This window comes from Myodes glareolus, chromosome 8 (genome assembly GCF_982192425.1).
Source record: "Myodes glareolus chromosome 8, mMyoGla1.1, whole genome shotgun sequence".
Lineage (NCBI taxonomy): Eukaryota > Metazoa > Chordata > Mammalia > Rodentia > Cricetidae > Myodes > Myodes glareolus.
Window position 1 is genome coordinate 109,233,646 of NC_142033.1, and position 67,313 is coordinate 109,300,958.

Here is a 67,313-nt window from a genome sequence, read left to right on the forward strand (position 1 = left end):
GGTTTCCCAGGCACCCTTGCTGTGAACGTATCTCACACACCCATGGTGATGATTTCTCTCTGGCTGATCGGCTTCCTGTCATTTAACTCAGAGCCCAAGGAAACCAGGGAGTTGAGGGAGGATCCTATCTATACCTGCCACAATCCGGATGGGGAATGTTCTGGAACTGATGCTGGATGTGCTGACACCCACTGCTTGTGTCTTCCCATCTCTCCAGCTCATGTGATAGAGCTGCAGAGGGCAGCCGGCGCCCCCTGCTGGCAAAGCTGTTACCATTGCTCTTGCCTTGGCACCCAGCAGGCCAGTGTTAGCCACTGGAAAGGGCCACCTTGGTCTTCTAGGGAAAACGGAGGCTTACAGAAGTCAGAGGCAGACAGGGCTGGATTGAACAAATACATCATTTATTGGTCCTCAGTGGTACACCTAGTCCCTCCCCACCCTGGTCAGCGAGCGTGTCCAGGTCATGGGGTGGCCAACGACGGATGACTTTCCTGATCCAGGGGATGTAGGGGGCTACAGCGGTAGCCACAGGGGGCTTGAAGATGTCTGTGCAGGTTTTGGAGCTGAAAGACAGGATCCCATCCACCTGGCCTTTGCCACACACCAGAGGTCCTCCAGAGTCACCCTGTTGAAGGTGATTGGTATGGATGAGTTCTTGTGCCCGCAGAGTGGGCCAGGGGCCGCTTACAAGCCACGGTGCATCCTTGCCTTTCTCTCTTCTTTCTACCCCAGGGCCTTTGCTCTGGGCCCAGGTGACAAGTCTGTGGGCTGGATTTCAAACCACAACTCTCTAGCTTCCTGACTTCTAACCTAGAGAACATGTTTACTCTCCTGGAGCCTCGGTTTCTGCATCTGAGAAATGAGATGAGTGTTACAACCCCCCTCGCCCCCGCCTCGGCTCCGCCAAAGGTGTCAGAAGCCAGCTTGAGTTGCCGCCCAGACCAAGCCTTCGGGTCCCCTTCACCTTGCAGGGCGCCTGGCTCCTGGCTGCTGCCTTCAAGCATAGCATGCCGTCCTCGAGGGCACCGTTCCAGAAGCGGCTGTTGTTACACATGCGGGTGTCCAGGACACGCAGATCCAACTCCTGCAGGGCGCGGGCTAGGGGCCCACCTTGGTGGATCCTTCCCCAGCCAGCCATGCTGCACCGAGCACCTTCTGCCGGCCTGGCTTGGTTCTTTCTTGGCAGAGCCAGCGGCTGGACATTCCTGCTGGGCCGCAACCGTCCATCCAGCTGTGGGGACAAGAGGGCCAGTGAGTGGCTGAGGGAAGTCGGGCCGTGACAGGCCCTCAGGCCCTCCATCCTGCACCTTTAACAGAACCAGGTCGTTTTCATAGTTGCGGCTGTAGCCAGGGTGCTTGATGGCTGCCTTGATGTGGAAGGCGAGGCCGGGATCTCGCAAGTCATGGAGGTGGTGCAGGCCTAGCACCAGCTTCAGCTGCTGTACCCTGCAATGCAGAACCCCACTTGCACACACCATCCACAGCCTGAGAACTGCCGTTCCTCCTTCCCCATGCACCCACACTCACAGCATCCTCCCCAGCCCACTCCTGGAAGATCATCTTCCATCTTCGCCGACATCCTACCCCCACCCCCTACCCCAGGCTTCCTGCTCCGGCTCCTGCCCAGCGCCAGATTGGGAGACTCTGAAGACTTCCTGCATCTATCCAAATGACAGAGAAATAACCTCTTTCCACAGGAATCAGGGGTCCTCACTTGCAGCCAGGTGAGAGACCCTCAAGGGAATACCTGGATCAAGCCATACCTGAAGCCTAGACTTCTGGAATACATGGCTAATTTCGTTTTTTTTTTTTGTTTGTTTGTTTTTTTAAGATAAGATCTTAATGTATGGTACTGGCTTTTCTGGAACTATGTAGATCACTTAAGAGATCCAGCTGCCTCTGCCCCCTCGAAGGCTGGGATTAAAGCACACTTAAGGGCCCCTTCCTTTTGCTCAGGGCTCAGGATTTTTTTCTTTAGTGTTGAGGATGAGATTTGGCATTAGGCTGGCACTCTACCATTAACAATGTCCCACCAGGATGGATGTATTTAGTGATGTCTCGATGGCAGTTCCTGCTACACAAACTCCGTCTCCTTGGCAGGCTTTCACAGATTGTCAGGGGTCACAGGAAGGAGGCACCCTTTCCACTTGACCAGAACCAACAGCCTATGTAGCCCTGAGAGGGTTGGCCTGAGTCCTTCAGTGCCTTAAGATAGGGAGTCTTTGGAGGTTTGGGGAAGGGGGTGGGACACTCACGGTTCCGACAGGCAGTGGGCAGCCGTCAGCACCCACTTTGGATGCACAAGGACTCCTCCGCACACATGGGACCCGTCTTTCTGTAGAGAGGCCATGTATGGGCGAGAGTGTGGAGCCACCTCTCGACCCCCAATGATGTGGGTCTCAAATGTGTTGCCTGCTAAGAAGTGAGACAGAGAGGGCAGGTTAGGGAAGCTGCACTTCTACCCTCCACTGAGCCTGGAAGCCCTGTATCTGGCAGATCTGTTGTCTGAAGTCCCCGTTGACCCCTGTCCCAGATGCGACTAGGCCCCAAGGCTCAGACACTGCTTGGCTGTCAGTCCAGGCTGGAGACAGAACCTGAGCTTGGTTTCCAGGACCCACTCCGGGTGACTCACAGCTCCAGAGGATGTGACACCCCCTTCTGTGCTCTGAGAGCACTGCACTCACCATCACCCCATATTTCAAAAAGGTAATTACAAAAGAGAACATAAAATGAGAGAAAAGGTTACTGGTAGCCACGGGGGGTTGGGGGGGAAGTATGGATGAGGGGCTGACCCCTCTGTTCCCAGTGGACAGGAGTGGGGTTCTGATATTTACCATAACAATGGAAGAACCTTCAGGACATGGTGCTGGGGAAAATCTGACACAAAAGGCCACACGGTGTGAAACTTCATAACAGGAAGTGGATTTGTGGGTGCCAGGGTGTGGGGTGAGTGTTCTTAGGGTTGAAGAGGTACCTACACTCTTTTTGTTTATTTGTTTGCTTTTTTTGTTTTCTTTTTTTGAGACAGGGTTTCACTGTGTTGTGAAGTCCTGGTTGCTCTGGAACTCTCTAGATGAGGCTGGCCTCAAACTCAGAGATGTCTGTCTCTGCCTCTCGAGTGCTGGAATTAAAGGCATGTGCCACCACCACCCAACTGGTACCTACAGTCTTGTGTGGCTTCTGAACTTCAGGGAGCTGAGCAGTATGTGGATTATTTCTCTATAAACTTCACGGATGTGTTGATTGAGGACGCCTGGCTGGGCTCAGCATGGAGAGCTTGCCCACTGCACACAGAGCCCTGGCTGAGTTCTAGTCCCCCATACCATAGAGACAAGGTCTAGTGCTGCACACCTGTCATCCCAGGTCTGGAAAGGTGGGAACAGGAGCAAGGTTAAAAAAGTAAAACAGGGCAGAGACAGGCGGATTTCTGTGAGTTCGAGGCCAGCCTGGTCTATAAGAGCTAGTTCCAGGAGAGTCTCCAAAGCTCCAAAGCCACAGAGAAACCCTGTCTCAAAAAACCAAAATAAAAAAAAAAAAGAAAAAGGAAAAAAATTGTAAAATAGTAGGCAGTGGTGGTGCACACCTTTAATCCCAGCACTCGGGAAGCAGAAGCAGGTGATCTCTATGAGTTCAAGGCCAACTTGGTCTATGGAGTTAGTTTCAGGACAGCCAGGGCTACACAGAGAAACTCTGTGAAAACAAAACAAAATTTAAAATAAATATTGATAAAAATTTAATGTGAACCAACTCAAAATCTCCTTGATTTCCCATCATGTCCTAAGGATCCTGCAGCACCCTGAGGCACATGGCCAGTCCACATCTTCGCGGCACCACCACTACTTCCTCGGGGCTGGTTCCCATCGGGGCTTTGACACACAGAAGAGAGCCGAGTTCTCTGTTATGTATGATTCCTGAAACTTTATTTTGAGACAGGATTTTCCCTGTGTAGCCCTGGAACTCACTCATAGACCAGGCTGGACTAGAATTTACAGAGATCCACCTGGGTGTGCACCACCTCCCCCCAGCTCAATTCTGGAAGCTTAAAAAAAAAAAAAAAAAAAAAAAGGAAGAAGATAAAAAGAAACCCAAACCGAGTAAATGAAAGAGAAACCTTTGTGACTTCATAGGGCCAGCGTGCACACTTGAAGGCTGACCTGTATCTGCAGAGCTGTGCAGTCAGCAGCCATCCATAACTGAGTAGCTTTCTACCACCCAAGGAAGTCTCCTACCCACATGTGCTTTCCTTTTTCTTCCCCTTGAAACAACAAACAAACAATTCTGAGACATCTCGTGTAGCCCAGGCTGGCCTGGGACTATAACTGAGAATGCCCTGACCTCCCAGTCCTCCTGCTTCCACCTCCCCAGTGCTGCGAGGACAGGCGTGTGTCACGATGCCTGGTGGAACGTGCTGGGTGAGGGCTCTGCCCTCTGAGGCCCAGGCCCAGCCCCACCACATACTTTAAAATCATGTCCCTCGACTGAGGCAGGTTCAGTGGTGTAGCCTGAGCTACACTGTATCTCCATCAACTCTCCAAACAAAATTACTGTGTTGTAACCACACAGAGAGACCAGTGGCTAATCTGCAACTTAAGGAAGAGTTGTTATACTTGCAAAGAGTCAACTTCCTCCTCCTCCTCTTTTTGCTTTGGAGAAGGTTCTAGAAGGTTCAAAACAATTGAGTGTAAAAAATTGGGAGGGTGGTGGCACACACCCACACCTCTAATCCCAGGAGGCAGAGGCAAACAGGTCAGCCAGGACTAGAATATTAAGACCTTGTCTCAAAAAAAAAGTGTGTGTGCGCGTGTACATGTGAGAACGTGCACATGTGTATGGAGGTCAGATCAAGTTTGGTGTCTTCCACATGCTATACCTTAAATGTTTGTGGCTAGGTCTTTCACTGAGCTTGTAACTCAATGATTCAGCTTGAGTCCCAGCTCCTGCTCTAGAGCTGGGATTGTAGGCGGAAGGCATCACCTAGCGTTCTCCCCTGAAGATGCTCACTATGTAGCCCTGGCTGACCTGAGTTCAGAGATGAAAGGCCTGTGATCATGTGATGCTGCTATAGCTCCTTTGAATCCTCTGGTCTCCACCTCCAGTGATGGGAAGACAGGCATGTGCCATCTCAGGATGGAACCCAGTCTTTGCGTGTGCCAGGCACATGACCCACTAACTTAAGCTATATCCTAAACCTATGACAATCCTCCTGCCTCATTCAGCGAGTGCTTTTTGTAGAGGCCGTTCCTCAGGGATTTCTCAGTAGGCAACCCCACCTCTCCCATCCCCAGGCCCCTGAAGACCGGCTTCCTCTTCATGCTCACCTGCCCACAGTGTTTCCAGAGCTAGCAAGAGCAGCAGGGACTGGTGGACCTCCATGCTGGTGCAGATGTGTGGTCCGGGGTGTCTGTGTCTCCCCACTTTCTTCCTGTGAGGACAGGTGGCCTTCCACGTTACACCCACCTAGTACAAGTGACAGCTCCTCCCTCACACCCTGCTCTGGGTGACTTTAGAAAGTGTCTCTGGGGACAGCAACTGTAGCCACCACCAAATCCCCGGTGCTCAGTTCCCTATGGTTTTTACAAGTCTTTTGCTTCCTTTAGCACCATTCTGACACCTAACTCCGATAGAGGCAACTTGCAGGGCCAAGTTCTCCCATCACGTGGGTCTGGACTGGAACTCTTGATGGCCTAAGGGTGTTTTTTTTTTTTGAGGAAAGTCTCACTATGTAGCTCTGGTTGTCTTGGAACTTACTTTGTATACCATGCTGGGCTTGAACTCACCAAGATTAGTCCACCTTTGTCCCAGAGTGCTGACTAAATGTGTGCACATCCCCACCACCTTTCACCTTACTTATCATTTTTTTTCTCCTAAAGATTTAACCATCTGTAATTAGGTCTGGTGCCCTCTTCTGGCCTGAAGGCATACATACATACATAATATTGTATATATAATAAATATTAAAACAAAAAGATTTATTATTATGGTCGGTGTCCTGCCTGTTATTTATGCCTACAGCCCAGAACGGGCAGCAGATCTCATTACAGATGGGTGTGAGCCACCACGTGGTTGTGAGAAATCCAATCAGAACTTCTGAGCCATCTCCCCAGTTCCCACTTTCTTACCATCTTAACTAGAAGTGAATAGCCTCCAACTCCCCAGTCTCCTTCTGTTACAAACGACCTTGTCCTCCTGTGACCAGCTATGACTGGCAGGGCCCCTTTAAGTACAGTTCAATAGACTACTGCTCCAGAGACTGGAACTCTGGACATAAGAGGCCGACTATGGGGAAGGGGCACTGAATGTTGCTTTTCTTTTTTTTTTTTCCCCAGCAGGGTTCCTCTGTGTGAGCACTCTGGCTGACCTGATCCGCCTGCCTCTGCCCCCCGACCGCCCGGCCTTCTTCTCCTTTATTTACACGGCACCCACAAGCCATCAGAAATCTCAAGTCCTGGGTTCCAGCCCCAGCGCATTGGAGATGAAGGGCAGGCCCGTCACCTCGGCACTGGGATACGTTAGAGTAAGACTCCCCCTACCCTTTTCTTGGGGAGTCACCAGGCTGCAGCTCAGTCCCCCAGCCACAGACTGCTGGGAAAATGGGCCCTCCACATGCCTCTGGACCCAGGGCTTTCCAGAGAAACAAACCTCAGGCCTAGGCCTCCTGACTGAAGGCTGGAAGTGGATGCAGGCCGATGGTACAGCCGCAGGGCCAGCTGTAGAGGGCATGACCTGCAGGCAGCAGGGAGCTGCTTCCGGGCCTGGAGCCCACGCAGACCCCTGAGCCCGACGAACAGATCAGTAAAAGTGCTTCTTCCTGCCCGGCCCACTGCCCTGGCATCCTGGCTGTTTCTCCCAGCTTCTCAGAAAGCCATTTTATTTGGGTTTCACACACACCAAAGCAGAGAGGAGGTGACTGTGGGGCTGGCCCTGCTTGGGCTGGGACGGAGTCTCTGCCTCCCCACGAGGTGGTTCCCAGCCTCCCAGGCTTGTCACCATCTGTGAGTTGAGTGGGGTATCTGCCAGGCACCACGGGGTAAGAGGACCTAAGGGTCACGGGACGGGAGCCCATATGGAACCTCGGTGAGGTAGTCTGCCGCCTGAGGCCCACACGGGTCCTGCTGAGGTAAAATTTGTAAGTTTATTTCAGGGACGTGGTCAGGACTCCTCGGCGCCAGAGTCGTCCTCCTCGTCCCCAAAGCAGCTGTCGGCCTCCTCCACATCCCCATCCTCGTAGTAGTCATCATAGAAGAGGTCCGAGCCCTCGTCGGGCGCCGGCGCCTTGGTCTTCACGCAGTACTCAGCCAGTGTGGTAGGCACCTTCACGCCATCACGCTCTGCGTCTACCTTGGTCCCCAAGACCTGCTTCCTGGGGAGACAGGGGAGGTGAGGCCACGGCCCAGGACACAACAGGTGGCTCACACCTGCCCCTAGACAGGAAGTAACCACAGCCAGGTTCGGGACACAGGTTGAGTCTAGGGCCAGCCTGGGCTAGCAGGACAAACAGAGCCAGAGACAATGCAGTAAGGGCACCTACTGTGCAAGCACAGCACCCAAGTTCAGTCCCCAGCACCACACCAGCTGCATGGCAGCCTCCAGGCCTTTAATTCTAGTGCTGTGGGGGAGCACACAGGACCTGTAGGGAAGGTGACAAAGCAGAACACCAGACACTGTCCCCTGACTTCTGTGTGTGCACCCACACACCCACCACACTGACACCAAACAAACTCTCCCAACTGCAGCCCAAGCTGAGGCACTGATGAAGGGCGGTCCTGGAGGCCTGCGGTTGAGCATGTGTGAGTGTGTGAGTGAGTGTGTGTGTGTGTGTGTGTGTGTGTGTGTGTGTGTGTGTGAGAGAGAGAGAGAGAGAGAGAGAGACAGGGACTCCAGCATACTCTGGAGTACTCTGAAGTAGCACACTTGCCAGAGTGTCCCTGCACAGGAGCAGTGATTAAAGAAATCAAGCCTGGGGAGGGGGATGGGGGGGTGGAGAGATGGCTCAGAGGTTAAGAGCACTCACTGGCTGTACTTCCAATTCCCAGCAACCACATGGTAGCTCACAACCACCTGTAATGAGAAGATCTGGCGCCCTCTTCAGCACACAGAACACTATGTACATAACAAATACATCTTGAAGAAGTGCAGGTCCTAACGGGAAGGCGAAGAGTGGGGCAGACGCTGGCTGGTCGTAGCTCCCCACAGAGGACTGAGAAGACACTGTTGGAGGACAACCACGATAGCACATCCTAACAGCCTAGACCTGTCTCAAGGCTCTCCATGGCCCGTCCTGTGGCTGGACACTGGCTCTCAGGCTGGAACCCAGGAGCAGCACAGCCTCCTCGTGGTCACAGCAAGTGGCTCCTGGAGTCAGGCTGGTAAAAATAGCCCAGGGCTTCTGCTCTGGGACAGGGACACAGCAAGGAAGCGGCCAGGAGAACTGGGCCAAAGGCTGCCAGGAGGCAGGAGACCTGCAGTGAACAGACCAGATCCAAAGCCTCCATTGGCGCCTGTACCCAGGGACGCTCCGTGTAGGACAGAGTCCGCTGCAGCCCAACAGACACCATTATGGCCAACATACCAAGTCCCAGCTGTCAGGCTGACCGGAAGTGGGCGATGGGAAGGGCTTAGTGTGCTCAAGGTGACCTCACGCTTAAAACAGCTACAAATGACAGAACAGCCCACAACAACAGGCTATAACTAAGTTGCATGGTGGTGGCCTGCGGCTTTAATCCCATCACTCACCATGGCAGAGTCAGGTGGATCTGAGTTCAAGGCCAGCCTGGTTCTACATGGTTAGTTCCAGGACAGCCAGGGCTACATAGGAAAACTTTGCCTCAAAAAACTAAGAAAAGAAACCCCACAGGGCAGCTTGCCTTCTTGCCAGCTGGGTTTGGGCTGCAGGCAGCCGGAGCAGAAGACAAAGGGGACAGGGCTGCGGGGACTTCCAGACCGTCCTGACCTGAGCACTCAGACCTGCCCATGTAACTAATACCTCCACACAGGAGCTGACCACACAGAGGAGAAGCAGAGGTACGTTCTGTCTGATGGATCTGTTAGAGACCCCGATCCAGGGTCTTGCTGGACCAGCACTGACCACCAAGCTATAGTCCATGTCAATTCTGAGAAGCCAGGCCAGCCTGCTGCAGGACAAGGCACAGGGTCCCGCTGGGCGGTGCTCGCCCTGGCCATGGCTCCAGGACGACATGCAGGGCTTGCTCAGCACATCTGCTGATGGGCCTAGGACAAGCACCCGTCCTCCTGGGTGAGTGCTAAGGCAGGAGACTGCTGCCTGTGAGGTGTTTTGTCATCCTGGCATCAGGAGGGAACTTGAGGAGGAGAACATGGGGTTCTAAGAAGGCCTGTCTCAGAAAACAGAGAAGTCAAGTGACCGGGAATGTGGGTACTTGTGTGGACACTCAGCAGGGCTGAGAAGCTGCAGAGTTTGACATTGGCCTAGAATCCTGCAAGTTCAATTCCATAGCCAGCTTTAGGGGTGCAAGGGAGACCACCTGACCCCCAAATAAGCCAGGAACAAGCTAAAAGCTGATGACGGATATGAACGCGGCTCATAGTGGGCTCAGTGACCTTCCCCCTTTGCAGAAAGGCTCACACCAACAATTGAGGATGTGGCCTAGAGTGCTCTAGTCACCCATGAAGGTAAGTAAGCTGAGTGACAAGTCAGAGCGAGGATCAGGGATCTGGACAGGGGCACACAGACCCCCCAGCTGGGGATGTAAGACTGGAAACATACAACAGCTGCTGCCCCGAGGAGCGGCTGGATAGCAGGGGGACAGAGAAGAGCTGACCTAGTGGGGCACACTCCACTACACACGTGAAGCACAGATGACTCTTACAGCAAACAGCACCTCTGTAAGGAGACCCAGCAGCTGTCCTGGCTGGTACTGGCACTCACCGGATGATGTCCGTGTACTCCCGGTCCTTTCCCTTGCTCTCCTTCCACTTTCTGTACATCACCGAGGCATCCACATTGGCGGGCGAGAAGGTGTTGGGCTCATTCAGCAGGGAGATCACACTCAGAAGGATGGTCCTGGGGGGCCACGGGACAAGCTCAGCTCCCCGGAGACCCTGGGAACCCAACTGGTGGAGTAACGAAGGAGGGACAGGGTGCAAGGTGTCTCGGGGTGCCCAAGGTGCAAGGACACATGCAGTTCTCACCTGACATTCTGTGTGGGGTTCCACCGCTCTGAGGGCAGCTCCCCACTCTGAGGGTCGTCAACTGGGGGATGGAGGATGGAGATGCACACGTCCCCTGTCTGCAAAAGTAACAGGATTAGGTGAGCTGTGGGGCGAGTGCAAAGGTGGCATTGTGTGTGTGGTGGGCTGTACCCGAGGCAGGCTTCTGTAGTGCTGGTAGTGACTTACTTACCTCATAAATGTTTGGGTGCCACATCTTGGTGAGGAAGCGGAAGGCTGGTGGGGAATATGGGTAATCGATGGGGAACTTGAGACGAGCCTGCAGGTGTCAGAAAGTGGGGGTGGGTCAATGGTGCAATGGCAGTCCACTGAGCACTGGCATTAGGCGCTGTGCCCAGAGGATAAAGAACAGTGTCTGTGACAGGTGGCCTTGTCTCTGTGCCGTCCAGGCCCCCACCTCTGTGACCTGGCATCCAGGTGAGGAAATACAGAGTGACAGTTACCCACTGTGGGCCAGCCAGGGGACACGTCAGCAGGTCTCCCACCAGCACAGCCCAGGCTCAGGGGAGCCCCCCGCCTGGCCAGAGCAGCTGTTTATGGCTCAGGTTCACCCCTTCCCACTGCCCTGCAGACTTTACAGTCTGGTAGAGGAGAAAGGCCTGACATTTGCCCTAGTTTTGGGGCTCCCCTAGGGCAGTCTCTGGAGGTCTCCTGGGCAAGAAGAACGAACACTTAAAGAGCAGTGGTCTGTGGCCCCAGAGCTAGCCAGTTATTTCAAGCTGGAGGCTCTGCCCCACGGCTCCTTCCAACTGGACCAGACAGACACAAACCCAGTGTGGCGTTTCCAGCCCTGGGCTCCTCAGGACAGCTGAGAGGGGAACAGAACCTGTCACTTCTATGACTCCAGATATTTTTTAAAAATGAGCAAACTGCCACCGTTTAAAAGCAGCTGCCTCTGGGCTCTACTTCCTCTCTCTAAGCTTTCTCTTGTCCCTGCTCTATCTTCCCTTCCCCCAATTTTCCTCAATCAAATGCTCCGAATAAAGACGTGACCAGGGAAGGAAAAAAAAAAAAAGAGCAAACTGGCCGGGTAGTGGTGGCACATGCCTTTAATCCCAGCACTCAGGAGGCAGAGAAAGGCGGATCTCTGTGAGTTTGAGGCCAGCCTGGTTACAAGAGCTAGTTCCAGGACAGGCTCCAAAGCTACAGAGAAACCCTGTCTCGAAAAACCAAACACACACACACACAAAAAAAAAACAAAACAAAAACAAAAAAATTACTGAGCAAACGGAGGCTCAGCATCAGAAAGGTTCCCACCCATTCCTGGACAGCCCCATTCAAAACGAGACAGGCTGGTCATCCAGAGCAAGCTCCTAACAGTTCTCCTCAGAGGGGCTCTATGTCTCAACCACCCACACCACACAGGAGGCACCTATGCTGGCAGATCTGACTGACATCCTGCAGAGCCTCTTCCCAAGCTGTCCTTAGAATGATGCGGGCCTAGAGGCCCTACCCACCATCCTTTACAGGCGGGGAGCAGCTCAAGTGCCCATGCTTGTCCTCCTGGCAGTCACCGCCTCCACTCCAGGAGGTATTAATAGCATCTGGACAGCCCAGACCACAGTCCAGGGTGGGAGACAAGGGTACCCACATATCTCGCATTCTCCATATGCGGCACCCGAGAACCCTGATGGAGTAGACTACTACAGTCCCAATCACTGCCCAGGAAGGGTGAGGACAACAGCCACAAACGAAGACACAGGACCTACACCTGGGACCCGGGCTGCCTAGGATCTGTGCATCCACCTAGTCCTCACCGTGCTCCTCTTGGCCCCTGAACAAGATCGAGTCTGCTAGGAGTTTCAGTCCACAGCAAGCAGGATGGTCCAACCGCACTGATGTGGGTTCCTACACTTGGCAACATCCGGTCTGCCCAGGCTCCCTGCTCCCAGCCACAAAAACATCGGGTGCATTGAGCCTTAAGCCACCAGAGGGCGGATGGCACTGCTTGCAAGGCAGAACTAGGCCTCAGGAAGCTACCAGGACAAGGTGGGTAGGTCGGCTCCTGCCTCCACTGTCCTCTTGGAATGTATCACAGGAAACCTGGCTATGGCTAAAGATGGTTGTTGTCCAAGTAGGCATGGCTGCCAAAGCCCTGTCAGGCCTCTGCTGGAACTGGAGCAGGTGGCTGTCCAGGCTGTACATCCCTTCCCTGGGGACACACCGGCCAGCAGCTACCCCTGGTCCTGTGTCCTGGAGCGGGGAACAGCCTGAGGATATGCCAGCAAGCAGCTGTCTCTGAGAGTTTGTGTTCCAGGGTGGGGGACAGCCTGGGGATGCCAGGCAGCAGCTGCCCCCGGCTCTTCCCCCCCACCCCCCGAGACAGAGTTTCTCTGTAGCTTTGGAGCCTATCCCGGAACTAGCTCTCCTAGACCAGGCTGGCCTCGAACTCAAAGATTCGTCTTCCTCTGTCTCTGAGTGTTGGGATTAAAGGCGTGCGTCACAACCATCTGGCTGCCCCTTGTTCTTTATGTCCTGGGATGAGGGCAGCCTAGAGGAAAACATGCTTGCCGGCAGAGGGTTCCGAAATCTCCTGTGTCCTGTGAGGGGACTGCCTGGGGACAAAAAAGTCAGCAGCTGTCCCTGGGGAGCCCCTTCACTAGAGCATGCTGGGAGGGGTCGGGACGATCTGGGGAGATCTTTCTCCAGGGACACGCTTAGTTGAGTGCAGGACAGTCTGGGAATAAGCTGGCCAGCAACAGGCTCAGGAGGCCCCTGTGTCTTGCGGTGGGGGACTGCCTGGGGTCAGGCCAGTCATTAGTTGCCCCTGGCCCTCTGTGGCCTCTGCTGGAGGACAATCCAGGGAGATCAGACCCGGGGGCTAGGTCAGCACGTGCTCAACGAAAAAGAAGTGGCCGCCTTGCACTCAGGGTCTGAGATAACCTGAGGGGAGAGGGTACAAAGCGGAAACTGGGGCCCATCTCACCTTGAAGTAGCCGCCCTCGTAGTAGGTGTTGGGGGGACCGAAGATGGCTACCTCCCAGTTGTACAGGTCGCCCTCGTCCACCAGCGTCACCCGGAAGCCCTCCACCGGCTCCTCCTGCAGCCCCTTCAGCTCCAGCAGCAGCGCTTTTTGCGAGCTGGGCACCAGCTGCCTGGCCATGGCGGTGGCGGCGGCGGCGGCGGAGGGGCCCGGGGCCGGGCCGGGCCGCGGGACCGGCGCGAGCTCGCGGGACGGACCGGGTCGCGCGCCGGCAGGGGGAGAGCCGCCGCCTTCCTCCTCTGCACCGCCGCCGCCGCCACCCGGGGACCCCGAAGGCTCCACTCGCTCTGGCGCCGCTGCCCGCCCGGCGCTTGCTTCGGCCCGGCCCGGCCCGCGCCGAAAGCGTCGAATGCGCCTGCGCGCCGCAGCCACCGGGCCGCGGATGCGCCTGCGCACCGACTCCCGGCCCCGAATGCGCCTGCGCACCGACTCCGGGTCCCGAATGCGACTGCGTGCCTTCTTCGGTCCCCGAATGCGCCTGCGTGCCACACCCGGGCCTCGAATGCGCCTGCGCACCGCTGCCACCGAGACGGAAATGCGCCTGCGCGCCACTGCCGGGTCTAGAATGCGCCTGTGCGACGCCTCCACCGGGTCCGGAATGTGTCTGCGCGCCCGCCCGCGGGGCACTCCGGGAACTGTAGTCTTCTTTCCCCGCCCTGCCGCGCAGGCGCCTTGCGTTTCCGAAGCCCCGGAGGCCGCCGTCGCCTCCGGCGGAAGAGCTCCGCGGATGCCTGTGTGCGGGGTGGCGGGCAGGGCAGGGCTGCGCGGTGCGGCCCAGTAGCTGCAGCTTTGGGGGGGGTCTTTTTTTGTGACGTCCTGGGGGCGTGGTTGTGGGCGGGTAACAGGGCGTGGCTTGAATGGGGCGGAGCATTCACCTTGTCGTCGTCGTCGTGTCCCCCCCCCCCCCCCCCCCCCCCCCCCGTGAAGCTGTGGTCTCTGAAGGCTCACTTAGGAGGGCAGATAGAATTGACGACTTGGAGCCCGCAGGCCTAGCTTTCAAGAGGTGGAATCTGAATCCCGGCGCTGGACCCTCATGCCAGGCTGACCTTTGACCACACCCTTGTCCTGCTTAAACAGACCGGAAAACTGTGGAAAGGCAGTGGGAGGTTGTAGGAGCGGAAAAGACGTGCAAAGTCCCTGAGGTTGTCTAGTGTCGACACCTACACTCCACGCCTGGATCTTTGGTCACGAGAGTTGGGGGTGGCAACGTAGTTAAACCTTGCTGGAGGGTGTGTGTGTTGTACTTGTTACCTCTAGGGGCGGTGGTTCTGGCTCAGGGTTGTCAAGTGACCTTGCCTGTGGGCATTCTGGAGGACCACGTCTACGACAACCCCTGAGGCTGGGACGACGGGCAGCTCCCTACCTACATCAGCACCTTTAGGTGCTCCATCATCCTGTCCTGGTTGGGGATAGCAGGTTTGGGGACAGGGAAACAGTGTCAAAGGTGGGGCTGGTTGATGTGACCACACTTCACGTGCCAGAGCCAGGCCTTGGCTGTCCTCCCCCTGGGGACTCTGGGTCCTTCTACTCAGCACTCTGGGTTCGTGGGCTAGAAGACTTACTGGCTATGTTCTTGCGAGGGCTACTGGTGTTCTCTGCTCCTCTTGTCCATGTCAGACTTAGTGTCACCTAGTTGTCAGCTCATGATAAATAACCCAGGCTTTCCTCTCAGTGTGCCTGGGACTGGCACTCCCACAGCCTACACTGGGAAGGGTTCCCCTCCCTCCCTCCATGCCTCCAACTGAGCCTGCATCTGGGCTTATAGACATCCTGAATGCTGGGTGTTGGCCTCTGACCGCGTGTTCACACACGGCTGTCATGACCCCCAGTCCCTAGTCTCAGAGCTATCTGATCAGGATAGTCCAGGCCTCAAAGCAAGGAACAATCAGGTCCCTGCCCCAAGCTGCAGGGGTGGCTCCTGAGAGCGTGAGAGCGGGCTTGGCAGGTAACAGGACCACTCTTTCCCTGTTGTGGAAAGCTGAGACCTCCCAGGAGGGAGAAGCTGAGGATAGTGTGCTTGTGGGTCTTTTGTATTTATTTATTATTTGGTGAAGACTGGGTTTCTCCGTGTAGCCCTAGTGGAATTCCCTCTGTAGACCAGGCTGGCTTCAAACTCAGTGCTGGGATTAAAGGCATGTGCTGCCGCTACCACCCAGGGCATTTGTTGACTTTTGAGACAGGGTTTCTCAATATTGCAGAGACTGACTTTTAACTCACTCTGTAGCTTTAGAATGTGTGATTCTTTTGTCCCAGCCTCTTAAATTTTTGGGTTGCCAAGTGTGTACCATCAGGTACCATTTCTGTTAGTATTCCTGGGTCCAGCCATACCTGACTTCGTGGATGGGAACTTCTGGGTTTGGTTTTCTTTTGTTTTTGTGTTGAGCCACTTGAGTTGGGCCTTTTGTCAACTACCAAGTTTACGTTCATGGTTACCTTGGATATGTCCCATCAAAACCAGGGTTTTATCTGTAAGAAGTATGGGATGAAAGCTGGGCGGTGGTGGTGCACATTTGATCCCCAGCACCAGGGGTCAGAGGCAGGCAGATCTCTGTGAGTTTGAGACCAGACTAGACTACAGAGTGAGTTCCAGGACAGCCAGAGCTACACAGAGAAACAAAACAAGAAGTTAAAAAAAGGAAAAAAAAATGAGTCACGGGGCCAAGGTGAAGGCTCAGCATGAGAATCTGAGTTTGGATCCCTGGCATCTGCTAAGAGCCAGGTGTGGTGGCACAGGTCTGTAACCCCAGCAGAGGCAGGAGGATCCCTGGGACTTGCTGGCCAGCCAGCCTAGTGGAAATGAGAACCCCTATGTCAGGAATAGGAGGAGGAGCCATTGAGGAATGCCGGTGCAGGCCTCTGGCTTCTTCATGCACGAGAGATCAGGCACACCATCATTTCTTGTCACAGTGTGACTTGGTTCCATATTGCTGAACTCAGACGCAGTCTGATGTCAGCTCCTTTGTGTTTGGAGACTACACGTTTCCCTGCCTCACTAGCCCAGGCTGGCCTTGAACTTGCTCCGTGGCTGAGGAATTCTGAAGGAATTCTGAACAGGGGCTCCACCCTGACTATGCAGTCAGTACCTCATTGAGAGAGTCTAGGCAGGGGCTCTATTCCTTAGCCAGGTCCTCAGCTCTTTTGGAGTTTTGTTTATGTGTGTGTGTGTGTGTGTGTGTGTGTGTGTGTGTGTGTCAGCCACACACAGGGATCAGAGCTGTCCTTCCACTGACTGAACTCAGGTCAGTTTTGGTGGCAAGTGCCTTTACCCTTTACCCGTTGAGCCATCTCACCCACCCTCTGTATTTTGAGAGGTCCCACTAAGTTGCCTAGGTTGGCTTGAACTCATGAACTCCTGCCTCACCTTCCCATCAGCGTGAGTGATAGCGGGCACCACCTTGCTCAGCCGCACTGACGCTTTCTAAATCCCATGATTGACAGGAGACAGGCTGGACCTGTTCCATCTCTCAGCATTTCTGGGACAGAAACCCATAACTTTCTTTTTTTTTAAATATTTATTTATTATGTATACAATATTCTTTCTGTGTGTATACCTGCAGGCCAGACGAGGGCGCCAGATCTCATTAGAGATGGTTGTGAGTCACCATGTGGTTGCTGGGAATTGAACTCAGGAAGAGCAGGCAATGCTCTTAACCACTGAGCCATCTCTCCAGCCCTCAACCCATAACTTTCTGAGTAATGGCCCTCCTCCTTTCTCACCTCCTGGTACCGCACCAGTCACGGTCTGGGGGCGTGGTCAGGGGTGGAGACCCGCCTAGAATCCTCCAGTGAGGACCTTAGGGGTGGGTCCTTGCTGTGGAATAGAATATTTGTTTAACCATGGAAAGTTATGTCACATCTTTATGTTGCAGAATAATTGTTTAGCTGCGTAAAGATGTGTTGATGTTTTACCTTGCTTGCCTAAGGCACCTGATTTTTCTAATAAAAAGCTGAATGGCCAATAGCTAGGCAGAGGAGGGTTAGGTGTGGCTGACAGGCAGAGAGAGAAAAGGGGAGCCAGGCAGATCGGAGGAAGCTTGAAAGCAGGGCGGACAGTAGCCGATGAGGTAGACAAGCCTCGGGCGGCGCATAGATGAATAGGAATGGGCTAATTTAAGTTAAAAAATTAATAAAAGTTAATTTTTTAAAGGAAAAAGCTAACTAGAAACAAGCCTAAGCTAAAGTGAACATTCATAATTAACAATAAGTCTCTGTGTCATGACTTGGGGGCTGCTAGTCTAAGAAAGTCTGTTAAAAGTCCTGACATCAGCAGAGATGGGAGGATTTTCTCAAGATCCTCCGAATGATCCCTTCATCTTTGATGGTCTGGAGGGACCTTGGGGGGTGGCAGTGCTTAACAATGGTTGGGGAGCTGCACACAGGCGACCAGCAAGGCTGGGTCTTTTCAGATTTTATTTCTGTGAGTATGGAAGACAGGCAAAAACAGAGGGGCCTGAGCTGCAGATGCTGGCCCCTTCCTGGGTGAGGGCCCTGTGCAGGATGCCGGGTGGCCAGCTTGCAGGTCCCCAGTCCTCGCCTTCCCTGCGAGGTGGCAGGGCGTGCACACATTCTGGGCTCAACCCACGGGCTTGACCTTGGCAATGAAGAGGGCTGCAGCCTTCTCCAGGAACTCCTCTCGGGCCATGGGCACGCTGGGTCGCCGTCCTGTTGCTGCCCTGTCCAGGGCACGTGCCAGACTGTCGGGACCCAGGCGGGAACCTGCCTCTAAGTAGTGTGTGGGCGCTGCCGCCAGGTCTCCTGTGCCCAGCGCGCCCTCGAGCGTGTCCAGCACGGCCTGACCCACTCGCCTATCGGCCACTGCCAGGCCTGGGTCCTCCAGCAGCTGAAAGAGAGCGCTGGCTCGCGCCACGAACTCCAGCAGCACGAAGCACGACAGCATGCCGGCCCGGAAGATGCCCAGTGGCACAGCCTCGTGGTCCCGGCACTGGATCTTGCGCAGAAGTGGCGCCACTACCTCCTCAGGTGCCCCGCCGTCCCTGCACACACGCTTCAGCAGCTCACTGTAGGTGCGCCCGTCCAGTCCTGGCTTCTTCTTGCGACCACTGGCGCTCAGACACTCATAGGCCACATTCACGTTGTTGTTGAAGGCCGTCCTGCAGGGATAATGGGGTGTCAGGAAACCCCCAGTATGGCCAGCCACCTGGGTCTTTCCAGACCTCCCCGCACCCCAGCAATCCCACTCATTGTCTGCACCTCCCTCCAGAGTAGCAGGCATCGAGGAACCCCCAAGTGTTTGCTTTCTTAACATTTATTTAAGGGGCAGCAGAGAGGTTCGGTCTGTAGGCCTGCACTTGCAGAGAGGATCTGGGTTGATTCCCAGCAGCACATGGCGGCTCACAACCATCTGGAACTCAAATTCCAGGAGGTCTGATGCCCTCTCTGGCCTCCGAGGCACCAGGCATACACATGGTGCACAGACATACATGCAGGCAAAACAGCCATAAATATAAGTGGCAGAGCCATCTTCTAAACCCAGCACTCGGGAGGCAGGGGCAGGAGGACCTTTGTGAGTTTGAGGTTAGCCTGGTCTACAGAGTGAGACCTTGTTGTAAAGCCATTAGTCATTATTATTAGTCATAAGCATACATATGTATCTTATTATTATTAGTCATAAGCATACATATGTATCTTATTATTATTAGTCATAAGCATACATATGTATCTTATTATTAGTCATAAGCACACATATGTATCTGTGATGTGTGGGTGGTCAGAAGGCACTCTGTAGAGTTGGGTCCCTTCCTTCTTCACATGGCTTCCAGCAACTGAAAGAATTCAGGTCAAAATTTAGCAAGCACCTTTTCTGGACAAGCCATTGGGGTTTCTGTTTGAGACACAGTCTCACGTAGCCCAGATGGAGGTTGAATTCCTGATCCTCCTGCCTCCACCTCCTAAGTGCACCATGTCCAGTTTATGTGGTGCCAGTGGCTCATGCATGCCAGCTGGACCCCATCCCAGCACACGTATGCACGTAGTAAGTGTCCATTCAACCAGCCTGCAGACGTGCTGGGGTATCTGTGTGGGGGTGGCGAGCCAGTCCTCACTGCCATCACATACACACCTAAGCCTTACTGTGCTGTCTTCAAGCAGCCATGCTGTGGCAAGCCAGTCGTTTATTTTGAAGCAGGGTCTCAATAGCTGAAACACGAGCCTTGTGCCCATCATCTCCCTGTCTCAGTCACCATGGCTTGTAAATAAAGTTTTTTTTTTTTTTTTTTTTTTTTTTTTAAATATTTATTTATTTATTATGTATACAATATTTTTGTCTGTGTGTCTGCCTGCAGGCCAGAAGAGGGCATCAGATCTCATTTCAGATGGTTGTGAGCCACCATGTGGTTGCTGGGAATTGAACTCAGGACCTTTGGAAGAGCAGGCAATGCTCTTAACCACTGAGCCATCTCTCCAGCCCCCATAAAGTTTTATTGAAACATGAAGTAGCTAGCCAGTTCTGACACGGATAGGTCATTTTCAACTAAGAGCTAGTGGGCAGAGAGAGGGTGTGCTGGGTCAGGTGGTTCCTTCCCTGACCTCAGGGTGGGGTCCCTCCTTGTGGATCACGGTGGTGACCATGAGTGGGACATTGAGGCTCTGAGTAGGCTGGTAGTCTGGCTGCAGGACCTTACTCTGGTCCTTGTGTGGCTCAGCTTCACAGTGAGGTGGTCTGCTCCATTCTGGCTTCTTGGATGCTTCACCTTCATGTAGCAGGTGTTTCATAAATCTTAGCCAGCTGCAGATGCTCAAAGAATAGACTGTGTGTCTTTTGTAAAGGTCACTCAGCAGAGCGCCATCTGTGTTAAGAGCCACAGAGATGCTCTTTCTGACTGATATACCGGCTGACACACAGCCCTGATTCTGCCTTCTCTGGCAGTGACCTCCAAGGGTACAGGGCCTGGATCCTTCCTTGGTTCCTGGCCCAGGTCCAGTACTGCCTCCCAGGGTCATTGAGTTTCTGACGCTGCTGCCTCTGTGAGCCTAGCTCTGCTTACCTGAGGAATGCAAACCCCAATTCTGCAGCTCCAGAGTTTTGGGAGGATGGATGTGATCTTGTGCTGGCACGGGAGAGGGTTCTACCCACCTTGCCCATGTCTGTTTACAGGCATAGGACAGGTAATTATGACTTGGTACAAGGATGCCCACCTCTCAGGGGATCCACACTGAGTCACGGGTAGGTGGTGGGGCAGAAACAAGGTGATGAGCTCCGGCACTGGGAGAGCACGGGCTGAGGCTCCACTGTGCAGCTCTGTCTGCGGAGTGCTTAGCACTGTGTGCAGGCAGCGGAAGCTCCTCCCTCCTTGTGCCAGTGGCTTTCCCTGGGGCGGGGCTGGATGATGAGTATGCCCCTGTTGGAGCTCTCTACACTCCGAGATCTTGGTTCTTTGAGGACTGGAGGCAGGGATGCTTTTCAGTGTCCTGCAGGGTCTGGGGAGCCTCTTGGAGAATGGCTGTAGCTGAGGGGACACTTACACTGGGTCATCTTTCATTTCCAAGTGACTCAGTTATTTTAAATCATTAAGTTGTACTTGATCAAAAGAATCCTGATCAAAAGAATCCTAAGAGAGCCACAAAAATGACTCCCTAATAGCTTAGGGATAGTAAGGTCAGTGTCCCTTCCCCAGCCACCATTATTAGCCAGGAAGGTAGCAGGGGTTTCGTCCCATGGTGACCAAGGCTTCAGCCATCTTCCAGGGTGACCTTAAGTGGTCTCACAGGCTGGTGGCAAGGCACCTGATGGGGACACCCAGCCATACGGAAGCACAGCCCCTCAGCTCCAGGGACGTGGCAGGGGCTGCATGGGTGGTGGGTCAGGCAGACATCAGTCAGGGGGTCTGAAGTGGGGAGCAGTGATGGGGGCTTCTGGGGGTGGAAGCGAGGCCTAGCTGTGTGACGCCAAGACAGGGACACAGCTGTGGCTTGGCTCCATTCCATGTCCCCTGCTGTCCTGAGCTGCTGACAGTCAGTGGTATAACACTAGGTCCTGGGGTGAGCAGTGACCCCAAGTTCATGTTCACAACCTCAGAATGTGGTAAACCACAGCTTTCATGGTTTCAGCTGGTTAAGAGGAGGCCACATCAAGGGATGGAAAGGAAGCACTCAGTGGCTGGAGGTCACATGGTCACAAATCCTGCCCAGATCCTCAGCTGACACTGACTTTAGCTCACAATGCTCCTATTTTAAATGACTAAGTTGATGCTTTTTACCCCTGGGACTCTTCCAGACAGACGCCCCAGGAAGCCGTCTGTTCCTGGTCCCTCCTCTTTGGGGCACCTCAGGGTGCAGCCCTGTGTGCCTGCTCTTCTGCTGAAGTGTTGTAGGACATTATTTTATCTATGTGAAGATGTTCTACATTTGTTTCTGCTGTGGGGTATTAATCGAACTACGCAAAGATGTGTTACATCTCTTTCTGCTGCATTAAATGATGCAGTAAAGAAGTGTTGCTCTGACTGCCTAAGACACCCGACTGGTCTAATAAAAAGCTGAGGCCAATTGCTCAAAAACTGAGGTAAGAGAGTGAGCTGACGGGCAGAGAGAATAGGAGGAGGAATTCAGGAATGAGAGACGGGGGGGGGGGGGGGGGGGGACCTGGAGGCAGAAGCCAGCCAGACATGGAGGAAGCAGGAAAGGAAGATACACAGAATGGAAGGTAAAAAGCCCCATAGGCAAAACATAGACGAGAAACAGGTGAAGTTATAAGAGTGAGCAAGAAAGGAGCCTAAGCTTAGGTGGAGCGTTCATAACTAATATTAAGTCTCCGTGTGATGATTTGGGAGCTGGCTGGTGGCCCAGAAGAAAGCCTGCCACACCAATGCCTTCAGTCTTCCCTCTCACACCCCCCACTGCCATCTCAGCTGGAGACTCTGTTCACCTTTTTGCTTGGGCTCCTCACCAAGTGACCAGCAACCTTGCATAAACACTGGTCTCCCAGCTTTTGTGCCTGTATCCATCCAACCATCCCTGCCCTCTCCCCACCTCTCCCCACAACATCGGCCTCCCCCTGCTCCATCCTTCCCTTCCTGGCCATCATCTGGGGACATTGAACCCTTTTCCCCTGGCCAGAGGTGTCTGCTTTGCTCGGATCCACTCCTATCCTGTCCTACCTGTTCCAGCGTCTCTGGGACTCTGAGAGGAAACTAGCAGGAAGGTATGATCCCTGGACTTTCCCTCTTCGGGAAAGCGGGGGTCACTGCTGCCCAACTTCTTCTGAGTCCTGCATGCACCCTTTGTAAGCCAGTTCCATGCTGCCACTCCTGGTTGATGAGACCTACTGATCAACTTCCCTCATCCACTACGCAATGGAAGTGTCCCTCATTCATCTTCTCCACTAGGAACTATTCCCACTGGGGTACAGAAGCACTTTCAGCTGCCGAGCTCCAGGCAGGCTTTCCTGCAGGGGTCACGTCTGGCTGTAGACCAGCCTGTGCTCTGGGGTGGGCCCTCAGTACACAGGTTGACAGTTTCCTGGACAAATACCGCAGCTATTTATGCTATGACTGCGGGGATGGCTTTTTGAGCCAGGTCTTCGCTGGGCTTCTTGACCTCCAAAACCCTGGGCTGCGAGGCTCAAAAGTAAAAAACCCCTAGATCATGCTCATCTGAACGCGCCAGGTATAGATGGATTACAACGCCCAACAGTTTCTACCAGAACCACAAGTCCCAGTACACCCCGTGCTCACAGCGGCCGAAATCTAAGCGAAGCCTGCCGGGAACTGTAATCCTGACGCCACACCACCCTAAACGGACCTGGTCCGGGAAAAGAGGACAGGACAGACTACTACTCCCGGATATGCCCCGCGCCGGCGGTGGGTTGAGCCCGCGCGGGGCCTGTCGGGAGCTGTAGTTCAGGCACCCCGCCCGCCATCGGTCCGCACCTCTGCGAGTGGTGAGCCAGGCGAAGGTGCCATAGCGCGCGGCCCAGGCGCTGCTGCTGCAGGAGAAGCTGACCCGGGGGCTCCCCGGCGCCGCCGTTGGCTGGCGAGCGCAGGCCCATGTTCTCGAAGTAGTGCGCCAAGAAGGCGATGGGCTCCTCGGGTCGCGTCTCCAGCACCTTCAGTAAGGCCGCGCGCAGCATCTCCGTCACGCCGAGCTGCCGTAGGAATTCCTCTTCGCTCTCGGCTGCGGCCGCCGCCTGAGACACCGACGTCCGGCCGCTGTCCGCGAAATTGGCCGCTGGTGCTACTGCCGGTCGCCGCTTCTCTACTGCCGCCATCTTTCCTGAGGGCAGTGGGACCGGAAGCGCTGCCATAATTCACACCACGACAAAGCACCCTTCTTGGGCGGCCATTTTTGTTAAGGGCAGAGGCAGCACTGGTTGCGGGGGCGGGGCGGGGGTCCACTCTGAGTCTCGGCAGTGACAGGCACAGGCTACCGTTTCCTCTGTGCCCTAACTGGTATTCTTCGTTTACGTCTTTCCTGATACTCCGTGACTGCATCTCTTAGCTTCCAGCTTGCCAGACTTCAATATGGTTCCCCCCCAGGAAGGGCTTGGTTTCCGGCTTGAAGCGTGATTGCTTGCCATCTTGGTAGTGGGCAAGTCTACATAAGCATGGTCTCCTAGCAACCAGTCTCCCTGGGTACCAGAGAAACCCCACCAAGCATGCACGCGGTTCGTCCACCGGAAATCTAAAATTGCTAGCGGGATTCAGACCCTGTTACTTATTTATTCTTTCCGAGATAGGGTTTCTCTGTAGCTTTGGAAGCTGTGCTGGAAGAACTAGCTCTTGTAGAGATCCGCCTGCGTCTGCCTCTCGTGTGCTGGGATTAAAGGCATGTGCCACTGCTGCCCGGCCAGACCCTGTTTTGCGTTTAGTGTCAGACGTTGTACTCGGCTTGGGCTGTGCCGGGATTTTGATCCCATTTAGTCTCTCTCTTTCTCTCTCTCTTTTTTTCTTTTGGTTTTTCGAGACAGGGTTTCCCTGTGTAAGTCCTAGCTGTCCTGGAACTAGCTCTTGTAGACCAGGCTGGCCTCGAACTCACAGAGATCCACCTACATCTGCCTTTCGAGTGCTGGGATTAAAGGCGTGCGCCACTGCTGCCAGGCCCGCACTCTTTCTGAAAGGTTTAACAAACTTCACCGGATTCCCTTTCCTACCCCAGGCTGTTAGTTACCCTTTCTGACCACCAGGGGGGGGGTGCTCTTGTAACTGAACTGCTGTGGCTTTCTAGTACCCCTGCATGTCCCTCTTCTGTTACCTCCATTCCCTTGCCCCCCCTCACCCCCCATTGTTGCAGAATTCTTCTGGCCTGGCGCCAGAGAGTTAGCAACTAGCACCATTCCTGGCCTAGCTCCGGAGTCAGCACCCAGCCCTAATCCATCCTTTGTGTTACAGATACTCTTTGTTGCTCTATGTGAATCTTGTCTGAGAGTTTCCCATGGGTACAAAGCTTATGTAAACCTTCGGGGGCCACTTGGGAGGCAGAGGCAGGGGGATCTCTGTGAGTTCGAGGCAAGCCTGGTCCGCGAGAGCTAGTTCCAGGACAGCTAGGACTTTTAGAGAAACCCTGTCTTGAAAAACAAAATAAAACAAAATTAAAAAACAAAACAAAACAAAAACTTAGGGGGCATCCCGAAAAACTGTGGTACCTCCTGAATCAGGTATGTGCAGTGGGCATTGTATTTTTGGAAGCTCATTCAGGTTGTTTTGAGCGTATGAAAATCAACTGATTAAAGTGTAAATATGGGAAAAAATAAAAATGCCCTGGGCAAAGGGAAAGTGCTTCATTCTACCGAGGCTGGGGACCCCTGGATCAAGTTCATTTTCAAGTGTCTCTGGGTCTTCATTTCATGAACCTGTTTGAGAAGCCCCACACACCTGCCCCGTGACATCAGCCACACTCCATCTTGGTGTTTGCCCAGGCTAACCCCCACCCCCAGTACTTTTTTCAGGCCATTGGGTACCTCCTTAGTTACTCTTATGAAGTGCGGGCGTTTCCTAGCCTTGCATCCTCTCACGTCCTGCTTGGGCCTACCAAAGATGATGGACTGGGATGGAGGCCTGTCTCCAGGGACCCTGGGTGCAGGGCTGAGACACGCGCAAAGCTTCTCTGTCTTCACAGTACGACAGGACACACCAGTGGCCAGACATGGGGCCTTTATTCTGTTCTGGGCCAGAAAACTGGAAGGAGCTTGTTGATGTGCTGACCACCAAGGACAGGCACACTCTGTTGTCTTGACGACCCCAAATCTAGCAGCTGGTCATCCTCTGGCCCCCTTAGTCCGGCACAGTCGAGCATCATAGGAGGGTGAATGAGCTGGTATCTGGGTGAGGACTTGCTGGGCAGCATCTCCACAGGCGGTAGGCAAGGAAGGCCAGCGCGAGCAGTCCCAACACCAAGCTGCCAATCCATAGGGTGACGACGGAGGCTGAAAGAGTAGAAGGAAGACCGTGATCAGGCCTGGCACCTGCAGGCCCCATTTTGGGAACTGCATAGGCTCTTACGGTTTAAAAGTGGACTTCCCGTGTAATTAATGTATTTTAAAATTCAGCCATTAAAACAGGTGTAATCATGCGTGTAGGGGCAAGAGGATCAGGGTCACCTTCAGTGACACGGCAAGCTTGAGGCCAGCCTCTGCCATGTGAAATCAACACTAATTTTTTTTTTTTTAAAAAGATTTATTCTGTATGCACCCTTCTGTCTGCACAGCGGAAGAGGGCACCAGATCTCATTACAGATGGTTGTGAGCCCTGTGGTTGCTGGGATCTGAACTCAGGTCCTCTGGAAGAGCAGCCAGTGCTCCCAACCCCTAAGCCATCACTCTAGCCCTAAAAACAAAACAAAACAAAAAACTCCTCTCTGGATGCCTTTTCTTTTTTAAGATTTATTTATTTATTATGTATACAATGTTCTGCCTGCATGTGTCCCTGTAGGCCAGAAGTTGGCACTAGATCTTATTACAGGTGGCTGCTGGGAATTGAACTCAGGACCTCTGGAAGAACAATCAGTGCTCCTAAGCACTGAGCCACCTCTCAGCCCCTGGACATCTGTCTCTACCATTTGTTTCACAGGACCTCTGCATCTCTAAAACTTAGTCTGTAAGGTGCTTTGAAGCCCAAGTGCTCTCACAGCCAGGAAAGCAGACAGAATTTAGGGGGAAACTGAGGTATGCACGGCACAGAACTACCCCAACTGGTGGGTCTTTTGTTTGTTTTTTATTCGAGACAGGGTTTCTCTGTGTAATCTGGGCTGTCCTGGAACTTGCTTTGTAGAACAGGCTGGTCTAGAACTCACAGAGATCTGCCTCCTTTGCCCTGAGTGCTGGGATTAAAGTTGTGCGCCACCACTGCCTGGCCTCCAGTGGCATTTTAATCCCATATGTCTGTCCCTCCCAGGGCCCCAGCACTCACAGGGTTTTGGGACCACCTTGCTGGAGACATACAGACTGGCTACCTGCCCCCCGGGGTCCATGCGGCACTGGAACCAGCCCTCAGGAATGGGACCTGGGGGTGGCATGCTTAGCCATGCCTGGGCCCCAGCCTCCCTCTTGTGGTAGGCTGCCAAGCTGCCGGGAGCCAGGGTCCAGCGCACAGTCACTCCAGGCCCACAGCGCGCCTCACAGAGGAGTTGCCAGTCCTCCTCCTGGTCCTGATGGATCTCGGGATGGCAGGTTCCAGCGGAGTTCAGAGTCCTAGGGCTAAGTGTGGAGTGAGGAAGGGTAGACGGCAGGGTTGTGCTGGGGAGCCCAGTGGAGCTGGTTTCAGTAGTGCGTGATGAGGTCACAATGTAGGACTTGGTAGAGGTGGTGGGGGGGGGCTCTGGAGAGGTCCGGCTCTGTAGGACTGTAAACAAAATGTTCTTCCTGTAACCCTGGGCCCTTCATCTGCAGCCCAGGATTGGGACAGAACCCCACCCCCCACCCCTGTCACTCAAGTGACATGGGGCGTCATAGCAGCTGGGGCCAGGAGACGACACAAAGAACTTCCCGGGCACTGGATCCTATGTATGTCTGCTAGGTCACTGCTTATTTTACTTATTTTGGTTTTTTTGAGACAGGGTTTCTCCATGTAGCTCCGGCTGTCCTGGAACTCGCTCTGTAGACCAGGCTGACCTCGAACTCAGATATCCACCTGTCTCTGCCTCCCTAGTGCTGGGATTGAAGGCTAGGCCACTGTTTATAAAGCACCTAATGGGTGCAGGTTTCTATGAAACTACTTGGTCAGTGTGTATAAACATCTATAGTGTGCCAACTCCGCTGAATCCTTTCAGCCAGCATTTGTAGACCTACTGAGTTCTGGAACCTACCTTGAGTCTACTGAGCAGTGTTTATGAAACACCTACTGAGTGCTGGCCCCACCCTAGTCTTTCAGGATAGTCTGACCAAGCATTTGGGAACAGAAAAGGATGCAGATATCATTTTGGAGCTGGCACAGAGTAGGCCCTCATCTTTTGAATTAGTCTTTTCTCTGGTTGCCTCACGGGGCAGACATTGTGACCAGTTCTGTTGGGAATCTCCTGGTGGGGACAAGCAATCCTGGTCCAAGCGCCAGAGCAGCGGAGCCCAGGGACAGGTGGAACCCAGAGGACTTACCTGGAAGCTCCATCTTGTGGGTCAGCGTTAGGTTGAACAGCTGCATGGTGACCTGGCAGTAAAGGGCAGGAGGGGGAGGGGTCTCCAGGGAGGGTAACAGCCAGCGCTGTGTCATTCTGAACAACGGCCAGCCCTCGGTCTCCTGTGTCTCCTCTTCTAGCTCTGGTTCCAGGGCCTGGACACCCTCCAGTGTCTGGTTTCCCAGCAGCAGGGCGAAGGAGAGTCTGTCTGGGACTGAGATGTTGTGGGCTGTGCAGGCCACTTCTCGATCCTGTCCAGGTGTAAGGGTCTCTGGGAACACCACCAGCTGGTCTGGGAAGGCTGTGAATGGCAGGTGGGACCCAGGGTTAAGCTTAGAGGTCAGGGCTGGGTCAGGTAGAGGAGGTAGGTTTGGGGTGATGGTACAACTATGCGCCCCAGGTATCCGGGACAGGAAGAGTGGATATGTCAGCCTGCAGGACTCGGCTGCGGGAACCTGGGGGTGATGGCATTGGTGTGGTGCAAGGTCCTGATACCCCTGGGTAGCTGTCACCTGGAAGCTCAGAGTGGGCCTCACCATACACAAGGATCGTCGTGGTGTGCTGGAGGGTGCGGTCTCCACAGGAGCCCACACACATACGGGTGCCCGCGTCTGTCAGCATGCCATGTACAGAGAGGGTGCTGCTGCCAGGGAGGGTCTGCATATTGCCCAGGTGGGTGTCCAGTCCACGCCACTGCACTCGGGCTATGTCCTCGTCACAGGACAGGCTGCAGGTGAGCTGGAGGGATGTGCCCCTGGCCACCGCTACCACAGGCTCAGGGGGATCCACATGGAGGGACTGGCCTGAGGGAAAACAGCATTAAAACCATGTTGGGGCAGCTTGGGCTCAGATTCTAGTCCTGACCCTTGACCTTGGGTTGAGACCCCAGGAATCTGCCCCAGGTCCCCGGCTAGAGAGCAAATAGAGCCCCACTTCCCCAGACCAACCTCCCCAAAGCTCGGGGCTTTCCTCGCTCCTTCCCTTGTACCTATACCTACTCATTCCTCAAAGTCCCCTCCCCATATCCCCACTCACCACTGCCAGGCTGGAAGGGCACCGTGGCCAGGGCTAGCAGGAGGACCAGGCTGGACTCCATGCTGTCCCCTCTGTCTTGTGACCGTCAGGGGAAGCGGTTTAAATAGCAGCGCGCTGGCTGACGACTTCCCGCTGTCTTGAGACCCTGCCTCTCCTCCCACTTCTCCCTATTCTGTGGGAGTTTCCCAGGGGGCTTTCCCAGCCCGACCCCCACTCCGCAGGAGGCAGGGACCCGGGAACACAATCAGAACAGACGGGCAGGGAAGGACTGGTAAGTTTCCAAACCCCAGTTTTATGGGCGGGAAAGCTGAGGTTAGAGGCTGGGGTCACCGTGGTGGGTCAAGTGCATTGCATGTAAATTAGCCAATCCTAGACTGCTCCGCCCCAGCCTGCCTTCATTTCCACAGGTGGCCACACGAGGGTGGCGGAGGCGCCGGAGCGTGTTTAGAAGGATGCGGGTCCCCTGTAGCCACGTGCAGCAGGGTGGGAGGTTTCTCCTGGGACTGAGTTCTACCTGATGTGTCAGTGTCTGAACAAGTCACCAGCCACCCCCAACAGAGCCTGGGGTCTGGGCCTGGCTTGCTTTGGATGTGTTTGGGGTAGATCCTGGGCTTCAAGGCAGAGTTGGAGTTCTGAGAATATTTCTTCTACGCTCCTTTGAGTTCTCTGCCACCTTTCTCCAAGATTGGCACACTGTCCCTCCCATCATTCCCTCCTGGCCTAGGCCTTTATTGAGGAACAGCCTCTGTGTATCAACACCCCCAGGGCTGTGCTGCAGGCAGAGAAAGCTAGAGTCCTTCCTGACCTTTGCACCTCTGCTCTGCACTCTCCCGTCTCCAAGACAACCGTAATCCCCCCCTCTCCCCACCTTCAGATTTATGGGGAGTGTGTTTACCTAGGGTTTTGGTAACTTGACATAAGTTGTGTCATTTGGAAAGAGAGAATTTCACTTGGAAAAAAAAATGCCCCCACCAGATTGGTCTGTAGGCAACCATTTGCAGGTATTTTTTGTTTGTTTTGTTTTTTGAGACAGGGTTTCTCTGTGTAGCCCTGGCTATCCTGGAACTCACTCTGTAGACCAGGCTGGCCTCAAGCTCACAGAGATCCTCCTGCCTCTGCTTCTGGAGTGCTGGGATTAAAGGTGAATGTCACAATCTAGGTGGGCTGTGGGCTGTATTTTTTGATTAATGATTGTTAGTGGAGTCATGACTGGGCAGGTGGTCCTGGATACTATCAGGAAGCAAACTGAGCAAGCCATGGGGAACAGTCCAGTAGGCAGCTCCCCTCCATGGCCGACGCATCACCTCTGGCCTGCATGGGCCTGCCTTGGCTTCCCTTCATGGCGGGCAGTGACCTGACAGTGAGCTGAAGAAAGCCCTTTCCTTCCTAGGCTGCTTTTGGTCATGGTATTTGCCACAGCAACAGAGACCCTAACTATCCAGGGTGAGACTTTGTCTGCTCCTGCCATAACCCCTGACCCCTACCAAGCATGCAGACTCTCAGGATCTTCTTAGAAGTAGACGCCGAGGCACCAGTGGCAGGGTGCGTGACAGGTGAAGGCTGGTATCACAATGGAGAAACTGAAGTACAGAAAGAGTAGTGGACAGCAGGCTCAGGTGTGTTGATTCAGGACTGGCTGCCTGGGTCCCCTCCCCTCCCCCCTTCCTCGCCCAGCATGCGCCAGTGTCCGGAAGCTGTGCAGGAAGGTGACTCTAAGACATGGGCCCTTCCCGGGAAGCTGGGCCCTTAACCCGGGTGGGGGGCAGTGGGCCTGGTGAATGAGCTGCTTCCCAGCCCCTGACCTGGCTTCCTGCTCTACCAAGGCCAGGTGGGAAGGGGTCAGCAGGCGCCTGGCAGGCTGAGGTGCAGTGGGCTGCAGGCGTGGTCCCTGCTTCCTTGAAGATCTCAAGGGACACTTTTCTCAGCTCTGATCCCACCTGCAGGGTAGTGGAGCATCCCTGTTCCTGGCGGGGAAGAGGGGAGGGGCCAGAGCCACAGGGTAGAGGGGACAAGCTTCAGGAGGGCCAGAGGGGAAGGAGGAATGGGGAGTCTTGGAGAAACAGGGGGCTCAGAGAGAGAGAGAGAGAGACAGAGAGACAGAGAGAGACAGAGAGAGCCAGAGAGAGCCAGAGAGCCAGAAAGGGACAGAGACATGACAGAAAGACAGACAGAGAGAGGGGGACAGAGACAGAGAAACAGAAAGGGACAGAGAGAGAGAGACAGAGAGACAGAAAGGGACAGAGACATCTTACACACAGAGAGAGACAGGACAAAAAGACACAGATGACAGGGTCAGAGACATGACATGACACCAGACAGACAGAGAATGACCAAGGACAAAGAAAGACAGACACAGATCAGACTAAAACAGAGACAGAGAGACAGAGGTCCAGAGGCAGACGCACAGAGATACAGGGACAAATAGTAGAGACAGGGAGGGCACAGGGGCCTGGAGTGCGGGTGGCCAAGGGCTGTCCATCCCCAGCAGGGCCAAGGGCCAGCAGGACTCTGTTGTGCTCTCTGTGGCACTTGGGGACACCTCCTGTCCTCACCCTTTCCCTGCGAGTCCAGGGCCTGACCCCCCTTCCCGCCATTGTCCTACAAGGAGGAAGTCCTTCTAGTGCCTCAGGAAGCCCTCCTCTCCACAGAGGTTCAACCTTCTCAGGAGACCTGACATCCTGGCTCCCTCGCTGACGGCATGAGGAACGTTCCAGAAGGTAGTCTTACTCCAACAGTGGCCCTTCCGCTCACTCTCACTCCCTTGTCAATTTTGCATGCTCAACATTCCTGGCTTTTTCAGAGTTTGGTTGCCAGAGACCAGGGTGGCAAGAGGCTGGCTGGGATCCCTGGCCCTGGGTGGTTTGGCCCTGTGGAGCTTGAGGAGGTGGGGGCCAGCTGGAGACTGGACTTTGAGGGGACAATGTGGGGGGCTGGGGAGATGGCTCAGGGGTTTAGAGCACTGACTGCTCTTCAGAGGACCCGAGTCCTAAACACGCAGGCCAGGAGGCTCTGTAAATCCAGTTCCAGGGAGATCAAAGTCTGGCTTCTGAGGTCACTCACATTTGCATGCACCCCTACCCCATACACACAGACACAGGGCTGGCAGGGCAGTGGTGGTGCACGCCTTTAATCCTAGCACTCAGGAGGCAGAGGCAGGCGGATCTTTGAGTTTGAGGCCAGCCTGGTGTACATAGTAAGTTCCTGCAGGACTATGTAGGGAAGCCCTAACTAAAAAAAAAAAAAACAAAAACAAAAAACAAAGTTAAATAAATATTAAGCAAATAGACAGACAGACAAACAAACAAACAAAAAAGAAAACAAACCTACAGCACACATGTCCTGTGCAGACCACCATGGAGGGCGGGCTAGCCCTGGCTACCTGCCAGGTGGTGGGACACCTGACTCCAGCCATACGGCCCTTGTGATCCTGAAATCACTTGTGTAAATTGTGTTGGGCCTGGAGGGAGGAGCCAACAAATCACAAGCAACGAGGTTCACTCCGCCTGTCTTTGCCATTTGTAGGGATGAGATGGAAGGCGGGGAAGCTGTCTTAGAGCTGCCAACCAGAGGGGCTTCACGCTGCCTGCTGCCTTTCGTCTGGAGGGGCCCTGGGGATGCCAGGAACCACAGAGACCCTGGAAGCTGAATTCTGGTTTCTACTGGGGTGGATCTGGGTCACTGAGGTACCTGGTCAGGCTGACAGCGACACCTGCTGGCTTGGGGTGGGTGGGCTGGCTGCAGTGTCTTCACAGATACAAAACCACCCACTCTTCACCCCACACTGGCGATCCCTCATCAGGGGTCTGTCCTAGGAGGGCGTGAAGAGTTGTTCAGGCAGTAATGGTCTGGGGAGCGCCCACGATGTCCAGGACAAAAGACATCCCCTGCAAGACCTGGCGCCGAGTCCGTGGCCTCTTTGGGCAAACCTGGACGGAGAGGCTAGGAGCTCGGGCCTCTCACACCGGCTAGAGGATCAGAGGGCCGTGTTGCAGTGATAACTGTTTGGTGGGTGCTGGCTCTGCCCAGGAGTGGGCGCAGGCAGGCGTGGGTAGGGGATCCCAAGTGAACTGGGGGCCCCTGAGCAGGACCTGACAGGGCCTGGCTTCCAGAACTGCCCTCCATTTGATTGAACAACCTGAAGCCCTGACCTCAGGTCTGTTATTGATTGTTTCATGCCAAGGGGTGCCACGCTGACCCCTCACTTGAGGACATGCTCCATTAGTGGCCCTGACTGACCTCTCAGAATTCATTTGGCCGATGGTTGGACACAGAATGAGAAGGTTTACCAGGATCTGGGAGTCATGAGGCATTTAGCCCTGATGCTATTCCTAACTGTCTACTCTACCCCAGCTCCACCCGAACTACTCCAACCTAACGCTACAGAGGACAGAGTCTAGACTTTGGCCGCACCTCTACCAGTTCCCGACCCCTCGCTTCCACATCCTGCCCCCCCCTCCCCGGACAGGAGCTGTCTCTAGTCCCCTACTCACTGAGGACACGCCTATGGGCTCAGCAGCACCCTCCGTTCACCTTCCCTTCCCTGTGAGCTCAGTCAGGTCCACGGTTCTCCAGCGTCCTTTACCACCACTGTGCCTGAACTCCAATTCCCATCATGCTGTGGACCCGTGGTCCACAAAACTTTACCACCACTGTGCCTGAACTCCAATTCCCATCATGCTGTGGGCCCGTGGTCCACAAAACTGGGGCTGCGCCTGAGCTCTCAGTCTTCAGCACTCTCCACCAAGGGGGCTTTGGAGCTGAGGGAACTTCAAGACTCACTCAATTTATCATTCACAAATCTCACTTGAGGGGCTTTGGTCAGTGCCAGGGTGCAGGCACTTGCCACCAAGGATGCGTTCACAGTCTCCGTGGGCCAGAAATGTGTGTCACCACCTAGAGTTGGCACTGTTGGCTGGGACCCTGGTGATAGGCTGGAATCATGTTGCTAGGGGCTGGGATGATGTTGCTAGGTTGGGATCATGTTGCTAAGGGCTGGAATCATGTTGCTAGGCTGGGATCATGTTGCTAGGGGCTGAGACAGTGTTGCTAGGCTAGGATCCTGTTGCTAGGGGCTGGGATTGTGTTGCCAAGGGTGGAGACCTGCTGCTAAGCTTGAGGGCCTGTCGCTAGGGGCTGGTTGAATGCTGACAGATCTCAGGGCCTGTTTCTAGGGAGATGGGTTCAATTTTCTTGTGTCCGGGTTCTGTTACCAAAGTTACCGTGCTATTACTAGGGGCTGAGATTATGGTGACAACTGACAAGGTTGCTAAGCAGCAGGCCTTGTTGTCAGGATGGAGTCAAGTGCCTCCCTTCCTTACCTGGGGTGAAGATGCTGGGGAAATCTGATGTTCTATTTATTTAATTTTCATAACCAGTCTGGGCAGGAACTCACTCTGTCGTTCAGGCTGTTCTCAAACTCAATTCTCCTGTCTCAGCTTCCTGACTCCTTGCATGCATCAGACATGATATTACCGGACACCATACAACAGCCTTTGGCAGAGCCCGGAGGTCCTGGAGAATGAGAGCAGTTGCTAGGACAAGACATGGTCAAATAACTCAGAATGGATTTATTGAACGCTGCTTTATAGTAAGTGCTGTTCTAAGTACCACAGAGACTCCTGGCCCAAGGATCTTATGCTCTGTGCCTTACTTGACAGATGGTGCTGGGGATTAGCTGAGGGCATCTCACGTGGTAGGGAAGCATGCTATCATCATTACACACCCGACCCCTCACTGGGGGATTTTAATCAGGGGATCCACTCCTGGCCACACACTCAGCCCCACTCTGGGGATTCTAGGTGGGGCTTCACCCTGACCACGCCCCCAGTCCCTCACTGGGGATTCTAGGTGGGGCTCCACCATGACCACGCCCCCAGCCCCTCACTGGGGTTTCTAGGTGGAGCTCCACCATGACCACGCCCCCAGCCCCTCACTGGGGATTCTAGGCAGGTCTCCATCCACTCCTGGAGCTTTGGTTCTAGAGGGAGGAGGAGTCTGAACCCTGAATAGTCCATTTTCTATTACTATAACACCTGGGAAGTGGTTTATTTTGACTCAGAGTTTTGGGAGTTCATGATGAATTAGAATGTGTGCAGAGAAGCATCCTATTCACCTTACAGCCAAGAAACAAAAGAGAGAGCGAGAGCTGAGACCAGCAGCACATACCTGCCATCCCAGCACTCAGTGGGTCGAGGCAGGAGAATTGCCATGAAGTTGAGCCTATCCTGGACTTCCTCACAAGACCCTGTCTCAAAAACAAAACAAGACAAAACCAGGGACAGAGAGTGAGGGAGCCCCACAAGCCCTTCTGAGGGCACTCGTCGGTGACCTTAGAGGACCTCCACCTAGGCCCTGTTCTTTAAGTGCCCCCCATATCCCCACACTGGAACTCGGGATCTTTTGGGGTACCCCAGACTTAAGCCACAGTTTGCTTCCAGCTTGGAAAATAGGCCTTGTGAGTTGACAAGTGCTTGGCTGAATCGTGGGTGAACTGTGGAGTAGACTGGGGTCAGGGAGGTCATAACACCGGGACAGACAAAGGCTAGGAGGAGGGGAGGAGAGGGCATACCAGGCAGACAACAGACGGGTGTGCTGGCTGGGTTTCAGGGTGCTCTGGAAGAGCAGGAAACAAGAAGGGCTGCCAGAGACGGGAGGACTTGGTGGGGACAAATGAGTCTGCCAGGTCCCCTCCGCAGACCCCACTGGTCTTTCATTCCTGGAGAGGTTCATGTCCCCCTGTTCTGAACCTGAGGCTGGCTCTCCCAGTAGAGCACAGGAACTGGTTCTGACCTGCATGGATGGCAACTCTTTCTGGGAGACAGGACAGGAGCCCAGCTGGGACAGGGCAGGTTTTCTTTGTTGGAGTCCCACGGAACAAGGCCAGCAGGCACTGGCAGAGCTCTGGGAGTCCAAGTCAGCAGGCCTGGCTTTGGGACAGAGGACACAATGTGCAGTACCAGGAAGGTGAGGGACAGATCAAGGTGTCCGGGAGGGCAGTTTGTGAGCTGCCTCCTGGGAAAGTCCAGCACTCCGAGTCGCCCCCCACAGGCCAGGGGCACAAACAACAGGAACCCAAGCCACTCAGCCCCCTGGCGAGAGCCTGTCAGGCTCACAGTCTTCCTGCCTCAGTCTCCCCGGTGCTTGGGGGATGGGCATGTACCACCCTGGTCACCATCCTCATCTCCTGCCCACTGCCTTGGGGTAACAGAGCGGATCTAGAATCTGTCTTGTCTGAGCACCCACAGTCACCTGGTGTGGGAGGCCCTTCTGTCTGTGTGCTGCTTTTATTGGCTAATGAATAAAGAACTGCTTTGAGCCTATGGCAGGGAAGAACAGAACTAGGCGGGGAAAGCTGGGCTGTGTGCTGGGAGGAAGAAGGGCAGAGTCAGGGAGAAGCCTTGTAACCCACCAGAGGTAGATGCTGGAACTTTTCCCGGTAAGCCACAGACTCATGGCGGCACACAGATTAATAGGCATTGGTTTAATTAATATGTAAGGGTTAGCCAATAAGAAGCTAGAGCTAATGGGCCAAGCAGTGATTTAATTAATACAGTTTCTGTGTGATTATTTCAGGGCTAAGCAGCCAGGAACCAACAAGCGGCCCTCTCCCTTCAACAAATTGGCAACAATGTGGCTATTTAATTCAACATAAAACCTGAGAGGGCTTGGAAAGGAATTCTAGACACAACATTGAAGAGTTTAACACAGCTTCTTGCTAGCAGCCTGTCATAGCTCCTTTAAGAGAGGTTTTCCTGGTTCAGTAGTGAAAAAAAAAAAAGAGTTTTGAAATGCTGGCTTTCTGGGCCGTGCTGCTGGCCCAAATTCTGACTCTTCCTGGAGGTCTGGCTATGGAGCACTTGAATAGGGTTTGTGAACCTGGGTACTTGTATGCCCGCTTGGGAAAGCAGCTGAGACCATGCCCGAAGCTCACTGACAGTAATGATACCCCCACCATTTTGAAAGCGGAGAGAGGGAGAGCCAGCATCCAGAGCCACTGCAACCGACCTGCCTACCATTTTAAAAGCTCTTCAAGACAGTACTAAGAATTACAGATACGCAATAGGACAGATTCAGACATAAAAGACCTCTAAATGGGCCACAGTGTTGGATAAATGTACATAGGCTTGGGAGAGAGAAGAAAAAGAGTACAGAGAGTTATGAAAAGGAATAATTTTTTTTATAAAAAGGAAAGTCTTTAAAGAGACAGGGCACAGACAGTCATAGATTAAAATTAGTAAATAAAAATAAGCCACATAAAAATGGAAAATTTACAGAGAGTCTGGATTATGTATATTATTGTGTTTCCTGTGAATTTTTTGACTGTGAAGGAGCTAAGTACAGAGACACATTTCATTCTATGGGCTGCTAAGCTAAACCAACACATATGTCTTAAAGGTATCTTGATTTCAAAATATGAATCTAAGGATATGTTGCTTTGAAAAAGAGGTTCTGCTTTTGTTTCTACAGAGGATGAGAACCTGTGGAATCCTTCCAGACTAGTGTGGTTTGATGGCTCAAGATCCCCTCAAAGGTTGTCTTGAACACCCCCAAAAATACTTTGCCCAATAAACAGCAGGAAGAAGTTTGAAGGAGAACTATGACCATTTTCCCAAATATTGTCTATAAATGTTTATTTACATTTAAAGAGGGATATACTATAGAGATTTGCATTGGTATGGATCTTGGTTTATTGATACAAATTTAAGGTCAATTTTGTTATATGTATCTTTCTGCTCTTGATTAAAGTATTATGTTTGTGTAGCTCATTTAAAATGTAATGTGTAATTAAGAAATATAGGTTAATAGATAATCATCTATAATAGTCAAGCTTGTAGCCATGTTAAGCTAGATTTTCTAGATGCACAGAGATGTATTTCAAGTAGATAGGTAATCTTCAAACTTTTCAAAGACTACAGAATATGGCATTTAAAGTGTTTTAAGAATTTAGGATTTATCATGACAATGAGTCACATCTGCTGCTGGCAGCACCAACCTACTTCAAGATAAAGATGGGCATCACTGGTGGTGGTGGTGCATGCCTTTAATCCCAGCACTCAGGAGGCAGAGGCAGGCAGATCTCTGTGAGTTTGAGGCTAGCCTGGTCTACAAGAGTTAGTTCCAGAACAGGCTCTGGTGTGGGAGAATTGTCTATAGTCTGTCAATTATGTTTTAAATAAATGCTGATTGGCCAGTAGCCAGGCAGGAAGTATAGGCAGGACAACCAGACAGGAAGTAGAGGTGGGTCAATGAGAACAGGAGTATTCTGGGAAGAAGGAAGCTCTTCCTACAGTCCTGTCCCAATCACCTAAGAAGTAAGATGTGATCTGCCCCGCTGAAAAAGGTACTGAGGCATGTGGCTAACATAGATAAGAATAATGGGTTAATATAAGTTTTAAGAGCTAATACAAAGCCTGAGCTAATGGGTCGATCAGTTTATAACCTAATGTAGACTCTCTGTGTGATTTTCTTTGGGACTAAACAGCTGGGGGACCAGGTGGGACAGACACCTCAACTAGCAGGCCTTCGTGTTACAGGGCTCCAAAGCTACAGAGAAACCCTGTCTTGAAAAACCAAAAAAAAAAAAAGAAAAGAAAGATGGGCATCAAAGAGACTCCTTATGGAGTTGGTTAGCCATTTGGGCAAAAACTGCTCTTGCCTGAACTGCTTGATGAACTGGACACACAGGACCCACAGAAAAATGACTGCTGAACTTGCCTAAAGGTGAGACGATCTTTCGGGGTTCCTGCTTCATGAAAGAGTCTGCTACTGCTAATATAGGTGGAACTGTCTTTGAAATTTCCTGATTCAAGGAAAAGTTTTCTGGATATGTGGGCCAGTAGGCAGAAGATGGATGCTCCAACGTTACAGAAGAACTTTGGGTGACTGTCCAGGCAGTGAGATGTCTCTGTCAATTCTAGAATTTTGGAAGTTGCTTACAGTGCACTTCATGTTAACTTAGGTAATACTACATCCTTCTGGAGTCTTTGGTGGAGTTGAAGAATTTATAGTTATAGTTTTCCTTAGTTATGATAAAAGATAAAGTAGATATAAATATTGTAACTGTAATTCTTGCTTGATACCTGTTTTGTTATATGTAATTTTACTATGTTAAAGTTAAGGCTTTCCTTTCTGTTTAAACAGAAAAGGGGAGATGGTGTGGGAGGTCCTTCTGTCTATGTGTTGCTTTCATTGGTTAATGAATAAAGAACTGCTTTGAGCCTATGACAGGGAAGAACAGAACTAGGCAGGGAAAGCTAGACTATATGCTGGGAGAAAGAAGGGCAGAGTCAGGGAGAAGCTGTGTAGACTCCTGGAGACAGATGCTGGGAACTTTTCCTGGTAAGCCACAGCCTCGTGGCAATACACAACTTAATAGAAATGGGTTAAATGAATATGAGTTAGCCAATAAAAAGCTAGAGCTAATGGGCCAAGTAGTAATTTAATTAATAGGTTCTATGTGATTATTTCGGGTCTAAACTGGCCGGGCGGCCGGGATGAACAAGCAACCCCAACAGCCATCCACCAGTTGGGTCCTTGGAGCCCATCTGTGTCAATGAAGGTTCATCTGTCTACATCTTCCTGAACTCAGGACATCCATCAGACAATGAGAAGGGGGTCTGCTTTGTTTTTTAATCTCCTGCATCTTCTTTGGGTACATGTTCATGTGTGGGTGCATGTGTCTGTGTGTGTAAGTCAAAGGACAACCTCTCCCACTGTTCCGTGTGCATGGGGTGGAGCTGGATGGTGTTGTGGGAGCTCCTTCCACTCCTTCGGCCAATAGCCTTTAAGATACCAGCCCACTTGGGCGTGGTCTCTGATACTCTAAAAGCAGTTGTAAAGCGTGCACCTTCCGGCTCCCGCTTCTGGCTGCTAGACTCTGTTCCTGTTCACGCAGAGGACTGCTGTTTAGGACAGTGACCTGTAAGTTTTCCTTTAAATAAATAACCCTTTATTATTCATAATTATAAACTTGTGTGGGATTATTTTGTGACTTCCATCATCATCATCAAGGGGGTGGGCTGGACCAGTGACAGCAAAATTTGGACATTAGAAGACAGGTTGGTGGCAGTCCCTGCTTTTTTAAAGACAGGGTCTCATTTTTTCCTTCATATATCAAGGTGGCTGGCCTGAGAGTTTCCAGAGAGTTCTCCAACTCCACTTCCCATACTGCCTTCAGAGCACTGGAATTACAGATGACCTCCATCACAGAGATTTATGTGGGTTCTGGGGATTTGAATACACGTCCTCATGATTGCTTAGTGTGCTTTATCCACAGAGCCGTCCCCTAAGTCCCAGGAGTCTTTCCTTCCTTCCTTTCTTTTTCAAGACAGGGCTTCTCTGTGTAGCCCTGGCTGTCCTGGAACTCAGAGATTTGCCTGCCTCTGCCTCTTGAGTGTCGGGATTAAAGGTTAAAGGATTAAACCTACTGTTATTTATTTGCTTTTAATTTTTTTTTTTAGCCAGGTGGTGGTGGCACACGCCTTTAATCTCAGCACCCAGGAGGCAGAGACAGGTGGATCTCTGTGAGTTTGAGGCCAGCCTGGTCTACAAAGTGAGTTCTAGGACAGCCAGGACTGTTACACAGAGAAACCCTGTGTCAAAAAAAGCAAACCAAACAAAATATTTATTTTGAGTTTATGTGCATGGCTGTTTTTGCCTGTATGTACCTGCATGCACCATCTGTGTATAGTGCCAATACATGCCAGAAGATGGCGTCATATCCCTAAATTAGAGTTAACAGAAGGTTGTGAGATACCATATGGGTGTTAGAAGTGAGCCCAGGTCATCTACAAGAGCAGTAAATGCTCTTAAGCACTGAGCCGCCTCTGCGGTCCACTCAGGGCGGGTTCTGCTAAGCGCTCAGTGTACCCTTGTTCCCGTCAGCACTCCTGTGGCCTCACGGTGACTCCCAGGAAGCCCAGACCTTTCCTGCCCACAGAATGCAGACCCTTTGTCACTGCTTGGTCCCCGTTTGGATGCTCTGTGTCCTGCTGGTTGTTCTTTTTCTTTTTCTTTCTTTTCATTTTTCTTTTTCTCTTTGGTTTTTTGAGACAGGGCTTCTCTGTGTAGCCCTGGCTGTCTTAGAAATCACTCTGTAGATCAGGCTGGCCTCAAATTTACGGAGATCCGCTTGCCTCTGCCTGCCAAGAGCTAGGATTAAAGACGTGCGCTACCACCTCCCGACATGTAGGGCATTTCTTGATTGATGATTAATGCAGGAGGGTCTAGCTCACTGTGGGTGGTACCATCCCTGAGCAGGTAGTCCCGAGTTATACAAGAAAGTAGGCTGAGCAAGCCATGGGGAGTAAGCTTGTAAGCAGCGTTCCACCATGACAGTGGCTCTCAACCTTCCTGATGCTGTGAGCCTTTAATACAGCTCCTCATGCTGTGGTGACCTCTGTCCATAAAAATATTTTTGCCACTTCTTCATAACTGTAATTTTGTTACTTTTATGAATCACAGTGTAAATATCTGTTATACAGGATATCTGATATGCAACCCCCGTGAAAGGGGCATTTGACCCTGAAGGGGCTACAACCCATATGATGAGAACCCTTGTTCCATGGCCTCTGCTTCAGTTCCTGTCTCCAGGGATTTTTCTTAATGAAGGACCATGATCAGGACACATAATCTGAAATAAACCCCTTTATCCTTGTCTTGGTCGCTTTTCTTTTCCCCTTTCTTTCTTCCTTCCTTCCTTCCTTTCTTCCTTCCTTCCTTCCTTCCTTCCTTCCTTCCTTCCTTCCTTCCTTTTTTTCTTTTTCTGTTTTGATTTTGTTTTTTTTTTTGAGACAGGGTTTTTCTGTAGCTTTTGAGCCTGTCCTGGAATTAGCCCTTGTAGAACAGGTTGGCCTTGAACTCACAGAGATCCACCTACCTCTGCCTCCCAAGTGCTGGGATTAAAGATGTGCACCACCACTATCTGGCTTGCTGGTTGCTTTTCTATTGCTGTGAAGAGACACCACGACCAAGGCAATTTATAAGAGAAAGCATTTAATTGGAGGCTTGGTTACAGTGTCAGAAGGTGAGCCTATGCTTACGCCTTACCTACAAGTTGGAGGCAGAAACAGAGGGAGCCTGGGCCTGGTGAGGGCTTTTGAAACCTCCAAGTCCACTCCCAGTGACACACCTCCTCTAGCGTGGCAATGCCTCCTTATCATTCCTAAACAATTCCACCAGCTGGGGACCAAGCATTCAAGCATACAAGCTTATGGGGGCCGTTCTCACTCAAACCGTGACTTTATACCCCCTGGTCCCCACAAATTTATGGCCGTGTCATAATGCAAATGTATTCAGCCCAACTTTTAAAGCCATTGGGGACTGGAGAGATGGCTCAGTGACTGAGAGCCCTGGATACTCTCTCAAAGGACCAGCGCTCATGGCAGCTCGGTCTGTGACTTCAGTTCCGGGGGGTCTGACACCCTCACACAGACATACACACAGGCAGACCACCAATGTACATAAAATAAAAAAGTCTCCATAGTCTTTTAGTCTCAACACTGTCTCAGAGATCAATCTTCTGAGACTCAAGACAGTCTTTATTGTGACCCCCTGTAAAATCACATACTTCTAACATACAGTGGCATAGAACATACGTTATCATTTCAGAAGGGAAGAAAGGGGACATAGCCAAAACAAACCAACAAAAAATTGTAGGACCAAAGTAGGACTCAGAACCCAACAAGATAAACCTCAAATTCTGTATCTGTTCCCGACGCTGTCCAACGGGTTTATCAGAGGTCTCCTCATGTCTCCCACTCCTTGAGATTTTGCTGACTGAAGCAATTTTTCTCTCTTAGGCATTTTATGGCCTGTCTGCTGCTTTAGCTGGCCGCTGTCCTGGTGTCTCCAACATCGTGGGGTCTTCAAGGCAATCCAGGCTTCATGGGCTTCATGCCAAGGCTTCCCAGGCCTCCATGCAGGGACTCCCCTGCCCCACCCCTGGCCTCAGCAGCATTCCATGTATCTTCTTTTTATTATTTATTTTCTTTTTTTCTTTTTTTTTTTAAATATTTATTTATTATGTATACAATATTCAGTCTGCATGTATGCCTGAAGGCCAGAAGAGGGCACCAGACCTCATTACAGATGGTTGTGAGCCACCATGTGGTTGCTGGGAATTGAACTCAGGACCTTTGGAAGAGCAGGCAATGCTCTTAACCTCTGAGCCATCTCTCCAGCCCCCTATTATTTATTTTCAATAATTTATTTTAGTTTTATTTTTTGTGCTTTAGAGTAAAGGTGTCAGATCCCAGGGAAATGAAGTTACAGACAGCTGTGAGCTGCCATGTGGGTGCTGGGAATTGAACCCAGGTTCTCTGGAAGAGCAACCAGTGCTCTTAACTCTTGAGTCATTTCTCCAGTCCCCCCGGTTTTTAAATTTTGATTTTATGTACAATGATGTTTTGTCTGCATGCACATCTGCATGAGGGAGTTGGACCCCTTGGAACAAGAGTTACAGACAGTTGTCAGCTGCCATGTAAGACTGAACCCAGGTCCTCTGTACCTGGTGTTTTTAACTGCTGAGCCATCTCTCCACCTCTCCTGTATGCTTCTTGACAAATCCAGAGCCACAGGGCCGAAGCTGCCAAGTTCTCCTGTCTGTTCAGTTCAGTCTAGAACCTGCTCCCCCTCCTTAAATTATGTTTGCATAACTTTTTCCTTCAGGGAAAAAGCCTGCAGGGTTCGCTGGGTGAGGTCTCATCCCGAGGGCACCACTCTCTTCATTCGATTTACTCTTCCTTTAAACCCCTCATTTCCGCCTGGTGGTGGCGCACGTGTTTAATCCCAGCATTCAAGAGGCAGAGGCAGGCGGATCTCTGGTGAGTTCCAGGCCAGCTTGGTTTACAAAGTGAGTTTCAGGACAGCAAGGAGAGTTACACAGAGAAACCCTGTCTTGAAAAATGAAATAAAATAGTGCAGTCAGTTGTCACCATCTTCCCACTCCTTCACGCCTTCACCCACCAACTCAACCATCCTCCCAGGATGCTCCACTATACGCCGTAATCTCCCATTATTGTTCACCATGCCCCACCATCCCCTGCCGTCCCCCGCCGTCCCCCGCCGTCCCCCGCCGTCCCCCACCGTCCCCCACCGTCCCCCACCATCCTCCATCACCCTCCACTTTCCCATCCCTTCTTATGCTTTTCCTCATGTCCCCATCTTTCTTTCCTACTGTTTTCTCCGCAGACCCACACGGACATGCTAGGGCCTATTCACCAGTCATCCACCAGAGGGCACCCGTGAGTTCCCTGTGCTGTCGGCTCCAGAATCCACCAGCTCTCAAGCCTTCCCCTGCCATGTGCCTGGGGAAGATTCCTTCCTGTCCAGACCGGGCCTTTCATGCCTGTGCCACGGTCTCTCTGCTTCCTTCCCCACCCTGTCTCTCTGTCTTTCTCTCTCCTCCTTCCCTCCCTCCATTCCTTCCCTGCTCCCTATGGAGAAACAGACATGCAAGTTGAGTCCTAGATTCCTGCACTCTGGGGCTTTCTGGTGGGCTGGACCCAGGAAATAGCCTCAGGTGGGGATCAGAGAACTTCTGGGGCCTGGGCCTGTCTCTGCCTGGCTCTGGGTCTATGACCAATGTCAGGGGAAGGATCTTGTCTTTCTGACTGGGCAGCTCTGGTTGTAGAGAGGCAGAATGGGGCTCTGTCCAGCAGGCTGTGCCCTACCGTAAGTTACTCTAGATTGGACAAAACAGCCCCCCCCCACTGTGCATTGCTGTAGGTGACCCCACCATTATTCATTTTACAAGCAGCCTCTGGCTTTGTCCTGGGGGAGAAGAGAGACCACAGCCCCTCCCCGGGTGGACCCATAGCTGTAGCCTGTGTGGGTAATACAAGGTCGACACATCATGTATTCCTGGTGGAAGGACAGGACTGCTCTGTGTTCACTGAGGTCAATCACGGTTGTGGGGGACACACGGAAACAACAGGTAAACCAGGGCCAGTGATTTATCAGATTCATCCAAGCAAGGAAACTTCTTCACCCGAATCCTGTGAAGTGAAGGACACAGGTGATCACACACCTGGATCCCGTGAAGTGAAGGACACCGGTGGCCCCGCACCAATTCATTCATCATCTGCTACCTGGTGTGTGTGTGTGTGTGTGTGTGTGTGTGTGTGTGTGTGAAGGACCAACAAGCTGAGGACTCGCTAACTGTTCCTGGGCGTTGATCCAGTTTTGTCCCCCTGGTTGACGCCGTCTGTTGGTTGCCCACCAGCCACCTGTTTGCCCATCTGGATCAGGATGCAAACCTGCCGTTCCCTGATCAGGTTGGCCCTTTACCTTGTAACAGAACATGGTAGCTTCACCTTCCAGCCTTGATCTTAGCATCCCCCTCCTGTGCTTGGTCTGGTTCATTATCATCCAATAGCAACTCTGTCTTAGTTCCTTAAACTCCATAAACTCTGTATGGCCACTTGAACTATTTGTTTTTTTGAGACAGGGTTTCTCTGTGTAGTCCTGGCTGTCCCAGAACTCACTCTGTAGACCAGGCTGGACTCTAACTCAGAGATCCGTCTGCCTCTGCCTGAGTGGTTTGCACCCCCACCCGTCACAATTCGTATCCCCTGTCGCCCATCTATATACACATAGGTGTGTCGGATGGTGGTGAAACGGAGAAATATAGGTGCATCCTCCTCCATTTCCTCCATCTGTGACCACAGATGCTCTTGACCTCTTGACTGTGATCCTAGCACCAGGGAGGCGGAGGAGTTCAAGTCAGCCTGGGCTACATCGCGAGTCCTTGTCTCCACCAAAACCCCAAGCCACTACATTTTTAAAAATGCCCAGCACCTTAGAGACAAACGGGCAGAAGTGTGTCTGAGTCCATGCGGCCAGCGTTCCCAGAACTCCCTAGCTGAAGCTGCTACATGGCAGCATGAGAACATGGCCCCACCCTAGACGGCTGTCCTCAGTCCTGCCTCAGGACCTTTGCACAGCCGCTCCTCTCCCCCTGACACGGCCTTCCTTCCCAGCATGCTCCATACCAGAACAATCTATTTCATTTATCGCTTCTCTCCCCACGTCAAGAACACACCCGCCCTTTACCAGTTTATTCCTGTTTCATTCACGCCACCCTAAAAGGAGTCAGGTATACAATACCAGGTGCTTGGTACACGCCTGCTGTTGAGCGCTTGGCCGAGCTGGGGATGTGCTGTACACAACCCTGGGCTCTGTGGAAATGGGGCGCTGCACTCTATCCATGCGGCTGTGGGTGTCCTGTTTGCAGTCCTGGCTCCCTGGGGCCTGCTCTGGCCTGGTGGCCCAGCTCAGTCAGCTCCTTGGGGACCTGTTCGGCTGACACTGGAGTTTTTCCTGGGCCATCCAGCCACCTGGCTGTCACTTGATCTCAGCTCCACTTCCAGGCCAACGTCCGGCAACCAGCCTGGCTCGGGCCAGGCCCCGAGATCCTTGCGTAGGGACAAGGGGCTGTCTGTGTGGTGGTGGGAGGGTGTGGTGAGGCCGGGCCTCTGCCAACACACTGGCTGAGCTGTGAGGATCGGGGACAGTGCCTGGTTTGTGGCACCAGAACAGCAGGGCATAGCAGCCCACACCAGGCCCTGCTCACCATGGGGACCCTCAGCAGCGACCCAGCGGCCAGGTCGGCCACAATACCCCTGGCCCGGCGGGTGGCTGAGGGCCACATTCCAGAGACCGGGCTAAGGAAGTCCTGTGGAATGGTCACCCTGGAGAATGGTTTGTGGTGGCCTTGTGGGAGAGGGCTCAGCAGAGGCAGCATGGACAGGCAGGACCATATGTCCATATGTTCCCTGTGGGATCTGCTGGTCCTGCACACTTGCCCAGCAGGGACACAGGTCGGGCAGGACTGGAGGGAAGGAGTCAGAGAGAGGGTACCTGTGGGAACTGCAGAGTGTGTGAAGGGGCTGAGGCTGGGTTCAGCGGGGGAGGGGGGCATTCGTGGAGGATTCAGGCTGTAGCCTGTGCCTCAGTTTCCCATCCTAGGATGGACAATGGGGTCAGATCTACACCAGGTCCCATCTCCCTACCTCTGAGGTGGTGTTTCTCTGTGCTGGCTTCGCCTTTCCCTCCAGAATGATGTCTTTGTCTTGGGCTCAGTTTCCCTCCCTCAACGATTTCTATGTCCCCAGCCTCAGTTTCCCTAGTTGTTGTGGTCTCTATATTCTGGCCTTGGTTTTCTCTCTTGTGAGTTTCTTTGCTTTGGCCTATTGGCCTGTTTTTCCGTTCATAAGTATCTCTGCCCTTAGCGTCTGTTTCCCTACCTGTGACAGGATCTACGCCTTCAGCTTTGTAACCCCCTGTAACAAACTGTCCTGTTCCTAGCCTCAGTTTCCCCACCAGCGAGGGTGTTTACTCCCAGCCTTTGTTTCCTGTGTTAGCCTGTTTCCCAACTCTACAGTCCTGTGACTCATGATTAGCTCACAATGTGGGTGCCATCCAGTCCCCTAGGACCCCTTTCCTTACTCTGCCATGGAGGTGACTGGAAACCAGGATGGGACGCTTTGCCCAGACTCTCAGGGTTGCAGACACCAGCTCTGAACTGGTCTTTGGGTCTCAGGCTCCGGACCTGGCTTGTATGTTCTTCCGTCCACCATTGGCTATGTCAACCACGACTGCACCAAGACAGCCAGTCCCGCCTACTCACTCGCTCAGCGGCCCAGTGAAGGTAAGGCCAGCTGAGGAGTACAGGGACCTCTTTGGGCCTCCAAAGTTCAGCTGAAGGAGACCTCAGGGTGAGCAAGGCCGGGTAGGCAGGCCTGGTCTCCCTCCCAGTGGCTGTACCACATCGGGTTGGTTGTTTTTTCATGTAGTTCAGGTGCCTCCATCACCCAAATTCTGGGATCACAGATGTGTATCATCACATCTGGCCAGACACCAAGGTTTTGATGGCTCAGCAAGGATTGGGTGGCGAGAGTGCAGGGTGTAGTTCAGTGGGTAGAGCCCTAGCCTACCATGCGTAAGACCTTAGGCTTGTTTTTTTTTTTTAAAAAAGCCACAGTTCTGCTTGGTGTCCAAAAAGCACTCAGTGTGTTGCGAGTGGATTTTCTGTCCCAAGTGTAGTTTGGTTGTTAGTGACTGGCATAGGTGCGGTGAGCAGGCATGGGGTTTCCCTCTCTCTGACATTCTGTAGCGTGTGGCATCTAAACCCCACGGCAAGCTTTGAGTTCTCGGTGATGTTGACTGAATGTACCAGCCTTTAGATCCAGCCCTTGGTCCTGCAGCTGCTCTGAGGCCCCAGCGGGCTGGACAGAGGCCACCTGGGTTGGGAGCCGCTGTGAATACTTAGAGTCAGAAGGGACGGAGGGTCCAGTGAGCCTCTCACCAGCTGGGACAGCCGAGGGTCCTGGGTGGGCAGTGCGATTGTGCTGGGAGGGACTGGAGACGGTGATGGCGACTCACAACCTCCTGGAACTCCGCCTCCAGCCGAACCTGATGCTGTCTCCCGGCCTCTGTGGGCCCTGCACCCACAGAGTACAAATCCGCCCGGACAGGTACACAGTGTTTAAATGAAAAATGAAATCTTAGTTGGGTGTGGTGGCACACGCAGGTGAATCTCTGTGAGTCTGAGGCCACCTGGTCTATAGAGCGAGTTCTAGGACCCCCACCCCCCCGAAAAAAGAGGAAGTTTGGTGAAGGGGGACCCAGGAGAAGAGCCCACCCGCTGCCGCCTGCAGGTCGGGTGGGACGCGTCCTGGCTGGCGAGCTGGGTTCTCTCATTACACAAACTGGATAGGGGATGGAAAGGAGGTTTGCCCGTGCCGAGCAGGGGCTGAGCGCCAACAGTCCTGCTTGCCACAGGCTGGCTGAGGTGATGAGGGACAGGCATCTCCTGTGTGTGGGTGGCCCAGCACTTATCGGTGCCCGCGACCCCATTCCTCCTATCCTGGGAGTCATTTAGATTAGCTCCGAGCTAGCGAAGAGCTGTTAGGTGCACAGGCGTGGGGTGTTTCTGAGCCCATCCTTTAACACTAGTGACCACTGCACAGAAGCCCACACCTGCGTGGTACCTACACACATCCTGGGACTCACTGAGGCTTTGAGAAAGACTTGGTGAAGCTTAGTCCTCACCTGCGGGCCCGGCACGGGCCCAAATGCACATGCTGGAGTGTCTAAAGTCCAGCAACCAGTGAACAGGCCAAGCATGGTGTTATACAGATCTGTCGTTTTTGGCAATTCAAAAACTGAGGCAGGAAGATTAAGGGTTTAAGGGAAAAAGGATGGAGCCCTTACCTAGAATCTCTCAGCGAGGGGCTGGGGGCGTGGTCAGGGTGGAGCCCCGCCCAGAATCCCCCAGTGAGGGGCTGGGATGTGGCTGAGAGGGAAGCTCAAGACTACCATTTATGACGGCCTAGGTTCCATTCCCACATATACAACTGTGAAAATGGTAACCAACTGTAGCCTTCGTGATCTCTTCCTTCCACACTGATGTGAAAATGTGGGTCAGGCAAGCTGAGCCATCTCAAGGGTGACTCCAGGTGACTCAGTGTGAGCCAAGGCCCTGCTGGGATTGGCGGGCCCCACACAGTCCCTCTGCTTGACCCCTTTCCGGAGAGCCAGCTCTTCCCCGGTCGGCTCACAGGCGGCTCTGGGCCAGGTGTGGGGAGCTCACGGAACCTTTGCGCTTCTGGGTCCTTTCCCCAGCACCTCTTCAGGATTCCAGCCCAGGACCTGTGTATTTCTTGGACCCCAGAGTTACTCGCTTTGGCCGTAGCTGTCCCCCTGCCTACTCCATGCAGGGCCGGGGCAAGATTCGAGGTGAGTACGATGTGTGTGGTGGGAAGTGGCCTTTTACAGTCTGGGAGGCTGCCCTCTTCCTGCACGATTGGAGCTCTGAACTTGAGGGTTCGCGGCGATACAATCTGAGTTTCAGAAGGCTCACTACTGCAGTCCCGCAGCCTCAAGCAGAGGTGGCAACACATGGTGACCCTGCTGCCTAGGGGCCCTTTTTTAAAGCCCCTTCATGGTCCCAGAGGAATGCTCAAACACTTGATTTTATTCTCTGCATGTTATCAGCCCATCCATGCATCTACCCAGTCATTCATATACTCATCCATCCATCCAACCCCCCTCCACCAATGCACCCACCCACCCACCTATCTACCCATTCACCATCCATCTACCCAGCAATTCACATACCCACCCACGCATCTATCCATTCTACGTCCATGCACTCCCCACCCCCTATTCCCCCCCTCTTCTGCCCATTCCATCTTCCTGCTTACCCACTCATCCATCTCCCTGTCTCCATGGCTCTGCTCAGTCCTCACTCACTGCCCCGACCCAGCTCTTTAGTCATACTAATGCTGAGACATCTTTAGTGAACTTCCCGGTAGACTCAGGCCCACCTAGGGGTCCATCTCAGGGTGCCCAGATCTTCAAAGAGGACAATCCGGGTGATCATGGGGCCTTGGAAGGGTAGAAGGTACCAGCTGGTGGGCGTGGGAAGTAGGAGGTGGATGTCTGGGCTCTGGGGTGGTTGGAGGAAGAGTGGAAGTGGGAGCCTCTGCTGGCTCCGACCAGGAGTATCAGGCAAAGAATATAGGTGTGAAGAATTTGCTAGGGCTAGACTCTGGGTCTTCGTGATGTCTGATGCAGGTCAAGTGAGGCCTCCATCTTGTTCGAATGCTCATTCACTCCCCAGGTCTGGAGGTGACACCAGGCCCTGGGGCCTACAGCCCCGAGAAGGCTCCCCCGATTCGCCAGCGGAACCCCCCAGCCTTCACTCTGGGCTCCCGCCTCCGACAGAAGCCCCCGGACGCCTCTTTACCGGCCCCCAATGCCTACAGCATGCCGCCCCTCTGGGGATCACAGATCTTTATCAAACCTAGCAGCCCCAGCTTCACAGTTGTGGGCCGCAGGCCTCCAGCACGCCCCGCTCAGGATCCCTCAGAGATTCCAGGCCCTGGGCAGTATGAGAGTCCTGACCCCAACACCTACCGGCAGCGTAGGCCGGCTTTCAGCATACTGGGGAGACCCCGCGCCCCTCGGCCCCTGGAGGAGACACCTGGTCCTGGTACTCACAACCCAGAACAGGTCACTGTGAACCGGGCCCGGGCCCCGGCATACTCCATGGGAATCCGTCACTCAAAGCGGGTATTTACAGTGGTAGGGGACACCAAATGCTGATGGCTGCTGGGTACAGTTTCCCTGGGCCTAATTTCTTCAGAATGGGGCAGAGGAGGCACCGCCCTTCCGACAGTCTGAGGTCCTTAGAGGCCACTTGATCTTTCTGTCCCTGGGACCAGTGACCCAAGGCCCCATCCGGGGTCAGGGTGAGTCTTCTTCCAGGGCCCCAGTTTCTTCTCCTAGGTCAAGCCAGGCCAGGGAGTATCCCTTCCCTTGGCAGGACAAGGAGCTGTGTGTCCTAGAATTCAGCATCTAGGCCACTTGGGTTTCTGCAGATGAGGCAGGAGAATTCTCCTGGAGGTGACCCTGATACCTCTGCCCTACCTATCCCACCCTCTAGAGTTGCTTGCCAATAAATTGTTCCTCCAACAGTTGTCAACATTGTGCACATTGGTTTATTTTTTTATTATTTTTTTGAGACAGGGTTTCTCTGTAGCTTTGGAACCTGTCCTGGATCTAGCTCTTCTAGATTAGACTGGCCTCAAACTCAGAGATTCACCTGTCTCTGCGTCCCGAGTGCTGGGATTAAAGGCGTGCGCCCCTCGGCTTGCACATTGGTTTACATAGCATTTCTCGCCAGGCCACAAAAGAACACAAACATTGCCCTCCAGATCCACAGCTCTACAAACCTATTCCAGTCCAGACGGGGCAAATAGGAGACCTTGGCACCAGGAGGCCAGAGTTAGAGCCTGGATTTGGATTGTGGAACTTGCTAGGTTCTTGGGAAGGGTACTGTGAAGCTGGGCTTTGAAGGGTGTGTAGAAGTTTAAACTATTGCAGTATGATTTACTGTCGTACAGCAGGTTAAAGAGTAGAACCAACCCTCTCTACAATGGGGAGGACACAGGATGGATGGCACCCAGACCCGGAATGCCGAGGTCTACACTGGACACAGCTAGATCCCACAGCCTCTTTCTCAGACCTCAGCCCAGCCACAGTCTTCCTCCAACCGAGAGCACCAAGGGCTCGGTGGTGTGCCTTTGTTGATGTTGCTAAGCGTCTGGGCGGCCGCGAGCGTGCGCACGCCAGCCCCCTTCGCAGGCGCACGCAGTGATCTAGTTTCTCTCCTCATCGATCTGGCTGGCCTTGCCCCTCCTCCACACCCTGCCCCGCCCAGCCCTCTTCCCTTTGTTTCCCGGCAGGACTGTCCTGGGTGTGTGTGTGTGGGGGGGGTAGGTGGGTGGTGGTTGGGGAGACTGAGGTAGGGTGGTGATGCCAACCCCTTTCCCTCACAGAAGGAATCCTCTTGGGGTCTGAGGGAGGCACCTCAGAGGTCTCTTGAGCCTGGGGTGAGACTGGTGGCAGGCCTGAGAATTCTGATATTCGGGTTCTAATAACCCCAAGAACCAACGGGAGTCCTTGGCTTACAGCCTGGGCAACAGGCCAGGAGCCCGCAGAGGCGGCCTGTGTTTACTCTCAGACCCTTCCAGCCGCAGCCCCGCCGGCGGCTGCGCTGTCCCGAGCACTTGATTCACTTCCAGACATCAGTTTCCCTTTAAACCTTGTCCCGGCCCCAGGCTTCAATTTACCCACTAAATAGTAGTAAAACAGGGCTAGGCCCATGGGGAGGGCGACAGAGGAAGGGGACACCTTTGAGTTGGAGGTTCTCGAGTCCTGGACCCCAGTCTCTGCGCTGGCCCAGGCCCTATTTTGAAGTAGTTAGACAGGATATGGCTGGAAGTGTCGGCGACTGAGACCCTCACATCCTACCTCTGCTACCTTCTCGCTACCCTAGTCCTCAGTTTCCCTACTCAGGAAAGCACGGTCCGGCTGGAACAGTGACTTAGGGAAGGGAGGAGGATGCCTCTACAAAGCCAGGCCTCAGTTTCTCAACTTAGAAGAAAAGCAGAATGTTGCTGGAACGGTGGTGACGGGCACCTCGGGGTTGGAGGATGGATGACGCCCTGCACCCGCGACCCCAGGCCTCAGTTTCTCATTCAGACGAAGGGTAGAATGGTGCTAGAGCGGAGGCGAAGGGGCACTTCGAGGTTGGAGGATCGCGCCCCGCCTCCTGTCTGCAGCCACTAGCCTCAGTTTCCCCACCGGTCAGAGCGTGACTGGGCAGCCCCTACGGGAGCCCCGGCAGGCCGTGCGGGGTCGAATGCGATGCCGCCAGCGAAGGGCTGGGGTCCTAAGAGCGCAGCCCCCCGCGGCTGCGCGCTGCGCGAAGCGGTGACATCACCAGGCGGGGAGGAGCGCGCGGCTCCGTGCCAGGCTCAGCCGGGGCTCCTCGGCGGCCGCGGCCATGACGCAGGGTCCGGGTGGCCGCGCGGCCCCCGAGCCCGAGGCGCCCACCACCTTCTGCGCGCTGTTGCCGCGCATGCCGCAGTGGAAGTTCGCGGCACCCGGCGGCTTCCTGGGTCGCGGTCCGGCGGCGGCGCGCGCGGCGGGGGCGGCCGAGGCGCAGCCCGAGCCAGGGGTCCCGGCGCTGACCTCCGTGCTGGGCGCCTGCGAACCGCGCTGCGCCGCGCCCTGCCCGCTGCCCGCGCTCGGCCGCTGCCGGGGTTCGGGAACGCGGTGCGCACGGGGGACCCCTGACGTCGCCGATGAGTGGGCGCGCAAGGGCGGCTTCATCCACAAGCCGGCTCACGGCTGGCTGCACCCCGACGCCAGGGTCCTGGGGCCCGGGGTCTCCTACATCGTGCGGGTGAGTGCGTCCAGCCTCCTTCCCGGCACGTCGGGTTCGGGGACCCCTCCAGTTTGGTCCCGTACCTCGAGAGCCAAGTGAGCTCTTCCCCACTACCACGGAACCCCGTCTCCGGTGCGCGCTTCTTGGCCGCCCCCACCCGCAGGCTCTGGGGTCCGGGTTCCCACGGCATCACGTGGGGAGGGGCGGGGAGAGGGCGCAGGTGGGGGAGGAAACACACGCATGCGCAGGCTATCCCCCCCTTTGCTGTTGGGTGAGAGAGAGTCCTTAAGGTGAAGACCAGGGAGCGGAACGGAGTACCCTCTCACTCTTGGAGTCTCAGGGAAAGCGACTTTGTAGCAATGTAGTGAGGACACGCAAAGACTTTGGATGGAGCGTGGAACCGAAGCTCGGTGCTCAGGGTTCTACTAGTGAAGCGAATGGATCTGGCTGTTTATCCCTTTTATTTTGGCAGGGGTGGGAGGAAATAGGGGTTTGCGAAGGAGGTTTCGAGCTCCGACTGCCAGCTACCATCCTGCCTCATCAACTTCGCTAATAAAGGGGTTTTACCTGTGCATCCCCACTCCCAGAGCTTTATTCTTTGTTTTGTTTTTGAAACAGGGTCTCTTGTAGCTCGGGCTGGCCTGGAAGTCACTATGTAGCCCCCTGCTTCCTCTTGGTAAATGTTGGGATGCTGTATGGTGCTGGGGTTGGAGCTCAGAGTCTGCTTTATGCTAGGCGAGGTCTGTATACACTGAGCGCCAGCCCCAGTCGCCCCTCCACCAGGTTTTTATTGTGACCTTTGCAAGGGATGCGGTGTGGGGGATGGTCTGCCACGTGCCCACCTGTCACCACGGACATTTTATCTTCACTCTAAGCCTCAACCCCTGTGTGTGCAGTTTGATCAACCACTTGAAAGTAAGCTGGTGTGTGATGCTCACCATAGGCACCCTAGTCTGGTGTCATGCCCACCACAGTTTATGAGATGACAAATGGTCCCAGAAGGCCATTTGTTGGCTGTCCTGGACCAGGATGCTGAGCAGGTGTCTGTGTCTTTCAGTGTGTCCTGTTTTCCCCACCGTGACCCACAGTGTCACTTCCTTCCTTCTTGTGTGAACTGGGTTGAGTCCTCCGATGTTTATGCCTTAGGGATCTGCAGATAGGACCTGCTTTGGAGGTGACTTTGGAGGTGGGGCATACCTGTAATCCCAGCATTCAGGAGACTGCAGCAGGCCAGCCTGGGCTACATAGTCAAAGAAAAAGAAGGTGGGCGTGGTGGTGTATACCTTTAATCCCTGCACTGGGGAAGCTGTGAGTTCAAGGCCAGCCTGGTCTACATAGTGAGTTCCAGTACTGTCTCAAAATGTCCAAACACACAGAAAGGAAAGACTCAAACAAAGAAGGAAGTATGTTTGTTGTAGGTGTTGTGGGTCCAGGGGAGGTTTCACTGAAGCAGGGTGGGCGCTCATGCAGTGACTGAGACACAAGTGGGGCCAGGTATGGTGGCTCACACCTGCCATTCTAGTACTTGGAAAGTGGAGGCAGTGGGGGCAGGAATTCAAGGTTATCCTTTGCTAGACGGTGAGTTTGAGACTAGCCTGGGCTATTCGAGACTCTGTTATAAGACAACTGAACAGCGTAGAGAAGAGTTAGAGGCTAGAACAAGAGATAAGTCTCAACCCAAGGGCCAGTGGAGATTCCTGGGAACCACCAGATGCTGTGGAGCGTCAGAGGGAGCGTGCAGACCAGTCTCCAGAATGGAGTGATAATCGCTCCTGTTGTGTTCTGCCCCTCACCGGCGCTACTTTGTTGCAGTAGCCAGATAACCGATAACCCTCCTGCCCTTTGGCCTTGACACTGAGTCCTCTGGGTGTGTGTCTGCTGCCGGCTGTGGCACTGGGTCTGGCTTCCGTCTCCTCTCTCCTGTGTCCACATGGTTTGATGTTCAGCTGGTTCTGGTGTCACACTGTGAGAAAGTGTCCCATCGACGGTGCCTTCAGCTGCCTCTCACCCAGTTCCTCCAGCCTGTCCTTACTGGTGGATACGTGTTGAGAGTTCACATACTGTCATTGTTGGGCTCCAATGTTGGGGCATAAGCAGTGGAGGACAAGGGAGATCTCTGATCTCTGTCTGCTGTGTCTTTGATTGCAGTAGGAGAAGTAGATAATAAACACACAAGAAGACTGAAGGTCCTGATGGGGCACGGATGGTAAAACCGTGTGACGTCCGTGGGAGTTGGAGCTTCTCTGGTCACAGTGCTTTGGAACACATGTCTCAAGCGCTGAGACTTGAACTTGTGGAAACCTCCGGCAGAAAACAACCAGGAGACGTTTCTGGCAGGACACAGGCTCTGTGCAGGGGGCAAACCTGGAATTTTCTGGGAACAATGGAATGATGTGGGATGCCCGTCAGTGTATGTGTTCCTTTTATTGGTTGATAAATAAAACTGTTTCGGCCAGCGGCTTACCAGTATAGAGCCAGGCTGGAAGAGAGAGGAGATGGAGTCAGAGGAGACGCCAGGACAGAACTTTACCCTGTAAGCCACAGCCTCGTGGCGACACACAGATGAACAGAAATGGGTTAATTTAAGATGTAAGAGTTAGTCAATAAGAAGCCTGAGCTAATAGGCCAGAGAGTGTTGTAATTAATGTTTCTGTGTGATTGTTTGGGTGTGGGTGGCTGGAACAAAAGAGCGGTCTCCGATTGTAGTGGAAGACCTAGATATGATGGAGCTTGGGGTTTCCAAGGGTTCATTTCAGGGTATTGTCAGAACAGTATCATGGGGCACAGAGGGGTTCAGGGATTCAAGGGAGACCTGAAAGGTGTGGGGCGAGCTGACAGCGATTTGGACTGGGTGACTGGGGCGAAGCAGCTGAGATGTCTACCTGCTGCCCAAGCTGAGCCTTAACAGTGTGAGGACGGGGAGCCAGTCTGGCCTCCTGGTTGACAATGAGAAGGTCAGAGCTAGGAACAGCCAAGTCACACGGGGACCATCCAAGCAGGGCTCTTACCCCTCAGAGAGGATGCACTATCTTTATTTACAGATAGGGAAACGAAGGCACATGGAATTGGGCCCGGGGTTGCTCTGTCAATGTTGGTAAGAGACTCTGTCTAACTAGCACCCACCCTATCCACCCTGTGATTTTATATGTCCCTACGTCCAGTAGACTGATGACGCGCCCCCCCCCCCCCACATTGGGTCCCTGTGACTATAACCTGTGACTGAAGGGACCCTGCAGATGAGTTCGGGTCAAACCCTGGCTATCTAGATTTATCTGGGGACCAGTGTCAACACACTGTGATGTTTTCTGAGCGGCAGAACCCAGTGAAGCAGAAAGCCATCTGAGTCCTTCCCAGGAGTGGAGATGCCAGTGTCCTGGCCACTGCCAGCCTGGTTCAGCGGCTCAAACCTGGAGGAGTGTGTCAGAAGAGAGAGGCTCTGGCTGAACAGCTTGCATTGGCTAGCCCAGCAGCTTCGTCATGCACCCAGGTTGTGAGCAACTGGGTAAAGGTGCCCCTCCAAATTCACGCCCACCTGGTACCCCAGAATGCAGCCATATTTGAGCACAACATCTCTGCGGATGTAGTCAGTGGAGATGGGCTTGGACTAGGAAAGCTAAGTCTCAAATCTGGTGACTGCTGTCCTCAGAAGACCACGGGAAGACATGGAAAGGAGGCAATGACAGTTCAGGCAGAGTGAGCACCGTAGCTGCCGATCAAAGGACTCAGAGGACCGTGGCCATGCAGAAGCCTGGGAGAGGCAGGAAGGGCCCTCTGTAGGAGGCTCGGCCCCAAGCCAGTCCCTAGCAGACCCGGGTCCTAGTTTTTGGCCCCTAGAATGTGGATGAAAGTATTTGTAAGCACTATCCTTGTGGGAATTGTCAGGTTGTTTCTGGAGACCTATTCATTCTCAGGGTCTGGACTGTCCTTGGCTAGCTCCTCTCCCGGTGTTTCTTGTCCTAGAGAAAGCTTTCTTTCTTGTGGGCCATGTTTGTGGTGCTTTTCCTGATTGACCCACTAGAACAGGGCCTCATGGCTTCAGAACAACACTGACTGGGGCCCTTGTACATCTGTGTCCTGAGGCATGGCAGCTGATGGTGACTGTCACATGTGTTTGCTTACTCCGTCCCCTGTAGCATAGCTCTCCTCCCCTTAGTGTGTGTGTGCACATGTGTGTGTGTGTGCACGTGTGTGTGTGCACATATGCATATGTACTCTCACTGGCCCATAGCTCACCAATTGGGCGAGGTTGACCAGCAAGCAAGTCCCAGAAATTCTGCATCTCTCTCTGTCTCCTACAGTGGATTATCATAGGTGTATCAATGTATACAGTGGGGTTGTCAGTGTGTTAGTGTATACAGTGTATACAGTGGGGTTGTCAGTGTGTCAGTGTATACAGTGGGGTTATCAGTGTGTCAGTGTATACAGTGGGGTTATCAGTGTGTCAGTGTATACAGTGGGGTTAGCAGTATGTCAGTGTATACAGTGGGGTTATCAGTGTGTCAGTGTATACAGTGGGATTATCAGTGTGTCAGTGTATACAGTGGGGTTATCAGTGTGTCAGTGTATACAGTGTATACAGTGGTGTTATCAGTGTGTCAGTGTATACAGTGGGGTTAGCAGTATGTCAGTGTATACAGTGGGGTTATCAGTGTGTCAGTGTATACAGTGGGGTTGTCAGTGTGTCAGTGTATACAGTGGTGTTATCAGTGTGTCAGTGTATACAGTGTATACAGTGGGGTTGTCAGTGTGTCAGTGTATACAGTGGGGTTATCAGTGTGTCAGTGTATACAGTGTATACAGTGGGGTTATCAGTGTGTCAGTGTATACAGTGGGGTTATCAGTGTGTACAGTGTATACAGTGGGGTTATCAGTGTATATCATGATGCCCCATTTTTTTATGTGGGTGCTGGGGTTGTGAACTCAGGTTCTCATGCTGTGTGACAAGTCCTTTACTTATGAACCATCAGCACTGCTGCCCCCTTAGGAGGACAGAGTGAGACAGGTAGGGTCTGGGGCAGTGGCAGAGATGGGTTAGAAATGAGGGATGTGGGAGCAACTGGGTCCTTCCAAAGCGGGGAGCCTGAATGATGCTCTCTGATATACCTCGTAGTGAGATATGGGAGTCCACTTTGTTTATCTGTCACTTTTCTCTATCCAGGAACTGACAAACTCGCCATCAGCCATCAGTCATCGCCCTGTCTGCTCACCCACCCACTTACCCATCCAACAATCATCCATTCATGACTTATCTAACCACCCACTCATCTGCCCACCCACCCATTCACCCATCCATCTACCTGTAGATGGAAGTTTCTGTCCTGTCCAGTCCTGCAACCATTGAGTCCCAATTAAACACAGAGGCTTATATTAATTATAAACTGCTTGACCTATTGCTCAGGCTTATTACTAACTAGCTCTTATGACTTAGATTCACCCATAATTCTTATCTATGTTTAGCCATGTGGCTTGATACCTTTTCTCAGTAAGGCAATGTCATCTTGCTTTCTCTGCTTCTGGATAATGAATGTCTTTCCTCTTCCCAGAATTCTCCTAGTCTGGTTGCCCTGCCTATGCTTCCTGCTTGGCTACTGGCCAATCAGAATTTTATTAAACCAAAACAAGTGACAAATGTTTAGAGTGTACAAGAGCATACCCCTCAGCATTTACCCACAATCCATCCACCTATCCATCCACCTATCCATCCACCTATCCATCCATCTATCCATACATCTATCCATACATCTATCCATCCATCCATCCATCCATCCATCCACCCATCCACCCATCCATCCATCCATCTATCCATCTACCTATCCATCCACCCATCCATCCATCCATCCATCCACCCACCCATCCACCCACCTACCTATCCACTCACCCACCTCTCTCTCCCTCCCTCCCTCCCTCCCTCTCTCCCTCCCTCCACCCACCCACCTATCCACCCACTCACCCATCCATCCACCCACCTACCTATCCATCCACCCACCTCTCTCTCTCCCTCCCTCCCTCCATCCACCCACTCATCCATCCACCCACCTACCCACCCACTCACCCATCCATCCCTCCCACCCTCCCTCCATACATCCACCCACCCACCCACCCATCAATCCATCCACCCAACCACCTGTTGACTGAGGCTTCTTTCCTGCCCAGTCCCACAGTTGTTCAGTCCCAAAGAAACACATAGAGGTCTACATTAATTATAAACTGGTTGGCCTATTAGCTCAGGCTTCTTGTTAACTCATTCTTACATCTTAAATTAACCCATTATTCTTGTCTATGTTAGCCACATGACTTGTACCTTTTTCAATGAGTCATTCTCATCTTGCTTCCTCTGTGTCTGAGTGACGACTGCAGACTGACTCTTTCCTCTTCCCAGAATTCTCCTGTTCTCATCGCCTCATCTCTACTTTCTGCCTGGCTACTGGCCAATCAGAATTTTATTAAAATACAAGTGACAAATTTTTACAAAGTACAAAATCATTGTCCCACAGTACCTGTCTGCCCATCCGTCCATCTGTCCATCTGTCCGTCCATCCATCCATCCATCCATCCATCCATCCATCCATCCATCCATCCATCCACTTATCCATCCATCCATCCACCCACCTACCCACCCACCTATCCATCCATCCATCCATCTACCCACCCAATCTACTGATCTTCCTACTCATCCCCCTTCTGACTGACCGACCATCCATCCATCCACTTATCCATCCATCCATCCATCCATCCACCCACCCACCCACCTATCCACCCACCCACCCATCCATCCACCCACCCATCCATCCACCCACCCATCCATCCACCCACCCACTCCACCCATCTTCCCACTCATCTCCCTCTGATTATCCATTCATCTCATAGGTGAGGTCCTCAGCTCATTCCTGTTTGTAGCTCCCCTGTACCTCTTCGCCTCATAGTGCATGAACCCTGTAACATCATCACAGCAGGGTCCTGTGACCTTGACTTCCCAGCCTTCATCCTCTTGTCTGTCCCACTTGGTCTCTGGCTCCCACTCCTGGCCTGGCAATGCCCCTCCATCTGCCTGGGTCCTCCCGTACTGCTCCCTTCTCTTGGTCATTGTCCCGTGGGTCCAGAAGATGTGAGCTCAGAGTCTCCTTCCTGGGCAGGTCCCGAGTGCCCTCTTGCCCTCTTTGTACCCCTTTTTGCATGTGAGTAGCCTGGCTGGGATACAGGTCACTTCGTCCCTCCTTGCATCCTGGACAGTCGTATCACCTTAGATAACTGCCAGGGATGCATCCAGTGTCCCTGTGCTTCTGAGACCCTGTTCCCTTTACTGATACCGTATTGGAAAAACCACATGATCTATGAGGAGTGAATTACCGTCACTTTGGAGTGTCAGTGTCTCCCTGGTCCTCTGCTTGGAGGCCGTCCTGGCTGCTGAGTGCACATGCCTGTGAGTGCAAGCTGTGTGTGAGTGTGCCCTCTGTGCTCCTCATGTTGAGTCACACGAACGTTCTCATGATGACTCCCCCTTCCCACCCAGCAGCAGAATTTGGAAATGTCATATGAATTCATAAAAATAACCTGCCTCACTTTTACCGCTGTGTGCCATTTTCTCCCACGTGCCGTGTTTGTTCAGCTTCTCCAACGCAGTGGGCAGCTGACTTAATATAAACTTCCAGAGAGCACGGGCAGAGCTCAGTGCCCGCGTGTCCCGCACAAGGTAGCTCCTTGGGCTGCAAAGCTGTTTATTTGCTGATAGTGAATTCCACCACCACAGATCACCCTGCTCCCTGTGTCTGTGGAACAGTCTGCTCCCTCTGCTGGGAGTACCTTCAAGGCTGGGACCCCTTAGGAGAAACTGAGGCAGTAGTTACGAGTAGAGGACCATGGTGGGTGCTGTGCTGGGAGGGACGGGATGGCAGGTGCCTCAGCTGTCTCTTCCCACCCGTGGGGAATCTGCCACATGGTACAGTGCTGATGGGCTGTGGGGTAAAATTCTAGAATTGGAGTCACAAGGTGAAAGCGTGTATACAATGATCTATTTTATTTTATTTTATTTTAATTGAGAGCTGGTTATGATGGCGCATGGCTACAATCCCAGCACTTGGAAGTCAGAGGCTGGAGGTATAAGGTCATACTTTATATAGTGAATTTGAGACCAGCCTGGGCTACAAGAGCCCCTGCCTCTCAAACAGTAAAATTACAAAATAAGCTGGGTGTGGTGGTGCATGGACATTGTTCCAGCACTCGGGGATGGGGAGGCTACAGAATGTCTCAGGCCCAGAAGTTCGGGGCTAGCCTCTGCACCAAGCAGGACTCCAAAATTCACTAACGAAGCATAAATCACGACAGGCTGGGGAGCCCTTCTTGCTCTCGCGGAGGAAGCCGCGCTCCCGGGAGCCCCAGCTTCAGCTCCAGGGCATCTGGTACCCTGAAACGTTGCAGCACAAACCCCCACACACAGCCTGTGGATGGGACTGGAAGGAGCGGCAGTGATTTCTGGTCACTTCCTCTTCTGACTGGATTCCTCCTTCCCTTCCATTGACACAGTTCCCCTGTGTAGCTCAGGGTAACCTCAAACTTCTGATCTTCCTGCTTCAGCCTCCTCAGTGCCCCCATGCTGTCTTCACTTCCAGATGGGATGCACGGAAGGTTCTGCTTTGCTCCTGTGTGTCCCTTTCCACTGGGATGTTTGTCTAGATAGAGGCCCACAAAGTTTCTTCTCCTTTTGAGACCTGGTCTTTATATCCCAAGTTGGCCTCAGGCTCCCTATGTAGCTGGGCTGTGGTGGCGCACGTCTTTAACCCCAACACTTAGGAGGCAGAGGCAGGCGGATCTCTGAGTTTGAGGCCAGCCTGGTCTACAGAGTTTAGTTCTGTGACAGCCAGGGCCATGCAGAGAAACCCTGTCTTGAAAAACAAAACAGAACAAAGAACAAACTCCCTATATAGCTGAAGATGATGGCTCTCAACTCCTGACCCTCTCCCTGCCTCGTGCATTGTGGTCAGGTGTGTGCCACCACATCACATTCATGGGGTGCTTGGGACAGAGCCCAGGGCCTAATACATACTGAGTGAGGGCTCTGTCAACTGAACTACATTCAGCTACGAGGTTTCTGTGGAAGGTGTTTGGCTGATGTTCGCATCTTTGCCAACCAGATGGTTCCTGTCTGGATCTTGACTCAGTAAACGCATGTGCCACCATCCCGCCTGAGAGCCTGGACACTGAATTGAGCTTTGGGTTCAGAGATTGGTCGGTGGGGGAGGGTGGATCCAGGATATCAGGCCCAGAGTCCTGGGACGGTGGCTGTAGATGTCAGGGAGGGAGGAGAGCTCTGGAGAGCTGGAGAGAAAATTAAGTTCTCCGCAGGGATCCAGCTCCTGGGCTGGCTCACCTGCTGACTGACCACTCTCTCTCCCCAGTACATGGGCTGTATCGAGGTGCTCCGATCCATGCGCTCTCTGGATTTCAACACCCGAACGCAGGTGACGAGGTGAGGCCTTGGGGTGGGCTGGGAGCTCGGGTCACAGTTGGCCTCTTGAGGGTAGCATGGTGGGCTGGAGGTGACCCGCTGGGCACCCACGGCCCTGCTTCAGCTGTGCGTCTTAGCTCCGTCCCTGGTTGTTGTGCACAGCTGTGATGAACACTCCCCTGCCTCCATTTTCCTTCAGCCTGCCGTACTGTGGGGTGTGACTTCAGGAGGGTGACGGGAAGGCCTTCGTTTATTCCACCTGCTGTGAACTTAAAAACTAAGACACAAAGCTAGGTGTGGGAGCTCACACCTGGAATTCCAGCAGTTGGGAGACAGAGTCGAGACAGCGTCAGGAGGTTGGCCATCACCAGCCTAGCCTTGGCTACAGAATGGGACTGACCAGGCTAGCCTTGGCTACAGAATGAGACTGTCTCAAGAAACAAGCAAGAGCAATAGATAGGATTTCTTGCCCCAGCAACCCGCCCTGTCCTCTACAGTTCATTGCTTTAAAATATCTCTGCATAGTGTTTTATAGCCACCTGATCTCTCTAGTTCCAGAACATTCCAACACCCTAAGAAGAAGCCCGGTTCTCCTGAGCAGTTATCCCATCCCCCAACCCACCCAGCACCTACAAATCCCCTTCCTGTCTCTGGGCATTTCTGAGCATGAAGCCCACGGTGGCCTCGTGTCTCTTGGTGTTGCCATGACAGAGTCCTGACAAGGACAGGGTCTATTCAGCTCGTTCAAGGGAGACAGGGTCTATCCAGCTCACTCAGTGCATCAGGGAGACAGGGTCTCTGCAGCCCCTGCAGTGCATCAGGGAGACAGGGTCTATCCAGCTCACTCAGTGCTTCAGGGAGACAGGGTCTATCCAGCCCCTGCAGTGCATCAGGGAGACAGGGTCTACTCAGTCCCTCCAGTGCATTGTCTGCTCATCATAGTAAGTATGTAATAAGACAATAAATAAAAAGCTAAGTCTTCTTGAGGGATCATACTCATACTAAGGAACACAGAGAGATGAATTAATAAACTCGTGTTTGTCCACTTATACGCAGCCCAGGATCCCTGGCTAGCGGATGGTGCCACCCACGGTGGACAGATCTCCCCACCTCAATGCAATCGAGATACTCCTCTAGAGGCGTTCTCCAAGGCTTACCCCGAGGGGATAGATCACAGTGTCCTCACGGTCCCTTCAACGCTGTGGTGTATGTCAGACCCTCACTCCTCTTCAGGGCTGTGTGGGTGGACCGTGCTGTGTGTGCATCCACCCATGCTGGACATTGGGTACCTAGGACCCTTCACTTCCCATCAGCCTGGCGTCCTATTTCTGCCCCTGGTCTTGTGTGCCACCCATTCTCATGAAGGCCGGCCTAGCCTCCAACTTGCAACACATCTCAGGCGGGCCTTGAACTCATTGTCTCCTGAGCAAAGGGATAATCACACCTGGCTTCCCTTGACTGCTCTCCTAGCCCTCATCCCTGCTGTTTCTAAGTTTGGTCTCTTCCTTCTACAGGGAAGCCATCAACCGGCTCCATGAGGCCGTGCCAGGCGTCCGCGGCTCCTGGAAGAAGAAGGTGGGTGTGGCCCGTGGTCCCGCAGAGCTGGTGTGTGTCTTGGGACACTGAAGGAACTCTCAGGTGTCTCACTGTACCCTCCTCCCAGGCCCCAAACAAGGCGCTGGCTTCTGTCCTGGGGAAGAGCAACTTGTGCTTCGCTGGTATGAGCATCTCGGTCAACATCTCTGTGGATGGCCTCAACCTGTCCGTTCCTGCTACCCGCCAGGTCGGAGCGCTGCCCTCTGCCCACAACCCCACCTTTGCCCAACTTACAAGCCTGCCATCTCTACCCCGTCCACGCCCCCCCACTCTGACCACACCCCCTTTACCCCACAGCCCAGCACCATTCTTCTCAGTCCTATACTTTCAGACAGGGTTTCTCTGTGTAGCCCTGGCTGTCCTGAAACTCGCTTTGTAGACCAGGCTGGTTTCGAACTCAAGAATTCTGCCTGCCTCTGCCTTCCGAGTGCCACCACCGTCTTTCAGTTCACTCCTGTAACTAAGTCCCCGCATCTAGCTCTGTCCATGTCCCCACCCTTTGCCCTGCCCCTGAGTGCATCCCGCCTGCCCACCACTCCCACGGTGCCACACCCACTTTCAACCCAGTCCACAGCGCCCTGTGTCCCACCACTGGTGAACCAACCCCTGGGCCTTGCCCTCTGCTCCACCCATCCACAAACCCTCCACCCTTAGCTCCTCCCAACCTCAAAGCCCTCAACCACATCCACCCAGCAGGCCTCTCCTGTTATCTGCAAGACCCTTAGGGTGTCCATAAATATCTGCTGTCCACCGAGGTGGAGCCAGGAAGTGGGGTTGCTGTGTGCACGAAGTCCCCAGTAGCCAGGACCTGAAAGGTCTGCTTGCTCCCTTGGTGCAGGGCAGATATGGCCACAGGTGTCCAGAAGGGTCCCTGGGCTGGAGTGCTCAGAGGGATGTGGGAGGAGAGGGACTCTAGGCTGGCTCCTGAGGAGAGGCCCTGGGGGAGGAGTCTGGGGTCTGTCCTGAGGGCAGTGACAATGACATTGCAGACTCTGCCAGGAACTGAGGGGGCAGTGTAGGGCCAGCTGAGCATTTGTCCTGGCAAGAGGGGCCATGGTCAGATCTCATGGCGGGTGACTGAAATTAGGATAATCTGAGAGGCAGAGTGGGCAGGCCCTGCTGAGGGACTCGTGGTGAACAGACAGGCTGTGGGAAGACCTTGACCCCAACTGTAACCACCTGAACCCCAAGCCCAACTCTTAATTCTGATGAACTTAACTCTAGCTTCAACCTCTACCCCAACCCTGTTTCTTTGTTTTGAGGCAAAATCTCACCATATAACCCTGCCTGGCCTCAAACTCATAGAGATCCACTTGCCTGTGTTGGGATAAAGGCACACATGGGTCACCCTGATTGGTTTCAACCGTACTTCTAACACTAGCCGCAATTGCAAGCTACCCCAACCCCTAACCTTAACTCTAACCCTAACCAGATCATCAGGTCTGTGGCAGACCTGGCCCTCTTAGCTGTGGGCACAAATTCTCATTTTGCCCTGGTAGAGCTGAGATCCAAGGAGGTCTTGAGCTGGAATTTTACCCGCTAGCCAGGCACAGGCTGAGTCTTATCGACACTGGTTCCAGCTGTCGCCCCTCAGTGAGCATTCCTTCCATCTCTGAGCCTCCTGCTGGTGCTGGTGTGGGCACATGCTGCAGTGCACGAGGGTGTCTCACGTCAGATATGGGACAAGGCTGGCCTTCATCTGACGCAGGTGGCACCAAAGACACATGCCTGTGGGCTGGGGCTCAGTGGGAGCGTGGTGGGTGTGGGGTCTTTTCCAAGCTTCCCAGCTGGGAGTGAGGTTCCCCAGCTCCAGAATCCACTGGTTAGTGAGTGGGGGTTACTCTGCCCCACACAAAGATGCTGCTGATATAGCGGAGAAGGGAGACCATTCCTGACACAGGCCTAGGGATAGAGCGATGAAGGCAGTGGCCAGGGGACCAGAGCCTGGAGCAGAAGCCTCAGTTGGCCGTCCAAGCTCCGCACCTGGTGGGAGGGACAATGGCGTGTTCCATCTCATCCTGAGCCCATGGTCCCGCTGAAGGGTCGTAATGGTTCCTGGGGAAGATGTGGCCACGGAGACCCCAGTTTCAGCTTTCTGAACTTTCTGAATTTGGTTATTTTGAGTATTAGGAGCCTCTCTTCTCCCCACTCCGCCTTCCTCCTTCCCCCTCCTCCCTCCCTCTTCCCCACTCCTCTCTCCTCCTCCACTCCTTCCTCTTTCCCTCCTCCCTCCAGGAGGGAGTGCTTTAATTCTGAGGAAAGCAAATCTCTATATAACTTTAGGAACCCCAATGACAGGGAACAGATGGGGTGGGGTTGTGTAAATGAATGGGAATGAGCACATAACTGGTTCATCCACAGAGACCAGAGCCTGGGATGGGCTGCTTGGGGCGTGTGTGTGTGTGTGTGTGTGTGTGTGTGTGTGTGTGTGTGTGCGTGCGTGTGAGGGTGCTGCCATTTCTACACTCAGGTGGATACACAATCATGTGACTCCAAGACCTGGCCTTCCTGTACCCTCTTTAGGCTCTCTTCTAGTCCTCATGGGGGCTGATATCCAGGTGGGACTCTTTGGCCTTAGCAATGGTAGACATCGGTCAGAGGGACATCCCTCCATGCCCATGTCTGCTTTCCTGTCCTCACAGATCATTGCCAGCCATCATATGCAGTCCATTTCCTTCGCTTCTGGCGGTGACACGGTAAGAAGGGACGGGTGGACCTCTGTGTCCCCGGACCCCACCTCCAGGGAGCTGAAC

At 53.3% G+C, this 67,313-nt stretch overlaps 6 protein-coding genes across 11 annotated transcripts in view; 2 read left to right on the forward strand and 4 right to left on the reverse strand.

Annotated features, from left to right (window-relative positions):
- Positions 1–380: 380 nt before the first annotated feature.
- Positions 381–6,768, reverse strand: Gzmm (granzyme M). Of its 4 annotated transcripts, none has more exons than XM_085692547.2 (7): positions 6,640–6,768; positions 5,319–5,422; positions 3,584–3,690; positions 2,256–2,415; positions 1,308–1,446; positions 965–1,231; positions 381–625 (listed from the first exon to the last, which is right to left on the reverse strand). In XM_085692547.2, the coding sequence occupies exons 1-7, from the start codon at positions 6,718–6,720 to the stop codon at positions 398–400; spliced, it is 1,086 nt and encodes a 361-aa protein (XP_085548673.2). In that variant the 5' UTR covers positions 6,721–6,768; the 3' UTR covers positions 381–397. The 4 variants fall into 4 exon arrangements, with proteins under 4 accessions (XP_085548673.2, XP_048315396.3, XP_048315400.3 ...); XM_085692548.2 differs by lacking the exon at positions 381–625 and adding an exon at positions 636–852; XM_048459439.3 differs by lacking the exon at positions 3,584–3,690.
- Positions 6,769–6,851: 83 nt separating this feature from the next.
- Positions 6,852–13,492, reverse strand: Cdc34 (cell division cycle 34, ubiquitin conjugating enzyme). Its single transcript, XM_085692549.2, has 5 exons — positions 13,133–13,492; positions 10,379–10,465; positions 10,168–10,265; positions 9,905–10,039; positions 6,852–7,360 (listed from the first exon to the last, which is right to left on the reverse strand). Exons 1-5 carry the CDS (start codon positions 13,307–13,309, stop codon positions 7,150–7,152), a joined length of 708 nt encoding a protein of 235 aa, XP_085548675.1. The 5' UTR covers positions 13,310–13,492; the 3' UTR covers positions 6,852–7,149.
- A 4,090-nt stretch (positions 13,493–17,582) lies between these two features.
- On the reverse strand, positions 17,583–23,462 carry Tpgs1 (tubulin polyglutamylase complex subunit 1). The gene is made up of 2 exons (XM_048459428.3): positions 23,074–23,462; positions 17,583–18,300 (listed from the first exon to the last, which is right to left on the reverse strand). The coding sequence occupies exons 1-2, from the start codon at positions 23,445–23,447 to the stop codon at positions 17,763–17,765; spliced, it is 912 nt and encodes a 303-aa protein (XP_048315385.1). The 5' UTR covers positions 23,448–23,462; the 3' UTR covers positions 17,583–17,762.
- A 1,814-nt stretch (positions 23,463–25,276) lies between these two features.
- Positions 25,277–29,077, reverse strand: Madcam1 (mucosal vascular addressin cell adhesion molecule 1). Of its 3 annotated transcripts, none has more exons than XM_048461139.3 (5): positions 28,784–29,077; positions 28,261–28,551; positions 27,729–28,049; positions 26,591–26,979; positions 25,277–25,565 (listed from the first exon to the last, which is right to left on the reverse strand). In XM_048461139.3, the coding sequence occupies exons 1-5, from the start codon at positions 28,842–28,844 to the stop codon at positions 25,398–25,400; spliced, it is 1,230 nt and encodes a 409-aa protein (XP_048317096.2). In that variant the 5' UTR covers positions 28,845–29,077; the 3' UTR covers positions 25,277–25,397. The 3 variants fall into 3 exon arrangements, with proteins under 3 accessions (XP_048317096.2, XP_048317090.2, XP_048317101.2); XM_048461133.3 differs by having other exon boundaries at positions 26,548–26,979; positions 28,784–29,074; XM_048461144.3 differs by having other exon boundaries at positions 26,548–26,979; positions 28,285–28,551; positions 28,784–29,072.
- A 17,279-nt stretch (positions 29,078–46,356) lies between these two features.
- On the forward strand, positions 46,357–51,172 carry Cimap1d (CIMAP1 family member D). Its single transcript, XM_048461126.3, has 4 exons — positions 46,357–46,483; positions 47,325–47,432; positions 49,409–49,522; positions 50,409–51,172. Exons 1-4 carry the CDS (start codon positions 46,357–46,359, stop codon positions 50,891–50,893), a joined length of 834 nt encoding a protein of 277 aa, XP_048317083.3. The 3' UTR covers positions 50,894–51,172.
- Positions 51,173–53,105: 1,933 nt separating this feature from the next.
- The window catches only part of Shc2 (SHC adaptor protein 2), a 23,521-nt gene continuing 9,313 nt past the window's right edge, over positions 53,106–67,313 (forward strand). Inside the window, exons 1-5 of the mRNA XM_087909448.1 lie at positions 53,106–53,540; positions 62,915–62,985; positions 64,479–64,539; positions 64,628–64,747; positions 67,203–67,256. Of these exons, the coding sequence (XP_087765574.1) occupies positions 53,139–53,540; positions 62,915–62,985; positions 64,479–64,539; positions 64,628–64,747; positions 67,203–67,256 (708 nt within the window). The 5' untranslated portion in view covers positions 53,106–53,138. The remainder of the gene's footprint in view (positions 53,541–62,914; positions 62,986–64,478; positions 64,540–64,627; positions 64,748–67,202; positions 67,257–67,313) is intronic.

What these genes read in the sequence shown, in the direction of transcription:
- Cimap1d (XM_048461126.3), top strand. Translation starts at nt 46,357, where the DNA reads ATGGGGACCCTCAGCAGCGACCCAGCGGCCAGGTCGGCCACAATACCC. An exon ending in CGCTCAGCGGCCCAGTGAAG is followed by an intron (nt 47,433 to 49,408) that starts GTAAGGCCAGCT and finishes TCCTTTCCCCAG; the next exon opens with CACCTCTTCAGGATTCCAGC. An exon ending in GGGCCGGGGCAAGATTCGAG is followed by an intron (nt 49,523 to 50,408) that starts GTGAGTACGATG and finishes TTCACTCCCCAG; the next exon opens with GTCTGGAGGTGACACCAGGC.
- Tpgs1 (XM_048459428.3), bottom strand. Translation starts at nt 23,447, where the DNA reads ATGGCAGCGCTTCCGGTCCCACTGCCCTCAGGAAAGATGGCGGCAGTA. An exon ending in CTGGCTCACCACTCGCAGAG is followed by an intron (nt 18,301 to 23,073) that starts GTGCGGACCGAT and finishes TTATCCCTGCAG; the next exon opens with GACGGCCTTCAACAACAACG.
- Gzmm (XM_085692547.2), bottom strand. Translation starts at nt 6,720, where the DNA reads ATGCCCTCTACAGCTGGCCCTGCGGCTGTACCATCGGCCTGCATCCAC. An exon ending in TCTGGAAACACTGTGGGCAG is followed by an intron (nt 3,691 to 5,318) that starts GTGAGCATGAAG and finishes TTGTTTTCACAG; the next exon opens with AGTTTCTCTGTGTAGCCCTG. An exon ending in CCCGAGTGCTGGGATTAAAG is followed by an intron (nt 2,416 to 3,583) that starts GTGTGCACCACC and finishes CTCACTTCTTAG; the next exon opens with CAGGCAACACATTTGAGACC.
- Madcam1 (XM_048461133.3), bottom strand. Translation starts at nt 28,844, where the DNA reads ATGGAGTCCAGCCTGGTCCTCCTGCTAGCCCTGGCCACGGTGCCCTTC. An exon ending in GCCCTTCCAGCCTGGCAGTG is followed by an intron (nt 28,552 to 28,783) that starts GTGAGTGGGGAT and finishes GTTTTCCCTCAG; the next exon opens with GCCAGTCCCTCCATGTGGAT. An exon ending in CAAGGTGGTCCCAAAACCCT is followed by an intron (nt 25,566 to 26,547) that starts GTGAGTGCTGGG and finishes CTACTCTTTCAG; the next exon opens with CCTCCGTCGTCACCCTATGG.
- Cdc34 (XM_085692549.2), bottom strand. Translation starts at nt 13,309, where the DNA reads ATGGCCAGGCAGCTGGTGCCCAGCTCGCAAAAAGCGCTGCTGCTGGAG. An exon ending in ACGAGGGCGGCTACTTCAAG is followed by an intron (nt 10,466 to 13,132) that starts GTGAGATGGGCC and finishes TGACACCTGCAG; the next exon opens with GCTCGTCTCAAGTTCCCCAT. An exon ending in AACCCCACACAGAATGTCAG is followed by an intron (nt 10,040 to 10,167) that starts GTGAGAACTGCA and finishes GTGGCCCCCCAG; the next exon opens with GACCATCCTTCTGAGTGTGA.